General features: G+C 40.0%; 3 protein-coding genes across 7 annotated transcripts in view; all 3 read right to left on the reverse strand.

Moving 5' to 3' along the window:
• noc3l (NOC3-like DNA replication regulator) overlaps positions 1–8,580 on the reverse strand; it is a 13,393-nt gene extending 4,813 nt beyond the window's left edge. Inside the window, exons 1-14 of the mRNA XM_083556770.1 lie at positions 8,346–8,580; positions 7,025–7,235; positions 6,287–6,413; positions 4,313–4,470; positions 4,162–4,224; positions 3,928–4,064; positions 3,635–3,796; positions 3,323–3,416; positions 3,073–3,248; positions 2,736–2,864; positions 2,328–2,459; positions 2,156–2,236; positions 905–1,005; positions 705–777 (exon numbers count right to left, since the gene is read on the reverse strand). Of these exons, the coding sequence (XP_083412896.1) occupies positions 705–777; positions 905–1,005; positions 2,156–2,236; positions 2,328–2,459; positions 2,736–2,864; positions 3,073–3,248; positions 3,323–3,416; positions 3,635–3,796; positions 3,928–4,064; positions 4,162–4,224; positions 4,313–4,470; positions 6,287–6,413; positions 7,025–7,235; positions 8,346–8,354 (1,653 nt within the window). The 5' untranslated portion in view covers positions 8,355–8,580. The remainder of the gene's footprint in view (positions 1–704; positions 778–904; positions 1,006–2,155; positions 2,237–2,327; positions 2,460–2,735; positions 2,865–3,072; positions 3,249–3,322; positions 3,417–3,634; positions 3,797–3,927; positions 4,065–4,161; positions 4,225–4,312; positions 4,471–6,286; positions 6,414–7,024; positions 7,236–8,345) is intronic.
• Positions 8,581–11,844: 3,264 nt separating this feature from the next.
• tbc1d12b (TBC1 domain family, member 12b) lies at positions 11,845–29,860 on the reverse strand. Of its 4 annotated transcripts, none has more exons than XM_083556774.1 (15): positions 29,345–29,860; positions 28,470–29,263; positions 25,730–25,841; positions 23,249–23,305; positions 22,172–22,284; positions 20,099–20,181; positions 19,706–19,823; positions 19,279–19,385; positions 17,857–17,937; positions 16,876–16,970; positions 16,715–16,786; positions 15,480–15,608; positions 15,273–15,382; positions 14,301–14,559; positions 11,845–12,913 (listed from the first exon to the last, which is right to left on the reverse strand). In XM_083556774.1, the coding sequence occupies exons 2-15, from the start codon at positions 29,183–29,185 to the stop codon at positions 12,845–12,847; spliced, it is 2,121 nt and encodes a 706-aa protein (XP_083412900.1). In that variant the 5' UTR covers positions 29,186–29,263; positions 29,345–29,860; the 3' UTR covers positions 11,845–12,844. The 4 variants fall into 4 exon arrangements, with proteins under 4 accessions (XP_083412900.1, XP_083412898.1, XP_083412901.1 ...); XM_083556772.1 differs by having other exon boundaries at positions 25,730–25,871; positions 29,345–29,833; XM_083556775.1 differs by lacking the exon at positions 23,249–23,305 and having other exon boundaries at positions 25,730–25,871; positions 29,345–29,834.
• Positions 29,861–32,208: 2,348 nt separating this feature from the next.
• On the reverse strand, positions 32,209–60,694 carry LOC310734581 (poly [ADP-ribose] polymerase tankyrase-2-like). 2 transcript variants are annotated; one of them, XM_083556767.1, is made up of 26 exons: positions 60,158–60,694; positions 55,385–55,609; positions 54,537–54,632; positions 53,872–53,908; positions 53,673–53,748; positions 52,736–52,830; positions 52,556–52,622; positions 52,225–52,411; positions 51,847–51,968; positions 50,901–50,992; positions 50,666–50,744; positions 49,401–49,572; positions 48,651–48,727; positions 47,371–47,516; positions 47,110–47,275; positions 44,381–44,600; positions 43,902–44,011; positions 39,193–39,415; positions 37,775–37,857; positions 36,633–36,753; positions 36,369–36,466; positions 36,206–36,280; positions 36,004–36,109; positions 35,503–35,689; positions 35,221–35,377; positions 32,209–34,458 (listed from the first exon to the last, which is right to left on the reverse strand). In XM_083556767.1, the coding sequence occupies exons 1-26, from the start codon at positions 60,348–60,350 to the stop codon at positions 34,399–34,401; spliced, it is 3,270 nt and encodes a 1,089-aa protein (XP_083412893.1). In that variant the 5' UTR covers positions 60,351–60,694; the 3' UTR covers positions 32,209–34,398. The 2 variants fall into 2 exon arrangements, with proteins under 2 accessions (XP_083412893.1, XP_083412892.1); XM_083556766.1 differs by having other exon boundaries at positions 48,651–48,730.
• Between the last annotated feature and the right edge of the window lie 254 nt (positions 60,695–60,948).

Raw genomic sequence — 60,948 nt, forward strand, 5'->3', positions numbered from 1 at the left:
TTAACTGCTCCTTTAGAAGTCTCAACTCAATTTTTTATTTATTATTACTATTTATTTAACAATGTGTGAACTTCACTGCATTTCCATTTTCAAAAGGTTCCCATTTTAAAATTCACTTTGAGAGAATGGTCTCGTTTTGATCGGTCGTAACCGCACATACACTAGATAACCTATACATAAGTAGCAGATTGAAATAAATACTAAACTATTTCTTTAGACTAGAGTCCGTATTTAAAATGCATGAGCAATGTGTATATTTGTTTCCTCAGCAAAAAAAAACAACAAAAAAAATTCCACATTTAAATATATTACTCAAGTCTATCTATAGCATCTTTATGTTCTCTAGACTCATGCTCTCCACATCTTATTCTGAAATTACATTCACCTGTATATTATAGACTTATAGCTAAAACTGTACTGAATTTAAATTTGACTCTTAATATACTCAAGATATTTTAAATCTGGTTCCTCTCATGGGTTCTCCCCCCTTTGACCTCGTGCATTAATCAACTCTGGCTTAGTCATTAGGGTTAAATCAAACTCTATATAAAACACTGCTCTATAATAATGTACATTGTTAAAAAGGTAGATAAACCCAGCGAAACTGTCAGTGGACAGAGGAATGCTTTTCTTGATCCAGGTTACTGATCGGTTTATCCTGCAAAATAATCAGCAATGTACTACTCTAGGTATAAAATACTTACACCGGACATGATTAAATTATGAAGCACTGCCAGCAGATCATCAAAGAACTCCAAGTTAATAAGGTGAGCGAACCTTTGAGAAAAAAAAAGAATGAGCCATTTTGAGACAATTGCGAGCTCGAGACATTACTGTTGTCACGATGGAGAAGATCTCCAATACAAATAAAATAAATAAATAAAAAAAATCATCAGTCACTTACTTTGCTAAACCTTCTAAAACGGAGGGAAGCAAGATGGACTTCTGGGCTTTCTTTAATATTCTGAAGTAGATCAGGAACACAATGTTGAGGGTCTCTGTGTGCTGGAGAACGTGAAGAGAAAACAAAGGTCATAAATATCCAAAGACATGCATCACGTAGAACGATACAACAAGGGGAAAAATTAAATACGTTTATAACAACGTATTTGTACTACCTCTAAAACAAAACATCCGGGACACTGTTAATTCATTAGTGTCACAATGGTTCCGTATTACTTGTTTACTACAACAAGGCCCTGGGTATAGATCAATTGTCCAATTTAAAAGGAACAGATTGGCTGCTATCCAATCAGCCAGCGCATTACATCATGTACATTTGTGCAAAAAAACAACAAAAGAATAGATCTGTGACTGGTGGGTCTGTAGGCTGACATCACTATTTATATCTGTGGTGAGTACAGCAGAAGACCACACCAGGTTCTATCCCCAGCAGCCAAGAACCAGAATCTGCAGCACTGAACAGACAGTGAGACACTGGTTTGCGCATGCTGGGATGCTTGTCTTCTGACACGATTGTGAAAAATTATTTAAAGTTATTATAATCCTTCCTTTTTTTTTTTTTTTTTTTTTGCATACCTCTAGTTGTGTGTTAAAATGTGTGAATGCTACAGCCTTGTAACTCACTTCTGCATTGACAAAGCTCATTTTAGTTGGCGTAGCTATGAGATTTTTTTTGATGTTACCACCAGTTACAGTAATGCGTCTTTTCATAAGAATTTCTGTAAATAAAAGTGTACTGTACAAAATATCACAAATCAATTTCATATATCAAGTCAAGTTTATTCTATAGCACTTTTCACAACAGACACTGTCTCAAAGCAGCTTTACAAATTTTTAGTGTTATTATGGAATAATATGATAGTATATAATTCAGCTTACAAAGTGTCAGCAAAACAGCACTGAAAGTGTTCAAGTTATGAACTGTTTTCAAAACTACCCAGTTTGATCCCGTGTCTATAGCAATTTATATATATATTAAAAAAAATAATACATCAATATTATAAATGGTCAAATCGCCAGCCCCACCACCTACTAACTGCTCGAATAGCAACGCTACTAGACTGTTAGCAATTTTTCTCCAAATTTACCTGCATCATGTACTTTGCAGGTATAAAACAAAGAAGTGAGAGTCTTATTCAACAAAAAAAAAAACCAATCATCAATGTTCTGGTGTTTTTCATAAAGCACTCACCAGCTTGAGTTTCTTGTCCTTGCTCTCGGATGCTTCAGTCTCTAGCAGCTCTTTTTGAAGTTTCTCCTCAGCTTTCATCCACTGTGGAGGACAGAAGACGTTCAGCTTTGAAAAGAAAAAAAACCCAGAGAGCAAAAATTCACTGAATATTAAACAGTAGGTATGTGCTGACCTTCCTTTGCATCCTGGACAGGTTCTTCTTCTTCTCTTTGAATTTCATAAACTTTTGTTTAGGGGCCAGGTCTTCTGTGTCTTTCTTCACATCCACCTCTTTTATCCTTAGGAACAGCAATGTGTTCAGGACCTACACACACACACACAAACAAACCAATAATTTGGCATTTGACAATCTTTGTAATGTGAGCAAATTTTATGTTAAATACATACACAAATTATATAGAGCTGACCAATGCTGAAGAAAGATCACCAGGGCCAAATTCCTACAAAAATGTTTTCTATAAAGGATGGATGGATTGGATGGATGAATTGGATGGGAAAAAAAAACGTGCAATTCACCAATAGCCACCAAAATCCATCTCCAACAAAACAAAAAAGTACTGTGAATTTAACCCACTCATACCTCTGGTTTGACGTTGTAGTTCCTGCCTTTGACCATTCCTGAGATAACCCTCACTGTGGCTAGCGAAGCCTGGCCCAGCTTGTCCTGCTTTAGCAGATGGCTGACTGCTTCACAGCACATCACTGACACCTGAAAATATGCAAATCATTAGTGTCATATCTGTGTCTTGCTTTACTGTCCTTCACAGGTACCATGACAAATCCTCTTACTAGATTAAGGATATATAATAGACACACCAATAAGATACATTGTCAGCTACATCAAACTCTGGATTAGTGCACATCAGGATAAAAAAAAAACTCATCTCTTTGCTGAGACTACAAGCTGCCTGACTTGCCTTCTTAACCGGGTCATTCATCAGCGCCACCACAGCGACAATGATGTTGTTGTGGAAGTTGAAGTGTGGCAAAGCCACCAGGAGTTCACATAGACACTTAATGGCCACTTCAGCCAGGCCTTTGTAGGAAGCCAGAGCCACGGCCTGACTGCCCTTCATCTTCTTCTGCTTCCAGTCTGCAGTGCAAGACACAGCTGATCACGACACCGTTCACACACTGCGTACTCCATCTTATGAGAGCGTCTCTCACCTCTGACGGTCTGCTCCAGATTTTCCAAGTAGAATTTGTACTGACTTACAAGACCCTCTTCAAACTCTCTCAGCTGCTGCGTATCCTTTTTCACCTGAAATAAAAAGAACGTGTAAGATGAGATCACGCATTTGAATTAGGTGGCGAATATGAGGATTATATGATTATGACTCATATGTACTATACTATATAGAATAACATTTTTGAAAGGATCTACATTTACAGCAGAACTTTTTCAGATTCCCTTTCTATACTTAAAGCTAATGCGCCAAAATGAAATTCTTCTCCACTACAGTGCAAGCTGAACAGTACCTTGGCGGCCTTTTCTTCTTCGGTCAGAGGACGGATCCTGTAGGAGGGCACTATGTCCTTGAAGATCTCCATTAATGAGACCATGACCAGCTTCCTGACCGTAACGGCAACGCTTGGGTCAGTCTCCATCAGCATGGCCCGCAGCTCCTTCAGCTTCTTAATCTGGTGTGGAGGACAGAGAAATTTGCTGTATAATGTAACTACAAGCCCAAATGATCAGTGCCTGCATGCATTTTTTATATATATTGTTACATGCTCCTAATAAAATGGTTAACAGATAAGAACCCATGTACATTTGAGTCTGGATCTGTTAGAATGGCTGATCCCAAGTTCGCGATGCGTAGTTTCCTCTCCATCAGCTTCTGCGAGCGAAGCCTCAGCTGTTCTTCTGAAGTCAGTCTTAGGAAGCTCTGTGATTCTTCCATTATTGCTTTAATAAAATGAAAACACAAACCCAAGCTCATAAAAGGTTTGACAGCAAAAGAAAAATTAAGCTTCATGAATGGTATTCTGCTGTATAATCTCACTTTGCTCGGATTCCAGGCCATATACTTCCTCCTGCTCGTCCTCCTCGGGAACTTTCTGCACCACTAGCAGCAAAACAAAACCATTAGAATTCAAAGCCTGCCATCATAAAACCAAACGGACGAGTGTGGAGTGCTGACTTGAGGTTCACACCTGGCTTCTCCATCGTTCGAGGGATCAAGCCGCTCTTGTCTTTGATTGGCAGTAGATGAATGACCTCCTTCTCTTCTTCTTGTTTCAACTTCCTGGGTGTCTTCTCGTACTTTTCCAACATCTGGTCTGACTTGCGTTTTTTGGTGTGTGCAGGAGCACTGAAATGTCAACGACCGTTAGTACAAAAAACATTTGAAGGATTTTTTTCATCTGGAAAATGTACAAAATATATTTAACCCTTATAATAAATGCAATCAAACATTTTGCGGTCTTAAGTTATGGACTGAAGCTCAGAGGCTAGTAAGGTGTCACTTGATGCAAACTACTCAAATTAATCACCTATTAACCTCTATCCAGGTCAGATTTTTTCAAAGATATATGCTGAGCTCCAGACAGAAAAAACCTACCCAAACCAGCAGCTTCTGCACATGTCCAGGAAAAGGCCTGCCTCTTTTGCACGGTGATTAATGTGCCATTATAATAAAGAGTGACCAGTTAATAGCTCATCTGTCTCCATACCCCCCCTGTCCTCTACATCTGCCTCCTTAAAACCAACTACCTGCATGTCTTCCCTCACCACGTCCATAAACCGCCACTTTGGCCTTCCTCTGTTCCTCCTTCCTGGTGGCTCCATCCTCAGCATTCTATTACCGATATACTCCATGTTCCTCCTCTGCACATGTCCAAACCATCTCAATCTCGCCTCCCTCACCTTGACTTCAAAACAACCTACATGCGCTGTTCCTCTAATAAACTCAATTCTAATTCTGTCTATCGTCGTCACTCCCAACGAAAACCTTAGCATCTTCAGCTCTGCTACCTCCAGCTCCACCTCCTGTCTTTTACTCAATGCCACTGTCTCTAAACCATAAAATATCACAAATCACTTCTGCCACTCTTCTCACTACTCCACCCTGCCTGCACTCTTTTCTTCACCTCTCTAACACACTCTCCGTTACTTTGCACTGTTGACCCCAGGTACCTAAACTCCTCCACCTTCTCCACCTTTTCTTCCTGCAACCGCACCACTCCACTGCCCTCCCTCTCATTCACACACATGTACTCTGTCTTATTCCTATTGACTTTCATTCCCCTTCTCTCCAGCACGTACCTCCACCTCTCCAGGCTCTTCTCCACCTGCTCCCTACTCTCACCACAAATCACAATATCAGTCAACTGATTCAAGCTGATTCTACATAATATGTCCAAATTCTTAATACAGCACTGCATATGACAACCCCAAACAATGAACTCCTACAATTTTGTTTATCTTAGAGGCAGATGATCCTTTTTTTCTTTTTACCGTATGACCACATCAAAATGATTTTGTCGATTAATTTTGTCTATTATGCCTGTAACATATTTAAGATCTTGGCTGATTCTCTCCCGCCAGACATAAACACATCAGGACACAATTAATTTACAAAAGGCAATTGAATGCATGCTGTACATGTGTCATAATGCTGCACGAGCATGCGCTCTTTACAAACACGGTGAGAAGAAAAGCATCACAAAACACACAACATATCAATCCCTGGGCAAAGCGTGTCAGGCTGCATTCGCTCACAGAAAAACATTAGACGGGTGAAGATCCATTTGAAAACGATACTTTGGCCTGTCCAAGCCACTGTATTTTAAATACGTTTTTTATGGAAATCACTACAGAAAGTCTTGTATACAAAACTCCGAAGCCCATTTGTAGAATCCGTCACTTCAATTGGCCGGCGAGCAGTTATTCAGTGGTTTGGGTTTAAAAGCTATCATGTAGGAGATAAAGGAATTGTTCCAAATTTCATTCATTCATTCATTTTCACCCGCTTATCCGTAATTCGGGTCGCGGGGGCAGCAGGCCCCCGCCTTCGACTGCTGCCCAATCCTCACAGCACTGTCCCTTACGGTCCCTCGTGCAGGTGGTGAGCCCACGGGAAGTCCAAATTTCATAAGAAATAATAAATAATCAGCAGTTGGTCCTACCAGGAAGAAAGATCTCTAGTGAGGAACGAGGCTTTCTTAGCCATTGCTCTGATCTCCTCCAGGTCATCCTCCTCCATCATATCAGTAGGCAACGATTCCAGGAACTCCTCCTCGTCATTATCTTCCTCTATATCAGACAGCATTACATTAGAGCACAGATCATTACAGACTCGTTTACCTGGTCACAAGACGTCAGCAGAATAGGCTTTGAGGACATGCACATTCAGTAGAATATTTCTTTTATTTCACTAGAAAATTGTGCAAAGGATTTCTAGATATTTCTCGAATTTCGATATATCTAGCCTCAGGCGTTTTCTATACGTCTTATTGACTCAAACTGTATATACTGTGGTGAGCTACTCTTTTCCAAACTCCACCACTTGAAAATGGATCAAAGTCTTGGGGCATCTGACCTCAACTGTTACCACAAAGATGTGAATGTCTTAAGATGCAGTAGGATGAATACTTTCCTTCCCTTTAACTAGAAGACCCACAAACCTGTTCCAGCATGACAATACCCCTGTGGACAAAGCTAGCTCCATAAAGATATGATTTACGTACTACATCTCCCTAGAAGATTGGAGATTATTATAAGAACAAACAGGGACTACATTTAAATATGCTGCTGAAAAAGCAGCTATAAATCTCTTTTGTTCACTTGCACCATTTTGCTAATCCCGAATGAAAGCTGAGACACGGAGCACTGAGACGAAGGAGAAGGACGAAGGAGAAGCCCACCTGGCTTCTTCTCGTAGCATTCTAAAGGCTGTGGGGTCGGCTGTGACGCGTCACTCAGGGCCTGATGCAGTTTCCTCTGCTCTTTGCGCTGCTTCTTGGCTGTGCTCTGCTGCTTGAACTGGCGGTTCTTCAGCTTGTTGTCCAGCTTGATGTTGCTGGTTTTTAGCAGCTTGCGGAAGCTCGGCTTCTTCTTCTTGTGCTTTTTTGTTGCCTGATGTGAAGCAGAACATGTTTAGGGCATAGAAGTGGAAACACACACGAATCTTTAAATCTATTTGGTATGTCCTTGGTCGGAATCTACTTTTCTTATTTTTGGGTAATAACAGAGACACTGTTTAACTTCAGTAACCACCAGGACACTCTGTACACAATTTACACACACACAAACACACACCTAACCTGAACCGAATACGGTACATGTAAACACATTCAGTATGCACATGTGCAATATTTATTATTATTATTATTATATGAACAATTCATTTGCACAAATCTCCTCTACTGGTCGATGCTGCAGTGTCACTGTCTACAGTCTCACTCTCTTGTGCTGTTTTGCACTAAATGTTGCTCACGTGCACTAGTCAGTTTGGTATAGTTGTTTGTGTTATTTTCATGTCGATTTATATTGTCTTATGTAACGCTGATTTAGACAATTCACACACAGAGAACAGTCAGTAAATTAGACATATATACACACACACACACACACACACACACACACGCACAGGACCATTAGTAGACATTTTTTACACACACACACACACACACACACACAGGGGACAATCAGTAAATTAGCATACATAATCTATCTATCTATCTATCTATCTATCTATCTATCTATCTATCTATCTATCTATCTATCTATTTTCACACCCTACACACTGACATTTTATTTACACACACCAAATAAGGACCATCATTAGACATTTTATTCTCTCTCTCTCTCTCTCTCTCTCTCTCTCTCTCACACACACACACACACACACACACACACACACACACACACGAATCCATAAGTAGACATGTTATGTACATACGCACGCACACACAGTCTAACTACATGGACAAACATTTTTCACTGTGTGTGTGTGTGTGTGTGTGTGTGTGTGTGTGTGTGTGTGTGTGTGAGAGAAATGTATCACTCACTTACTCTCTCACACACACACACACACACACACACACACACACACACACACACACACACACACACACACCTTCTTCAATGTGTGTGTGTGTGTGTGTGTTAAAGCTAGCTTGTAGCAGACTGAGATAGCAGCTCAGACTGATGGCAAATGTGAAGGTGAATATTGTAGTCACTCACCGCCCCCATGTTTCTCACTGGCTCTCCTAAGCGCACACACAAATACACTCACAGGTTTTTTAAAATCTACAATATACAGAGCCTCTTTACTCTCTTACTCTTACTGATTCTCTGTTACATATACACACACGTGTGTATCTCTCAAACAGGAAACAACCCGTCACGAAGGAATCGACTCATTTAGCTCAATCAAAATGACTCGTTTAAAACGACATGGGCAAAACGACTCCCAAGAAAGAGCTCAATTAAACGCGGTAAAAGCAACTATAAAAAAGCTAAAATACAATTTGTTTATTTCATTATTATACATAATTATTTTTTATTTATTTGGACCGCAAAATGATGCTTCGACAGTAATTCAGCAAAAATTCAACAGATTATGAAAGAGTTATGACTCGTAAACACGCTCATTGGATAGCTTTTTGCAACCCGACAAAAATTATTTTAGTCAAATAATTAGTAATAAATGTTTGTGAATAAAATATTTTAATGTTTATAGTTTGCGAATACGTTTCTATATACTGTAGAAATTGTAGCTGCATATATTTCGGTTCCACTCAACTCGGTTCCCTTAAAAGGGTAGTTCAAACGAATCGGATCTACAAAGTGACTCATAAAGCTTGTCGTCAACCTGGAAGTACAACGTATAATCTTTCCGCACTGCCCCTGAGCGGTATGGAGGACCGCATGCAACACCTGAAATGAGGTTTTTATATAAAAATGTTTTTAATAAAATTAATGTTTTGGCTGTATTTTTCTTTTCTTTTCAGATTATTCTAGGCTTATAAATATTATATTTTTAAATTGTGGTTAGAACAGAAAAGAGAACGAATATAATTTATTAATTGTCTTAAAATGGTTAAAAAACTGCATAAAATACAAATTAAATTTGTACACAAACAAGTACAATTTACTGTGAACTGGAAAAGTTTTCAGACCCCCTTCACTTATTTCCATTTTGTTATGTTGAAGCATGATACTACAGTCATATATCATACATATATATTTTTCTCATTAATCTGCACTTAGTACCCCATAATGAAAGTGAAAACAGAATTCTAGAAATGTTAAAAAAATTAACAAGAAAAAAAAAGAACATTAAAAATATCAAATGTATATAAGCATTCAGACCATTTGCAACAACACTTAAAAATTAGCTCAGGTGATTCCCAATTCTCTTGATCGTTGCTGAGATGTTTTTACACCTTGATTGGAGTCTACCTGTGGAACAGTAATGAACATGATTTAGAAAGGCACACACCTCTCTATGAAACTCCTCACAGCCGACAATGCATATCAGAGCAAAAACTAAGCCATGAGGTCAAAGGAACTGCCTGCAGAGCTCAGAGACCGGATTGTTGCAAGGGACAGATCTGGGGTAGGCTCGAAAAGATCCTAAATTATTCTCAAATGGAAGAAGTGTGACAACTAGGGTTCTTCCAAGAGATAGTCACCTAGGCAAACTAAGCAATCAGGGAATAAGGGCCTCAGTAAGAGCAGTGACCAAAAACCTGATGGTCACTCTGACAGAGATCCAGTGTGGAGATAAAACAACCTTCCAGGATGACAACCATCACTGCAGCCCTCTATTAATCTTGGCATTATAGCAGAGTGGCTAGACTCTCAAAGTGTTAGAAACAAGTTTGTCTGGTATGACTAAATCAAGATTGAACTGTTTGGCCTCAATTATTTGTGTTATGTCTTAAGGAAAACAGACACTGCTCATCAAAACCATTAAAAAAGTGAAGCATGATGGTGGCAGCATGATGCTGTGGGTTGTTTTTCTGCAGCAGGGACCTGGCAGCTGGTCAGGGTTGAGGGAAAGCTGTATGGAGCAAAGTACAGAGATATACTCAGAGGTGGCAAAAGTACATACATCCTTCACGTATGTAGAAGTACAGATATTCGTTTGAAAATACTCGGGTAAAAGTTGAAGTACTGACTACACTTTTTAATTTGATTTTTATTTGTTATAAATGTACCTTAAATTTATTCTTTCCAATTTTTTATACTCTAATCAACATGGGCATAGACAAATAATGATGCTTTACACAAATGTTTATTATTCATGAAACCAAACTTAACATGTTTTAAATTACGTAAATTACCAGCACACCAAACGGAACCTTTGCTATGTTTCCACACGGACGGTTAATGAGGTTATACCAGAGAAACTATACCTCGTATAACTTTTATATGGATTACATAATAAGAGAATATTTGTTTGTTTCGGCGTTATGAGGAAAAAATGCAAGTAAACGCGCCGTCGCGTTTGTCGACCCACAGAGGGTAAATTGTTGGATGTGAGCGTCATGGCGCATTTTGGTGGTGATTTGGGACTTGGGGCATCAGTTTATTTATGTTTTATATCTGAGTAAAGAAAGGACAAACGTGTGATGCACTGACGGTTTTAATTTCGCCTCTTTTATATTCAGATTTTTTTTTAAATAATAATGATTATACAGAAATTAATCGTGTGTTAATACAATTAGTTCCATTAAAATGAATTTGCATTTTGGCAGTCTTAATTAATATATTAATACAAAGCAAATACAATTTTTTAATGATCAGGTGATTAGAAATGTCTCTGTTCTCAGTCATGTTTACATCGCTGGGTCATCCACATCAGCCCCATACTACTTCTTTGTTGCCTTCTTCCTGCTCATTGTTATCTTAATAAACTCACCTGCATCTGTGGTGTGTGAGAGCCAGGAAATAATACACCAGTGGACTGAAAAAGCTGTGCGGTGACAGGAAATAGGTTATAGGGCTGAAAATGGTGTGCAATGTGAAGGAAAAAATATATTGACATTCACCAAATAGATTAAAACTAAAGGAATGAGCATGTTTTGAAAATGTACGAATTAGAAAGTACAGATATTTGTGTAAAAATGTAATGAGTAAAAGTAAAAAGTTGGTCAAAAAATAAATAAAAAGTACTGATACCAGAAAAATCTACTTAAGTACAATAACAAAGTATTTGTACTTCGTTACTTCCCACCTCTGAATATACTCCATAAAAAAAAACCTGTTCCACAGCACTCAGGATCTCAGTCTGGCCCAAAGGTCCACCTTCTTACGAGACAATGACTCTAAACACAGCCAAGACAACACAGCTTAGGGTACAACTCTGTGAATGTCTAAGATTGGCTGAGCCAAAACCCTGACCCCAACTCTGTAGACCTAAAAATGGCTTGAGAGAATTTGCAATGAAGAATGGCAGAAAATCCCCCAATCCAGGTGTGCAAACCTCGTTGCGTCAAACCCCCCCAAACTCTTGCGTCAACGCAAAAAAACTGAAAAAAAGTAAAGGGGGTCTGGATAATTTATGTATTAATATAAAACAAGCAGTTCAGATCAGAGTTTTTGAATGCGTTCGTTATTATTTAGCGTACTTTCACTGCATCAATTTCGATGATCAGATTCCATACGGAGATTAGCTTCACGGTCACTGAGTACACGGTGTGTATTTGCATGAGATGCAGGACAAACACCAAGATCACGTTTCCATTCTCGGCTTTATTTACATGTGCTCTACTTTTAGTGGTGTCCACTTCATCACGTATTTACAATTCTGCTCATTACGCAGTATGAAAACTGTACAATAGCAGGGAGTGAGTAGAAAACAAAGTCAGAATTAAAACAAACACACCACAGATTTTTTTCTTAAAATCATAAATCCGAGACGCAGAGCAAAACATTCAAAGCCTCCAACCCCCCCCCTCCCCGAGAGACAAAGCACACTGCAGACAGAGCAGATACATTTGGTCGAATATTAAAACAGACAAAAATGGACAGAATATGTATAGAAGAGAAAAGACTATTTCATCTGAGCATACAGGCGTTTGATAATTTAGTGTCCTCGTTTTTTTTTTCTTTTTTTTGGAGTGAAAAACCTGTCCCATATCCCAGGCTTGTGGAATGAAAAGCTGATTGCGACCAGCATGCAAAGCTTTTTATTCACTGCTTTCGAACCTTCATTGCACATCATAGACATTTTAGTCACAATACTCCTTTTTTTTTTTTTTTAAACAAGTACAGCCTCCTCCTAGTCCTGATGCTCGGTTTAAGAGTAGTGTTAAGAATATCCTTCATCAACATCACAGCTTTAAGTGCAACACGTGAACTGGTGGAGGAAGAAAGCGGCGATATAGTGCGTGACACGGGCAAAGCGCCGTTCCTGTTGGTCCATGTGGAAAAACTAAAAAAATAATGTTTTCGGATGAAATCAATTTGCTGGTGGTGGAATATTTTTTCTTCAGAAATAACTGTGTGTCTTGTATGGGAAAACACACAAGCTTTTCTTTTCCCACAGACTTCTACATTTATTCCTACATCTAATCGCTAGCCATGTCTGTAATACTGCAGGTCGTTTCTATGAGAACCGGTTTTACTCAGCCTTCACGCCGACTCCTTGACCTTCTGCTTATTACAACCTTAGACGGAAAAGACAACACAAAGGACAAAAGACTGAAGGTGTAGCATGAGGATGAGAGGCGTCAGGAGCTTTTCAGGGTAGGGCTGCCACTTTTGTCCGATTCTTTGTCCTTCATTAGTGCACTGAAGACCTACAAAGAAAGGGGATACAAAAAAGACATGTGACACAAGTGACAGGCCGGATGTAGAACAAAGACGACCTGGCAGTATTACATTAGTTATCCAATGCAGATGTTATTCATTTAACACATTCCAACATGCATTCAATCAAGGTGTCAAATCATTTTCTAGAACATCAGCTCCGACAGTTTCAATGCAAAATCAGGTTTCTACATGACTGATGCGCTCGATCGTTTAACATTTTGTAGAAGGACTCGCCCCCTAGAGAAAGTCTGATAGACAGGTGCCTTTTACATTTTCTTGTTGAATTTCGGAGATATCTCAGAGAGAGACACAAACCTCTCGACAATAAAAAATATACTTGTATACTTAAATGTTCTGATTTCTTTGTATGAATTCAAATTTTGTGTCAATAGCCCACTTAGAAATCCCCTTACTGATATAAATGCTGATGTGTCAAATACTTATTTTCCCCGCTGTATATATATAAAAAAAAAAAAAAAAAGTTTAACAAGTCCTTAAATTCTAATTGTACACAAAGCTGCTGTGATAGGAGTGGATTTTAACACTTGTTAGCAGTTGCTGAAAAATAACGGACTTCAGGATGTAGTATTCTGACATCACGCTGCACCACACCACCATGCAGTTTTCTTCAATCAGAAAGCCACAAATTGTATTTACTTTCCCAGCATACTTTGCCAGGCATACAGAATTCCCTTTCCCAATTTTTTTTTTTTTTTAGGGGTGTAACGATACACTTATTTGTACCGACCGGATTCCCGAAGAACATGGTAAGTGGCTTTGTTTATTCTTCGCTTTGCACTTTAAACGCAGTGTAATTGTTTTTTATTATTACTGACCTTGAATAACACCCAAAACGACACCAGAGCTATAAAAAAAAACTAATGTTAGCGTAGTGTTGCTTTTTCTTCTCAAAAAATAATACATAGTCGGACTGCGACTTCCGAATCGACATGGCTGCACACAGGGTCAAAAACAAGGCTATGCTTCTCTTTAAATGCGTTATACTGTATAATCAGGTGTGTGCTTCAGACACATTAGTCACAACTATTAGCCAAAAATACCCATTATGACCTGTGAATTATCTTTTAGTGCACAAACTCTCCTGTTAATAAACTCTTTTTCCATGACAACTCACCGATGGTCAGTGGTGAAGGCTGTTGGTGTGATGCAATGTTATTTTATTGTAATGCAGCCCATGTATGGACTGAAAGTATAGTGTTCTGTGTGTCCTGTATTGTGGTGTAATTGTGTATCCCATTCATGGAAGAAAAATGTGGAAAAGAAAAGAGGTTTCACGTGCAGGCTACAGAACAATATGAAGGCTATAAAAGAAGTCTGGCTTGTGTTGTGGAATGGTGTGGATGTAAGACACACCTGGGACCATTTGCGGTTGCTGCTGGTCATGTGAGTGTTGAGGATGGCGCTGAAGAGGCGCTCCGTGGGGACTTGCTCGGGCAGGCGCGTAAGGAACTGAGCCATGTGGATGAAGTCCATGTGGAGGAGCACGTCCTCGTACAAGCGTAGGATCCCCAGAGCCGTGCGGAACAGGAACTCTTCTCCGTCTCGGCAGAACACGTCCCATACGCGGCAGGCGACGTCTAACGGTAGGGACTTGCTGTAGAGTGTAAAAATCCTGCACATGCGCGCGCACACACAAAAAGGTGCTGCCTTTAGTAGAGAATGTTTACAAGACAGCATTTCATTAAATATAAGGCAAAAACTAATTCGATTTTGACCACGACACCCCTCTGATCTCCAGTCCTGCAGTGAAGATGGGAGTTTGTTACATTAGTGCAGAGCAATATTATTATATTATAATATTATTAATACAACCAAGAAGATCCACAGAAGCTGCACAGCAGTTATGAAAAATGAAGAAATAAATGCTAGTTCTATACTAATCCGGATAAATTTGAAGATGGCCATTTTGTCTAAAAACTACAGTTCTAAGAGGCCATGCATTATAATATTTTATATGATCACGACTTCATTGTCTCCACACGCCCACTGCCAAAAATTGTTACAGCTAATATCCATGATGTATCCGCTTTTTTCACTGAAAACGGTGTCTCAGTGTGGACGGAGAAAAATATGCGCTTTCAAACAAAAACGCATTAGTGTGGACAAGTTAAAGTCAACAATTATTTTGCATTCATAGAGATGCAGACTTTTGAACTGATATTATTAATACCCAACTGTTAGAAACACAACTCCTAGGAATAAAACTCCTCGTTTATATCACTTGATTTCACCTCCAGAGATCATGTCCAGATTCTCCTATTTTATTATTTTATTTTTTTTCTCTTTGTTGCAATTCAAAACATTGCCGTTCCTGCTGCCACTCACCAGTCTATCAAGTAGAGGTCTGGAGTGAGGTTGGAGCTTTGAAAGTGACTGAACAACCTGGGAAGATTTTCCTCAAAGAACACCTCGAACGCCGCAAAGTACTTCAGCATCTGCAAATGAAATTGCACCTCAGCAACGTAAAAACAACAGAAAAACATCTGCTGGATATAAAAAAAATATATATCAAAGTTTTCTTCTCTTCTGTACCAGTTCATGGTCCACTCTGAAAAAAGCCATCTGACAGGGTTTATTCAGGAGGTTGGCGAAGGCGATGAAGGCGTCGGCCTCATCCAGGTTCAGGATCAACACGGCGGCGATAAACGACATTCCCTGCACCTGGAAGCGGTCATGTTAATGATTTAGCACTCGCCGAGCAGCAAGCGGTTTCTAAACACCTACATAACTGTGAATCATTAATGAGTCACATTGCGTTTGGCTGATCTGACATTTTCTGATCATCTGACTTTCTCAGTGCAAACACACAGTGGCATAAATCTGATATTAAAGTCGAGCTCTTGCACAAATCATAGCTGGGCGATTCATCTGTAAGCTGCAATTATGCTTGCAGGGAGAGTAGTAGACATTCAAATCTGCAGTGGTGAAACTTTAAACAGCTGCAGAGTCTGATAAACAATAGATTTGTTTTATTTATTTGTTCAGCACTGTGAAAATTCATGTTATTGACTTGTTTTAAAGTTAACAATGGTCTTTTTTTTTTATGAAAACTTCACATGACCACTGGAAAAATTGACTGTAACCACAATGCATAAGCAGTGTGGACCAGTGATGAAGTACACAAACTATGTACTTAAGTTAAAGTGGAGGTAGAGATACACTGGGTAAAATATGACTCCAGTAAAAGTGCTCCCTTTAAACTTTCTCTTGAGTAAAAGTACAAAAGTATCTGCCTTTATTTATCCAAAGTACTATTGATTTATTATGACTATAATGTTCCTATTATTGTTTTTGTCACAACTCTTTGCTTAATCAACTCAGATTATGTGAAAAGACTCGAATGTTAATCTCAGCACACGATCTATTAATAGAACGACATTAATGAGTCAAACACTGGACTGATATCTACTAAAATGATCATGAGCACAAAATCTTTAGAACCAAATGAATTTTTTTTATTTATTTGCGAGCAGAGAATTTCGGTGTTTAGGTTTATTTACTCTCCAAATGTTCTGCTTGCTGTTGAACTGACGCTCGTACGTTCGTGACAAGTAGATGCCACCAAGCGGCAATCGAAACAAGTTCGGTGACTTGCTGCGTGTTTGACCAGTTCGGTTTTTATCTGCTCATAAATAATAAAAAGAAACGACAGATTTTCAAACATGTAGTTCAGTAAAAAGACTTTCTAATGTAGTGAAATTAAAGTAAAAGTCTCTCATTTTATTTATCCCCCCCCCCCCCCCCCCCAAAAAAAAAAGCACACTCACATATCCCACATCGGGCCGGTAGCAGGTGTACGCTCCGAGTACGCTGTGCAGCAGATCATGGTACGGCCCTCCCTGACAACGAGAGGGAGAGAAGACACAGGTCACAGTTTGTTTATGGGCGCAGATCAAACCTCAGCAGTGTCGATGTTTACCAAACGCACCTTCTGAAAGATGAAGAGCGAGGGGAAGGTGCGAGAAATGTCAAGTTTGATCAGATCCAGGCTGGATTCCCGATCTGCTAGTGACGCCCCACTCTCTGTGGACAACGTGATGGCGTAAGTACATTCATACAATGACATTTTATATCCTGAAAATAATGAAAGCGATACTGAATCAGAAATCGTGAATAATACATCTATAAGTACAGGAAATGTACTTAAGAATGCACCGAAGGAACAGAGAGGAATAGAAAATAAATGATTTGCAAAAAGAAAAAGTGCTTTCTACTCCTTAATTCCGTGCCAGGAATTTTGCTGAAACAACACCAACAAAAAAAAAGAAACCACTACGCCTGCTCATCCAGTTACAATATGAATCATGGTCTTATGACAAATTACTTCAATTTTTTAAAGGGTACAAGACTTGTGTGCTTATTGCCTTTTATGAGGGGGGAATTACCTAGTGACATCCAAAAAGATTTACAAAAAAATGAAAATGGAAAGACAATACAGTATATAATGCATATGCAGCTGTTTTTTTGGGGGTTTTTTTTGGCCCATTTCAAATTGAATCATGGTGCAGTGGCAAAACTTAATTTAAACTCATGGTTAATTGTACCTCAAATTTTGAATATGTTATTAAAATTCTCATTATTTAACTATAACTAAAGTACCAAACACTAAAGGTTATCTCAGCACTCTTTGTCCGTCTGTCTGTCGTGTCTGGAACAAAATACTTTCCAGATTTGTCGGGGAAAAAAAAAAAAAAAAAAAAAATTAAAACACGACTACAGGAAGCGCTTGTGTCGATGGAGATCGGCTTGCAGTTTACCAGAAGCCTGAAGACAGCTGTGTTAAAAAGCTGCAGGGAAAAGCAGCAGTTAAAGCCGCATGCTGTGACTGGGTTTGGTGTCCAAGAGGAAGTTCGTGCTAAGGGGCCCTGCCCAACAAAAACATGTACATGCAGCGTTGGTGAAGACGTACCCTCTGCCTCGACCTCGCTGCCTGTCTCTCTGAAGCTCTTCCAGCGCTCCTTAGCCCGGGAGAGAAAGATCTCGTACAGCTCTGCAAAGAACAAGACGGAAAGACGAGTAAGGAAGGAAGCATGGGGAGAAAGTAAGCAAGCCGGACTTCTCTTGGACACAAACCCAGAGCTGAAACGTTTGGTTATGCAGGTTTCTTTCATTCAGTAACGACACTAATTTTCCTTGAACCTGGCCTAGGTCAATTCTCCTTTTAACCCCCCACAAAAAGATGCTGCTTACACTAGAATGCCTTTCAAACAGACATTATGATACAGACTCTTGGGCAGGGGCGGGGAAATCCTCTACAGATGCAGCATGTACATGTATTCACTTTTGTCCAAATCAACTCACTTAATATCCCAATGGTTTTCAGTACCGGGATTTGAACTCACAACCTTCCATATCTCTAAGCCACAACTGCTTTGGTAGCTGTGGTACAAAAATGTAGTTTTTATTTATTGATTTTTTTTTTCTTTCATTTATTTTAAACTGGACTGTTCTTACCCTTGTGAACTCTGGTCGTTTCACTGTACATAATAAAATCAAAAATTGACACGGGTATGTGTGACTTTTAGAAGTCGTAACCCATAGTAAGCGTCAGAAAGTTCTTCATCACACACGTGATTAACAGCAACAATATTCTAGCTTTTTTTGTTTTGTTTTTTAAATGAACAAGCTTGGCTTAGGTAGCAAATTTTCAGTTGGAGCCAATTGCATGCCTTTCATGTAAATAATTTAGCTGAAAGCTGCTCATCAGACATGAGAATACCTACAAGGATAAAGACAATTATTCCTTGAAACAATTAGAGACATTTCACACCTTTCAAGAGTTATATATATAGAATATTGTTTATAACATTATATTTTTTTTACAAACTAGAATATTGTAGTTAATAGGGCTGCTGCTAATTCTAACTATTATTCCATCGATTAATCGAGTAATTGGATAAGTACTTTCTCTTTATTTATATAGTTTTATATTTATATATATAAACTTGCTCTACGGCACCACTGCTGGCGAACTTTTTGACCGCACTGTATATAAATACAAATATAAAAGTCTATTTCAAATTTCTTTAGAAACAGTGGCCGCACTATTGGGAGTTTTCTTTATGTTTTAGTTTAAAATGATCCCAAACTTCATAAACTCTCCTGTCCAGAGCACTCTAGAGTTTAGCGGGCGGTGCATCAGTAATAATGGTCCGTGGGTCCGTGTTTAGTCAAATAGACTAAATGAATCATTTTTGTAATCGAGTTACTCACACACCTGTTCTTTAATGACTATACTTATTACGCAATTCAGACATAAACAAAGATATCTGAGACCCAGTGTTGTAATTCTTACTTCATTCACTATAAAATCTCTCAATCGTTTGAATACCTGGGGTGATGTTGAGCTCGTTGCCGATGGCTAGGCTCCACACTTTGCCGCGGACATTGGGCGGAAGCCCTTGCCACCAAAGTTCTTTAACCCTGCGTGTGCCACGCCTAAACATTGTGGGAGAAAAAGAAAAGAGTCGTCAAATCACTTAAATGAGCATAATATATATGTATGAATATTGCACATATGAGCTGTATAAAAAAAATTATACAAAATCCATTGCCCAGTCCAAAAGACTCGAGACGTCAAACGACAAAATTAACGAAGTTGAACTTTATGCAAATACAGAGCGACTTGTGATCTGTCTCCTGATTCACTGCAAATGGCAAATCAACCTAGCGTGAGTCACACATATTTATTTATTTTTCCTTTCTAGTGTTGCTCTTCTGCCCCATAATGAATTCAGAAAAGTTGAAAAGTTGCTCACATGCTGTCCCAGTTGGGCAGGACCTCAGTGTTCCAAACCACCATGGCATTAACAATGCTGTCCTCCTGCTTGAAGCGCTCCTTCATCTGCTGCTTCTTCTTCTGGGCCTCCTTCATTTCTGCATGAACACACACGCACGCACGCACGCACGCACGCACGCACGCACGCACACAAAACACACAGTTAAATAAGTGCACTCAAACTTATTAAAAGAAAACTGTGATGAGTGATTAGTCAGCTAGTAATGCATGCAAATTCAGCAGGCTCAAACGCAGTAGCTTTCCATCTGCATTAGTGTTTAGCTGAATTTAATTTAGGGTTGCTTTGAGCAAGTCAATATAAACAGAATAATAGATTCTTCTATGGTATCGTGTCTAAGCAGCTCTTCTTTACCTCTCTTCTTGGCCTCAGCCACCATTTCATCATATTCCTGCCGGTGGCGCTGAGCTTCCTCCTCGGGTTTGGCAGGAAGGTTACTGAGAAGGAAGTGAGCGGGTTTAATAATAAACATAACAGAAAACGAGAAAGTGAATACAACAAAATGTACCGCTGTAGGGACGGGTCATTTGTGTTTTGATGCTTTACTAAGAGCGCATGAGACACGCAGTCTGCTTGAACATCTAGCAGCATCTGATCTGTCAGGGGGTGTTGATTTCATTTCTAAAACTAATTTCTATATAATTTTCTATATAAGAAGATCCGATTGAAAGATTTCTATACATGAACATGCTCTAATAGATAGAGGTTACATGTGGAAATTAAAGCGAGAACATTATACAATGGCTCATACGGTGAGGTTTTTTGGGGGGGTTTCGGAGGGGGTCTGAATCGTCAGCGCTTTGTTACAGTAAAACAAATTACACTTTTCTAACATGTCAAGATGCAGTCCTTCAAGAGAGATAAAAAGAGATGTGAGAAATTGCTATTTTATAAAAGGGAACAAAACACTTCAGTTAGGCTGTTCATTACTCCCTACTTATTTGCAGTCACCGTATGTGATTATCCAAATCATTGTGTCCATATTACAAAAATCCCAAGCCCTAATCAAGAACTTCCAGTATTTACTATCTACCATTCCACTCCAACGTAGGCCTCCTGAATCACAAATCCCTCTCGCATTTCAGCCATCATACATTTCTAATGAGTGCCTGAGAAAAGGGCACGGTTCGTAAGCTCTGTGTGGTGAAACAGGAGCCGCAGAATAAGTTTAAACTCATTTCTGGGTCTTTGTTTGAGGGAAGTGAGTTCCTCGTTGGGCTTGAACGCTACACCACGCAGTGTACACCACACCCTGATCTGCATGCAGAAGAGACGAGGACTGCACACTGCAAGGCTGAGTAACAGGACATCCTGCCTAGAGCTCATTTGGAAGCGCAGCATTGTGTTGTGCTGTATCCGGATACGCCACTAAGGTCAAAGAGGCTCTAATGCTACCTGACACTGATCTCACTTCAGCAGATATGATGGAAAATTGCAATTTCCGAGTCTGGAACATTGAGACGAGGTAAACAGCCTCGTCTTGTGAGACGTCATTGTGTTTTGCTAAACAAATCCAGTCTGGAGGGTGAGAGCCGGTTTTATTGAGACCAGTTTGCATGTATGGACAGTAAAAAATATACAGAACGAAAGAATAAATTGATGCAGAAGGGATGATAACGCACAGCCCAAAGGGTCGCTAGGAACCGGACTGGCAGCCAAGCATGACTTTTTTATCTTAGTAAACAAGAAATCAATTGATACATGTAGTTTCTACAGTAACCACTAAGCACTTGAGGGAAAGGCTGCTAGAAAAATAACCTCTTTATGTGTGAACAAAATTAAACTAAATTAGACGATTGGCATAAATTTGCCTAAATACTTGTCTATTAGAACCATACATCAATAGCCTTTAACAGATAGGAATGAAAACTCTAAATTTTCCCTATTTAACAGGACAGGAAGGAAAGGCATCCAGGGTCCCTACATATTTTTTATTGCAAAATTCCATACTTGTCAGACTTAAATATGCAGAATTCCCTCTGACTCAAATACGCACAATTCCCTAAAGATTTTTAGGATCATATTTAACAAAACACTCTCCAAAGTGGAAAAGTTTGAAAATGCCGTTTTGGCAGAACAGTGTGGACTGTGAAAACTAAGGCTTTCAAAAACGATGACACATTTTAGTCATTGCTGCGACGTTTCAAAGAGCCGGAAAGTAAATAAACACCACACGGAAATGACGTGTGTCGAATAGTCTTGCGTTTTAATACAAAACGGTGGGAGCAGGTAGTTAATACCAGGTAGTTCATATTAGAAGAATTCTCCAATGTAAAAGAAGGTTGGCACGTCTCTGCGTGGTTATAACATTTCGAAAAAGAAAGGGCATACCGATACGTAAGGGGCGTTAAAACGTTTACAAAACACATCCGCTGTAATGTTTACCCGGTATTGTCCAACAATTTGCCCGTTAACCCCAGTACTCACGCTGGCCGGTCTTCTAATATGAGTGCTGTGGTGGACAGTGGCTCAAATTCCAGATTCTTACGTCGCCCTTGACTGGGCTGGGATGGGCTGTTAGCAGCTTTAGCCTCATATTCCTGTGAGGGGAGAAAAAAAAGTCATATAGAGTCAGTACCTGATAGTCAACCCTTCAAAACTGGAGAACTATCACTAAACAGTTGTAACAAAGTTTACAGAAAGAGAAGTGGCTTAATGAAGGGGTTGTGAAAGATGAATGAGGCAGCGAGAGACAGATGATAGGAATCAAGATCACAAGGACCACTGGGCCTTTAGGCCATGGCGTGTGATCTTCATAATTATGAGGAAATGAAAGGGTCACAATAACTCCACACGGAGGACATGTCTAAAAAGATGACCTCACTGGGTACCCAAATAAGTTGTGACTCTTTACTAATAATAAGTCCAACACAACGTCTGGAATATAGAATAGAAACAGTTCCTTATTCTTTCTGTTTTGTGCCATAGATGATGTCCACAGAAAATAGTACAAAGATACTGCTTTTAGAGTCAAAATGCTCGATAGTTATTTGCACATAAGGAGCTGTAGCACTGAAGACATGTGCGCAGTCACAAAGCAACTGCTAAAAAGTGGAAAAAAAAAAAAAAAGGAAAATGAGGGATGAGCATGATTCTTATGATGGATACAGAAAATGCAGGCAGACAAAACCTCATATGGGAATATTCTCTTCAGACATGTAGACAGCATTTATTCTAGTTACACATTTGATCTGGTACAGTAAAACCTGCATAAGAACAAAGCTGAATAAAGAAACCTACTTGAAAGTGAATGCACAGATGGCAGAAAAGCAGAAGAGGGACACGGCGACTTCCCTGAGGCTAATTAATCAGCGCACATCAGCATTTCTAAGCCTAACACATCCGCAAGCCAGCAAAACGACTTCTGGGCAAGCGCCCAGGAAAGCAGGCGCGAGCATGGGACAATATCGATGGTTGAAATAAACCAATGGAAGGCGACGCTCCATGCAGAGATGACGACATGTAAGAACAATAGATTAAAAAAAACAAAACAAAAAGCCATACCCCTGTGCTTAAGAGATTGGGAGTTGAAACAGACGTGAGACTGCCTGGGTTATTCTCCTAAAGAAAGAAAGAGAACAGACTACACTCAGGTTTTTTTTTTTTTGTTTTTTTTTTTTTTTTATAGCAACAAAAATAAAGCTCTGGAAAATTGCCAGTGCGTTTTTACCTTATTGCTTTAGATAATGGACATTTATATGCAACGTCCAGGTTTGTGCAGTGTTTACATACAACTTTAAATTACCTGTCTATTCGTACATGTAATTTAAAGTGGTATGTAAACACTGCACAAACCCTGGACGTTGCATATAAATGTCCATCATCTAAAGGAATAAGGTTGAAACGCACTGGCAAGTTTGTGAACATGTTCAACACTGAGAAAACATCGGTACAGAAGGTCGAGACTGGCCGAGGTCGTGGATAAGTGTAGAGGTTGAGAAGGCAGATTACTGGCCACGTACTTGCTTGAGTAAACACTAGAAGAGACTCGAACGCGAAGAACGAATTCACGTGATTCACGGTGATACAACCTGGCCAGAATCCGCACACGTTATTTAAAAAGAGAAATAAACACGCATACAGCCTGCTGGATATCTGGATTTTTTTTGTGTGGTCTTCACACACACCCCGAAGGGGTGTTTGTTTATTTATTTATTTAAGATCTGAACTCGATTGTATTCACTTCCACAAGAAGAGAAATCAGGCCAGCATGCTGTTGAAACCCTCCCAATGCCTTGTTGATAAAATCATCATGTTTAATTCCTGGCTCCTCTCCATGTGCAGTAAACGGGTGCTGTCCTTCGTTTCGCTCGTTCGCTTTAGGTTGTTCCTAAACTAAACCGCACTTCTTGATAGAAACCTCTTTAGTCTGAGAGAAAAAGAAAAAAAAAAAAAGAAAGAAAGAAATCAATAGAACACTGATGAATGAACTGGCAGTTTTCCAAACTGCATGGAAGGAGAACCTTCAGGTACATAAGAAGAATTTTATTCCAGCAAGATCAGCGTCTCTGATCTCAGCAAGGGAAAGAGACAACAACAAATATAATCCTGTATATAATATATAAAACAGTTGCAAAGACGGCGAAGGTCACAACCAAACACTAAACCAAACACTAGTAACTGTGATGAATAAATTTGTTTTAGTAAAAAAAAAAATTCAATAGTTCCCCACAATAACATTACCATTATAATTTATAAAGAAACCAATATAAAATTAATAGTGGGGCACTGAGAATCCTTACGCTATCCAATAGTCTAAATTTGATTCATACAATTGTCATAGATTTAAAGTTTTGGGTTTCCTGACTCGAAACCTTCATCAAACTATGTACTAAATCCGAAACCTATGTATTGATAACTAATTAAATCGAGACTTTGACCCTTGTCAGTTGTTAAATTAAAAACCAACTATAGCTCAAGTCTATAGTACAGTAGCTATACATACTTATAGGAATCACATACATTAATTACTTCAATCAGGGTTGAAGCCTAATCAGAGAAAGCACTGGTTACAGTAGGAAATGACCTACAAATGTCGCATGTCCACTATGTCACCTTGTAGGTACTGAAAGCCAAGAATGTTATTATATTCAACACACTGTGTTGTAGTTAATAAAAGGGCTCATTCCTCACCGTGGTCTTATCTTATTGCCTGCTTTTAGTTTATAAATGTTATGCTCTCAATGCATAAGAATTAGTCCAACATTGTTTCTACTAAACTTATTATCAATAACTACTTATAAACAACCTATTAGTTTCCACAGAAATGCTGATGAAATGTAGGTTCCAGCTGTAATCACGTGAGAGACAACGGCTTCATAACGCTGAGGAATGTATGAGAGAGTGACATTTGCTCCTGGGTGCCAAGTGACTTCCTCGTACTTATTCCGGAGAAAGCAAAAGCATTTCTACTAAGTACACGTGTATGTAGAAGTGAGCTCTGATTATAGAGTAACTCTGAATGGTCATTCGGTTGTATCGTGCGCAGTAGTGAAAGTGCTTGGTGTGAATTTTGTCTCGAGTCTCTTGCTTCCTGTAGGTTCGTCTATTGTGGTCTGGTTGTTCCAGTAGGTGTGGAAAAACTCTCGATGAGTTCAAAATGTAGCAAGAAGAGTTTGTGAATAGGATTTTGTGTCTTCATGCTAGGAGAAGTGTTCTTATCACTGAAACACACTTGTGTCAGCTATGTTTGTTGTACAATCGTCACTGAGACATTTCAGCCTACTTCTTTTATGGTGAAATATCTGCTATTTCAGGCCATTTTGTCTAACCATCTGGAAAGATTGAAAAATTGCACAATCTTGTCAGTTTTGCACCAACACTGTACATGCTGCGTAGTCTTGCTTAATCAAGGTGATACCGGTATTTCAAGAAACCCACACAACACTAGGTCAGCTTTGAAATATTAAAAATAGCAGGATGTGAACAAATTCTTGACATTGTATTTTTTTTTTTTTTTTACAGAAATATGTGAAAGCAGTAGACCTGTTGGATGGTTTTGCAGTCCTTGGGAGGGCTTTCTCTCAGTGGGACCTTCCCAAACAGCTTCCAGCCAGGAGCACTTGCAGACTCTTTCTGCTTTCTGGAGAACAGGCCCCTGGCAAACACACAAGCAAGAAGTGTTCGTCTATAAAAAAAAAAAAAATCTGTGAACAATCAGACAAAAACAAAATGCAGCCTGGTGTAACTCATGTCAAATTGTCGAACGGAAAAAACCAAAGTCTGATGGAGAAATGAAAGGCAGTACGTGGACATGTAAATGAATCTCTAAGCAAAACACATAGCCCATGACGTTTCCTGGTATTGTTCCACTTTTTGCAGACTGTTTGCAGAAGTGCAAGTGGTAAAACACAGCGCAGATCTGTAACCCAGTTTTGCATGCAGCCATTATAACGTCCTGCTGAACGATAAACAATGAAGACTAATATATATTGCTATAAGCTTTCTCCTCCCCAGCCTGTTTCTGTTTGTGATGGTTTTTTTCCCCCCATTCTTTTCTTAGATTTATTGATATTTTCACGACGACCTGATATACTTAATCGTCAGGTCATTGGCTCAGAACAGAAAATGTGCAAAATCTGATCCACTACAGAAGCGATGATTGATATCAAAGCAATAATTATTCTTCGTGTCAGACCGACGTATCCTTGGCTTTCAGCTTAAACACTGGTGAGGTTTCACGTCGCTGTGTTCTGAATTGTTTGCGCTCAGCATCAAGGTCGATCTCAAGAGCTTTGGTTTATCTTTCGAACACCTACACACTGTATTTGCACACTTGGATATAGTCAATCAATCAGAAATGCTAATGGGTTTAAATAGAATATAAATAAATATTGTGGGACCAAACGTTTGTCCTGATTTCGAGGGAGGACAAAGCAGAAGCACAACATACCACAAACCTAACCATCTTATGTAATATAATAGCGAGCAGGATTGTGTATAAGTACCGGAACAATGTTGATTAATTCTGGTGCCTGGTTTTAATAGTTTGCATGAAGAAGAAACCAAGCGAAAGACTTTTGCACTCCGGGGATTTTCATGCACAAGCACTATATAGAGTTTACAGTAAATACCCCAAAAAACGAGACAAATCAACTGAGCTGCAGAGTTGAGGGCGGAAACACCTTGATGATGAGTAAGAACAGTCTCGCTGGTTCAAGACTACTGTACACTAGGCTGATCACACTGTACAACCGTGCTGAGCAGAAAAGCACCTCGGAACGGACGTCAACACTAAACTCCTTTCAGAAATGGAAATATAAAACTACAGGTGGATATCTGAACAATGGAAAAACCATCACCTGTCAAAAGCATTTATTCAGTCTGAGCCAAGGGACAGAAGGTTTCAATCGAGGACATGGATTTTGCTGACAGTGACCGGATTCTACAAGTTGACGAATGTTGGTTAAGTGTAACACTATGGTTTAAAAACTACACTTCAAGTTGCAGTTAAGAAACAATGAATTCTCACTCGAGATCACTACAGGAACCGACTATCATTAAAGACATTGTGTACTTTTGTGCAGACCCATCCTGCTGCATGGATAATAAGGAAACAACAGCTCACTATAATGATTTTGCACACTAGTGAGATTATATTTTACCCTCTGCACAGAAGTATTACCTTCCCGTTATACAGAGCTCTAGCAGACTGCTCCTCAGTACTGAAGACTTTTAGGAAATATGCATCCCCAAATATATATATTTATATATTCTACCTAATATAGGTCCCCTGGTGGTCTAGTGGTTAAGATGCAGCGCTCCCACCGCTGCGACCCGGGTTCGATTCCCGGTCAGGGAACCATCCCCAGCCACTCTCAGTGCCGGTCCCAAGCCCGGATAAATTGGGGAGGGTTGCGTTAGGAAGGGCATCCAGCGTAAAACATGTGCCAAATCAAACGTGCAGAGGATCCGCTGTGGCGACCCCTAACGGGAGAAGCCGAAAAGAAAGTTTTTTTTTTATATATTCTACCTAATATGTGCTAGTGGTCCTGTGGGTAGTGCCACACACACCTTAACAGATGTGGTTTCCAGATAATTCACGCGACTCTGTTTATGTTTTTCTGACAGCATTTTTTATGAACAGTACATATTTAATCTACATATTTGTCTAAAAGCAATTCCCTGCTCATTAATAGTCTTCTCGGTTGGGTTACACATTAAATGTTCTCAGTCCGTTCCACCGTTCCGTTCCCTCTGTCCATCTACACTTCCTCTATACAGCTACTTCTGTTTCATTTCCTAACACGCTTTATTTGGGTCAACTTCAGAGCCCTTCTGTCAGACCATTCCAGGTCTTGAAGATCCTACATATTTTATCATCTGGCTGTCAGGTGTGCTTGGAGGTGAAGCAGGATCAAATGATCAATTATTAATTATCAACTAGTGAGAATTGGTTTCAGACCCTGGGTTACATGTGATAATGATTAACATCTGCCCGTATTTGAATGTGAGCAGGCCAAGCCCAGCATTTCAGGTCTGATTACAGGAGGACACGTTGGTCTCTTGGGAATCTGTGCATCAGTCTTTCAGCAGCGTGCGTGTGGAATGTGTATGAATAATGGCGTGCGTTCTGACCCCGAGTTACTGATTAGCTTTCCACCTACAGAGCAGAAGATCTCAACCGTTCACCTCTCAGCAGCCTCATAAAATGAAACTACTCCATTCCAACATCTGCAAAAACCCTTTCATTAAAGCTCGGGCGACAGAGACAACGGTTTCCCACCTGCCAAAGATCTCGGAGATGACGTGTTTCTTCTGTCTTAGGGCCGGCTCGGCAACGTCGACCACGTTGTCTGGGGCACTCTGGCGCCGACTGATTTCATACGTGTTCCTCGAGCTCAGGTTCACGTCCACGAAAGCGGGGTTTGGGCAAGACTCGCTGTCGTCAGGGCTCGAGAGAGTCTGGGAGGAGCACGGCTCAGCTTCTGATATGCAGTCATTAGAAGCAGTTTCCGAATCCCTGGTCCGATTGACGGCCTCCGAGCTGGACGATGATGACCTTCGACCTGACCTCAAAGCGCCAGGCTGATCTTCATCAACATCAACGTCATCACCAGGGCTCACGTGACCTGACTGAGGTCTTGAAGCGGAGCTGGTAGACGGTGCAGATGAGGACGCAGCATCAGCATTCAAGATCAGAGCACCGTTAGCCAGCACCTCCGCCGACGCGGGGCATGAGCAGTTCTGAGACGGGTCACGGGCCTCGCACCCGCAGCTCACGTGACCGTTCGGGAGCTTGATCGCGGCATGCGGATTGGCTGTACCGGTGTAAAGCGGTACCGTGCGGTCCTGGGCAGTCTCCTCGCGCGTCGGGCATCTGTCGTTTTCGTCGGCGTGCCGGAAGTTGTCCTCCTGTGGGTCCGGTCCGTCCATTTCCAATTTGTTATCCTTAACATGAGCGGCGGAGGGTGTTGGTCTGCCTTCGGCTGACGCGACCATCAGCTCCGTCTGTGACTCTGTGTCGTGTCCGTCAATGGCGGCATGACCGGGACCGGATCCCAACGGCGGCGGAGCGACCTGTAACGAAACCAATCATATTCTTATCCCCAATGTGCACACACTCATTTGACAAATCCTTCGCTTAGCTAGAACACGTACCCCAGTCCCTGTGCGGTGTCACGGATCTCCGAGACGCCTCGGCTTTTTATCCACTTTTATCCGCAGACCGACACGGCGGTGGAGCTGGGCCTTTCCGCGCTCACATCAGCTGAACAAACGCCTAGCTTTCTAACCGAAATCTGTCTAATCACACCATCTCTGATACACGTCTAGTTCTCGGCTCGGTTCCTGCTCACGGTCCAAGTCTTCACTCGGCTCCATAACCACAGTAGCGACCTAAAGCTGCAGTGCCTCCACAGTTAGCACTTCCTCCTCGCTTAACATGTCGGGAAAATCTTTCGCCTGGATGCTAAAACGTGAACCGTGTGGTGTCTCTGAGGGGTAAACGATTACTGATTTAAAAAAAAAACCCGATGCCACTCAGTTAAACCAACACTTTCCAGGTTTAAACCCGGTAGTTTTGCCCGCTAGCTCTCTCTCTGCTTCGGCCCTGAACTGCAGCCATCTTGAAAATGCCGATGACGTCATGAGGGGGGGGTTGAAACCAAAGGGAAACGGGTCACAAGGCGCCCCCTGCTGTTCAGTGTTTATATTACTTATCCTAGTCACGCACAGTGGACAGTTCAACTAGTTACCGAAACACAACACTTCAACTAGTTACCGCAACACACCAGTTTAACTAGTTACCGAAACACAACACTTCAACTAGTTACCGCAACACAACAGTTCAACTAGCTACCGAAACACAACACTTCAACTAGTTACCGAACACAACAGTTCAACTAGTTACCGCAACACAACAGTTCAACTAGTTCGTGAAACACACTAGTTCAACTAGTCACTATAACAAAACAGTTCAACTAGTCACTATAACAGTTCAACTAGTCACTATAACAGTTCAACTAGTTACCGAAACACACTAGTTCAACCAGTCACTATAACAGTTCAACTAGTCACTATAACAGTTCAACTAGTTACCGCAACACACCAGTTCAACTAGTTACCGAAACACACTAGTTCAACTAGTTACCGCAACACAACAGTTCAACTAGTTACCAAAACACACTAGTTCAACTAGTCACTATAACAAAACAGTTCAACTAGTCACTATAACAGTTCAACTAGTCACTATAACAGTTCAACTAGTTACCGAAACACACTAGTTCAACTAGTCACTATAACAGTTCAACTAGTCACTATAACAGTTCAACTAGTTACTGCAACACACCAGTTCAACTAGTTACCGCAACACAACAGTTCAACTAGTCACTATAACAGTTCAACTAGTCACTATAACAGTTCAACTAGTTACTGCAACACACCAGTTCAACTAGTTACCGCAACACAACAGTTCAACTAGTCACTATAACAGTTCAACTAGTCACTATAACAGTTCAACTAGTTACTGCAACACACCAGTTCAACTAGTTACCGCAACACAACAGTTCAACTAGTCACTATAACAGTTCAACTAGTCACAGTAACACAACGGTTCAACTAGTCACCATTACCCATTAGTTCCCATAGTCACGGTAACACAATTCCACTAGTCACCACAGCCCAACAGTTCACCAAGGCACAATTACCCTTCAGTTCAACCATTCTCTATAATACAACAGTTCAACTAGTTACTATTACACACTAATTCAACTAGTCACCATTACATACCAATTTAACTAATCACCACAACAGTTCAACTAGTCATCTTATTACAACGGTTTAAGCCAAGCCAATATACAGTAATAGCTTCCTAGTCCCTATAACAACACTACAACAGCTGTACAACATACAAAACACTATAACAGCTAGTTAATACAACACAACAGTTCAGCTAGTCATCATAATGTCCTCAAAACAAATATTCCACCTGTTGACAAAAGGTGCAGGAAGAAAAAGCATATTGGCTCCAACACAGCCAAAACATTAATGTACATATTTAAATAATGAGGCTGATATTTTAATAAAGTTATATACTATTAAAAAAAAAATATTTCATTGTAACATTATTCAATTCAGTTACATCTGTTACATCATGCTGTCAGAACTGAGCATCAGAACTGAGTTCCTAAAGGACGCAAGTCATGGGACGTTGTGCTTTTTGACATTTTCAAATCATTCCACATTTAGTCCCTCCTTGATCCTTTTGTCAATTTACGTTGTTTGCTGTAGCACCTCGGTCCTGGGAAATGTTGTTACTGCACTGTATATGGTTAAAATGGCAATAAAACCATACTTGACTTGACTTTGCTCTTATAGTAACCTTTACTCTCCTGAGAAGGCTTTCCACAAGATTTTTCAGTAGTGTGATCATATATATATATTTGTGATCATCCAGCTACAAGAACATTAGTAAAGTCAGGCTCTGAAGTCAGGTGAGAAGGTCTAGGGTGCAGATGGTGTTTCAGTTCATCCCAAAGTTGGGGTAGAGGTCAGGGTTCTGTGCAGGACACTTGTGTTCCTCCAGCCCAAATTTGTTAAACATGTCTTCATGGAGCTCACTTTCTGCACAGAGACATTGTGATGCTAAAACAGGTTGAAGTCTTTTAGGTTCGGTGAAAGTAAATTGTAATGCTACAGCATACACCGACATCTTATACAATTAAATGGCAACCTTGTGGCAAGAACCATATATAGGTGTGATGGTCATGTAACCACTTACTTTTGTATATATTATGTGTGAAGCTTGCGAAGACTGTATTAACACTGGAGCCTACTGGGAACCACTGCATGGAATGTTTGTGTTTGTTGCTGAAACTGGAACACTTATGTCTATGTTGAACTAAATGATGGCCTGTTTTACACACCCTGAATGGGACAGGAGTCCGTCTCGGGGCATCATGCACACACTCATTTACACTATAACTATTTTGCTCAGTCTCGTGTGCAAATAAACAAATACACGGTTCTTTAGTTCTCTATTTATTGCCCTGGCCATGGAACACTCAAGAAGCGCAAAGCAAAGCATCTCAAACATGACATTACAAAGAATACCATGCACAACAAGCATCATCAGAAAGACGTTACAGAACAATGGGGTAAGATGTCTAACTCGGTTACTGTGAAAACAAACTGGCCACCATGTTCAGCAAGAAAGGATCCTGTGAGAAAGATTTCTGCATTCCCAGTACTGTTTTAAACACAGCGCCGTTAACTTCTTCTCATGAGTTGCACAAGTTTGACCTACTTACTATCTGGTGTGTTAGTTAACTGGGGACACCTGCAAAATCAAAATGTATCAAAATAATTACTGAATTATTTCGCCACTTTAAAAAAACCCTCAGTTCCTACTCATTAAATGTACGATTTATGGAAGGATGTCTCTCATTTAACATCTGGTCTCTTCAAAGCAAGACTGATGATAAAACTTTTAAAAGGTTGTCTTCAACAAACAACATCTTTGTAGAGAGCAACAATTCTAAGTCTCAAATCCTCAGAGAGTTTTTTTCCCATGAGGTGCCATGTTGAACATCCAGTGATCAGTATGAGAGAGTTGTACTCAAAGCACCTAATTGTAGCTGGTTGAATACAAGATTCACAAATTTACATTTACCTTTGCATGGTTACGCGACATACAGCTGTTATCACTTAGGGTGTACTCACTTTTGTTGCCAGCTATTTAGACAATAATGGCTGTATGTTGAGTTATTTTCAGAGGACAGTAAACATTTTGCTGTCAACAAAAAAAAAGCGACATGAAATGTTAAAACAGCTACCGAGAGGCAATGCTGACGGTGCATTAAAACAATACTGAAATGCAGAATACATTCCGTTTCCTTCATCACAGGGTACATGAGTATCAAACACCCATCCATATCTATGTGTAGGACATTTGAGAACAGCACCATTAAAACGGAATGAAACCGACACCTTGAACTTGATGTCATCCCTGTGCAACAATATTTATTACGTTTCTTGCTCTAGCTGTGATATTTAAAGCTACAGAGCATAGGATTCTTTCTGAAGAAAATAAATATTAGTCCCTACTGGGACAATAGTATAAGATGTTTATAAGATGACGTTCCTGAGTTTTGAGTCACCCTGATAATCCTGTTTTCCCATCGGAATCACCTGGTAAGCTAAGATACATAAAGGTCATCATGCCTGACTTTGGGCACAAAAGAAGTCTGAGGAGGCAATGGCAGGCTAGAGCTGGCAGCCAATCACAGAAGAGAGAAAGAGAGAGTGAGTGATAGAGAGGAACTACTATTAGCCAGTTGTAAAGCTAATTGTTCTAATGTACTATAGACCTATAGGAGGTCCATATATTCGGATATTATACTTGGTTATATCAGACGAGAGTGATTTGAGGAATCTGTTCAACATCAAATCATCATCTGGTGTTGGCTTTAGCTAGTATGCTTACGTTATCTGGTTTACGCCAAACGTTCTTGTCAGGCCACTTGCTATAAAATTGTTCTTTAGACTATAATTTAGCCAGAGAGTTTGATCATCTTACATGCACTTGTGCACTTAAAAGTCGGTGTACGACGGTAACAGCTTATAACTATATCAAATACTTGAGCGCCATTGGTGTCGATATATCTGTATGAAATGACACTAATCCAACATGCTACTTTGTTATTTTTTTACCCCAGAGGAGGTTAAATTTCAAAATTGTACATCCTGTAGCTTTAACTGGATGACCCCAAACCAAAGGACCTATGAAGCCGGCATATATTTTATACATCACACATAGCATAGAATCTTTATAATACAAATATCAATAAATCAACATGCTTGTACAAAAAAAAAAAATATATACACACATATATATATATATATATATATATATATATATATATATATATATATATATATATATATATATATATATATTTATATACACAGTTGTCTTTGTAAAATAAATAAGCCACATTTGTGCATTAGGCCTTCCTGAAAAGTGTTGATTTACAGTGTTTCATGACTGACTTGAAGGATGAGATCTTCTGCTGAGGAACAGGACAGTGATCGGTGCACACACGTTGAGTAGAGAATTAACTGTAACATGATAAATATTGAGTGCAAAGAAAGAACGGTAGAAAAAAAACAAACTACGAAACGGAAGTGTGCAAAACAGTCCTTTCTGATGGGTCTTAATCCAGAGTTCCCTCCGGTTTGATAATCTGATAGGTGATCAAATATTCCGGGTAAGCCTGAGGAGGAACGATATCATTAGAAGTAAAACAACAACAACAACAACAACAGCAACAACAACATATAGAGAGGTGCCCTGAATAGAATTCCAACCCAACACTCCAGTGTTTAAAGTAGAGATGTACTGGGTAAAATAAGACTCCAGTAAAAGTAAAGGTGCTCCCCTTAAACTTTCACTTGAGTAAAAAGTATATGTATATGTACTTAACTATTCAAAGTACTATGATTTATTATTGCTATAATGTTCCATTTATCAGCTTTGTAGTACTCTTTGCTTAATCAACTCATTTTATGCTAAAACACTCTAATGTTACTCTCGGCACAAAATATCTAAAAAGAGAATGTTCATGAGTCAAACACTGATTGATATCTACTAAAATTATCACAAAATCTAAACTACTTCAAAAAAATCACGCAAATAAAGACACGGATCTTGTGATAAGTTAATTATAGTCTGGAGTTTCTGCTATCATTTATTACTTTCAATATGTTCTGCTTGCTGTTGAACTGATGCTGAACTGTATGTTGTGCTAAGGAGAGACCACCAAGCGGCAATCAAAACAAGTTCAAATCAGACCCGTTGAGGTTTTATCCAGTCATAAATAAAAAATGTAGTCAAGTAAAAAAGATATTTGACTTTGAAATGTAGTGAAGTTAAAGTCTGAGATACTACAGATACTTAAAAAAAGTTACCTAAGTACAAGTATTGGAAATGCCAATCATCCTACATGGCATATTTTGGAACTGGGGGAGTGCAGTACCTGCTCTCCTCTGTAGATGACGTATTCAGCGAGGGCGAGGCCGTTGATGCTGGGTCTGCCTGACACCGAGTGGTGGCCTGGTGGAGAGTGGGCCATCTTCATGGCACTGAACTGAAGGAAAGACTTTCCAAGTGTTACACGGCAGAACAGCAGCTGCCTGGAGCCAGAGAGACAAAGCACACTTAATCCAAGCTTTCATTTTCATGGTGTTATTTTCATTCAGCCAATGTGTCGAGGGGAAAAACATGGCTTCCATGAAGTAATACAAAGTGAAATACTCACCTCTGACACATGTAGCACGACCGGTCCTTGTGAAGAGGACACCCGGTCCCTCCTCCGATACCATACACATACTGGTTACTCTTGGACGAGTTCTCGGCGAAGTAGATCCCGGCCCCGAACATACCTCCTATGTAGGCGTGCCTCTCGTCGAAGCCTTTGTGGATGATGGCGTTTACGAACGGAGAACCTACAGGATCCAGAACCAAATAGCCATTTTAGAAAGAGCTCTTTTTATTTGATTTCCTGGGCAAAAGACACAATGGAGCAAATGATGCTCTTTTTTAAAAGATGTTTATACAACAGATGGAGCTTGAATTAATGTCCTAATTACCACATTGTGTACTGCACAAGAGTACAATGCGCTCATAATTTGACACTTTAATGTAATATACACCTGCGTTCGGTATATTAGATGATGAAACTTTAAAATGAATAGCAATTTCATGGGAACACTCATCAGATACACTGAATCAACAGGATATTCGTGGTTGAAACCCTCACCGTGGAACAGCATGCGTTCGTTGGAGTGATTGCGGTTCTCCTCGGACACCTCCCTCCTGCGATGTGTGTATCTCTCCCACAGTTTCTTATTGTAAACCTTCTGGATCTGTACAGAGGACGGCCAAAATATACAGTGTGCACATCTGTTTTAAAAGCCACGCACAATTTTTCCCTGATGGAACAGAAAAGGATCCGATTCTACCTTGACAATGTTGTATCTGTTGAAAACTCCGCCTGCGTGACCGCCGTCTCTGTGCTCGCGAATTGTGCTTTGCATCTGTTCGAAGACGACGTACGCAGATGACGTTACATGAAGCAGATATTTATTGTGACATAGCATTGGAGATAAGTTGTAAAAATGTTACCTCCTCTTCAACTGACTGGTACTCCTTATCGTCCGTGGCTAAATCGATCATTATAGTTCCACTGTTGGCCGTGTTCAGAGTCAAATAGGGATTCAAACCTTAATATTAACCAAAAGGGGAAAAGGGGTTCATTTAAACCTGTCTGTCTGTATGATCCAGATAAATGCAAAGATGTACAATCACTGTACCACCTAAATGTATAATAAACATCAGATAGCTCATGGGCGCAGTCTGAGATTAGTATCATGATGTGGAGTTCCTTACTCTGAGGTCCAGTAATGAACCTCTCCACTCCTTTGATGAGTTTGTGTCTGTGGCCATAAGCGATGATGCCGATCTCCTTCAGCTCTTTGTGCCCCATTTCCGCCAGCACGTCCAGAGTTATCTACAAACCGAGCACCACCGCACAAAAAAGATGAATCAAATGATGGGGAATTTACAATAAAACACAACTAGATCTGCACCCCTCGTTCCTTCCCTATTGCTTACACTAAACTACAAGGTGGTATCAAAAACAAGAAAGCAATTTATCTACATTTGCACACTATCACCTTTATAATAGTCCCCCTGCACGCTTTAAGCGTTCCTGCCACATCTGGAATGTGTCATGGAAGCCTTCTTTTTGAAGGCGACCTTTGAGCTGGCTCTTAATTTTCGGGAAGCGAAGCCAAATCTGGCGAGTTCTGATCATGATGAAATCGCAGACTTGGTAATGCACGTGGTCAAAATAGCACCAGTTGCACAGCTCCTGATCTACACAGGACGATGTCATTTGCCATGCTGCTTTGTGCTGCCATCTGCTGGTGTGTTACAAAACTAGTCTCGGACCATTTTGATACCACCTCGTATATTTAAAACGCTTTTACAATTTCTAGATTTAATCATGTACCAAACAAAGCACATCAAATTAAAAAGTAGATGTGCTACAAGACCAGGTGAGGGTTTTTTTTCTGTTTAATCTTTACTTGTACAGTTTGGGTGAATCTGTGCCTATGATAGCGTCAAGATTTGTGTTCATTTACAGGAGTGGAATCTGACATGGTTTTCTGCTGTTGTAGTTCATCCACCTAAAGTTTTGATGTTTATATGCTGACAAGCTTATCTGCTGACCACGGTGGTGAAGAGTGACTTTTCAAGTTACTACATCCTTCTCGGCAGTGCAACCCAAAAAGTACTGACTGTGTGAAATTCTTCAAACCAGCCTAACTGATACCGACAACCATGCCATGGCTAACGTCACCCAGCTTACTCTTCATTTTGATATTATGCCTTGTGCTGCTGCCACATGATTGTCTCTGATTCGATTGGCTGATCATTATTGGTCAGGCGTTCCTAATAAAATAGACGGTAAGTGTATTTATGTTTTTGCCATTAAATGTTGCAAAGATGAAAAAGGAATGGTGCACCTGTTCCCGGTCGAAGATCTCCAGAAGATGTTCCAACCCAAGTTTATGAAGAAACTGGCTGATACTCAATTCCAATGATGCACCTGTGCACAGAGAATTCTTTTAACCATCATAATGTTTCTGGGAACCATTGAAAAACTTTAGGTACTTGGCTTATTCTGCATAGAAACAATCATATTCATATCATAGAGGTCATTTTAATTTGTATTTAGAAAAAATGTTGCAACCTTATGCTTTTAAATGAAACTTGTAGGTAAAGGAGAGAAAGAAAGCTGATGCTAGGCTGCTGGGAAACATGCTAGCTACAATTACATTCAGCTATAGTTACACAATAAGGCTAGCTACACCAAATATTTGGACCCAAGTTTTATCTCCCTTTCATACTTAAGTTAGATGTATAAAATAACGGTAGAGCTATTAAAATAATATTAAATAATAATAAAATAAAATAACAAACTGAACACCCAGGGCTACATTAAGAAACATCAACTGTAAATATTTTTAGTTATTATTAGAAAATCCCATTCCAAATTTAGTTCCCATTTGCTGTTATAATAACCTCCACTGTTTTGGAAACATGTACCACTAGATTTTAAAGTGTGCTTGTGGAGATTTGTGTTTATTCAGCCATAAGGGTGTTAGTAAAGTCAGGGTGCGGAGGCCGTTAGTGATACAAGGTGTTCAACAGGGTTGAGGTCCCAACTCTATAGAAGGCCCGTCAAGACCTTCTACTCCAAATAGTGTAAACCATATCGTCATGGAGCCGGCTTTGTGCACAGGGGCAGTGCTATGCTAAAATTGGCGACAAGGATGGGATTCGGTTGAGGCCAGCGGAACTCATTCTCTCTTGTTGACTGCTTAGATGGAAATTCTGCTTAGATATCACTTGTCTGGGAATGCATTATCGCTGGGTGAGGGTACAGGGAAGCTGGTCACGTGGAAAAGCACTCCAGGTAGTAGATAATTTAAGAGTAACTTTAGAGAAATAAATACTCTGGAAGAGTGCCATTGTAGATCTGTGTGAAAGGAGGACTTGGCCCCTGGGTCTGTTATTTCAACTGAAGGGAAAATTTTATGCTACTGCTTCCAAAGACATCCTAAATTTCTGTGTGCCTCCAGCTTTGTGGTAACAGTTCCGAGAAGAACCACATATGAGTGGAAAAGTCAGGTGTCCCAATACTTTGGTCCATATAGTGTAGCTATTAGCAGTAAACTGTTTACTATCTGCCTGCTGCACTAGATACATTGACACACCTGCTATTGGGTCCAATTGCAAAAACAAACGTTTCAAAGATATACGGTGTTTTTCCAAAATAGCCTATAAAATTGTATAATCATTCTGAGCATTTGGGATGTTTGTTACGTTGCTAAGTAGTGCACTAAACCCATTAATGCTAATCCCAGCCTCACGCACTCACCCTCCTCGGCTTTCTCCACTCCTACAGCTCCCTCAGCCCTTAACAATCCTATCGGCTCAGGCAACTGGCCGTCCTGTGACTCCGAGCCCGGGGTGGAGCTGGAACCAGATGAGACGTCAGATGAGGTCACAACACCACTGGACGCTGACACGCTGATGACCCGCGGCTTATAGCAGGCCGACGGAGGCATGGCTGCAGTCAGCAAGACACAGACGTCATCGGCCTAGAGTGACAGAACACACACCAAAAAGAAAAAGAAAGCGTGAGATGTTACTATGCAAAAAAACGTCAGGCTGATCCATGCCAGCTCTTTACATTTGAATTATTTGAAAACACAAGATGTTTCTCACGCTCATCACATGCTTGTATATAGTCGAATGTCAACAAGAGGCGGTGGTCATGTGACTCCAGTCCACAAATGGCTCAGGTTTACAAAGAGCAGACATTATAAGCGTCGGTTTCTCTCAGAACAAACTGACCCGAACACACGTTTACAAGATGCACAACGCTTACTAAAACGTTGATAAATTGTTAGCATGTGGCTAGCAGCTTAGATTAGCATGAGAAGCTTATAGCTACTACTCTGCCGTTCTACAAATTACGCATGTCAGAGGTGGGATCCCAATGTGCCTGTCATGTACAATGTTTTTGACTGGCTAAGTAATGTATGGTAAATCGTTAATGCTAGCATTTGGTGCTTAGAGTGTGAAAAGAAATGAGGAAAATGTATTTGAATCTGATCGGGCGGCTTTATTTTCTCTCTGGTAAACCCGTGAGGTGACAGCAACACATCAGAATACCTTCATCTGTTTCTGCTATGCAAAATCTGCTCCGTGTCAATTTCATCACTATAATTATAATTCTGTTATTTGTAAAAAAAAATAAAATAAAATGTTTCAGTGTATATGTATGTAAGTCAACAGGAAGTAGGCCTTCTTTCTGAATTTAGGTTGCCAGGCAACGACAAATAAACACATAGCCCTGGCATGAAATCTGCTAATGAGTTCTAGTGTCTGAATTCCACATCCACCTTGAAAACCATCATTTTGCACAGACATTCATTCATGGAAGAAACCTTGACATGTACAATCTGTTTTATCGTTGTGTCTCTTCTAACATTTACTACAATGAAATACTAAAACTTCACCTGAGCTCCAGCGTGTGAACTGGAACATGTGCTATGGAGATTGCAGTGTTTCTCTTGTTGCTAGAAGCTTCCCGTGCTTGTTCTCTGTATTGGTCTCAAACATGAATGAAGTCATTTCTGGGCAGTGTTACTGCATGTCTACAGATCATTCTGACCTGAACAGAACTTTAGAACTCCAATGAAACACATAAAGCGCGCAGCTTGGACCTCGACGTTTCAACTGCAGATGAGTAAAAAACGTGGGTCTGGGATGCATATCGCAAGCGACGTGCAAGACAACGAGGCAAAATTAACATGTTTTACATTTTCCCATGCAGGATGATGCGGATGCACCTGGAAGATGTAATGTCTCTCAAAAAACTGAGTTACACACTGAGCTACACAATGAACTACACACTGAGCTACACCACTAAGATACACTCATTCCCAGGCTGTCTGTGTGTTTTATCCCTATTCCCATCATTCAGTCGTGTGGACTGTACATCTGATGCATTGTTTATTTAACCAGCAATGAAAAAAGGAGCTACAATGTCAAGGTTTCTGGGTGGTAAAGCAACACAGACGCGCCTGATGATGTCATTTCTTTTCATTGTATTACTATCACCTTCTTTATCATGCACAGTTCCTTTCGGAAAAATGTTTTTGTTGCAGCCCCAATTCACACATCAGTTAAACAATTGGACTAGCACGAAAGGATGTTTTTTGGTACAGGCCCCTTATCTTAACTTTAGCTTCATTGACTCTCTCTCTGGACAGGGGGCTGTTTGAATAACCTCCTTCGCTGCCTACTATGGACATTTCTCTCTGCACATGTCCCTCCTGAAAACTGCAGCTGAAAATTTCTACCAAATGACCAAGTTATACCTCATTTTTTATCAGTGTTTTATCAAGTTCCGTTTTGTGATTGGGTGGAAGGCACAAATAGTACTGTACATTTTTAATTGCCCTTCTATATTGATGAGATGCCTTAGCTGCAACTGAAATCATTGTAACAGTTACATACAGAGTAAAACAGCTATGCTAAACATTTCCTAATGACCATTAGCTAACAGAGAGATTTTATGGGTGTCCTTTCATGTAAATGGTGAATACTGGGATTGTGCTCAATGGATGGACTCACAGAATGAATTTGACAAACCCGAAAACGATGTGAATGAAAAAATAAAGACCTATAACGAGAAATGGCACAAGGAATCAACACCAACAGTTCATTGTTAGTACAGATAAAGACTGGTGCGCATTTATCACGATCACATCTCGCTCTTGTTTATTCATGAAATTGTTGTTGCACTACATTATCTCGCCGTATCTCTCTCCGCCACTAGCCAATGCTGGGAAATGACTACGGAATTAATCAGTATTATCCACGACGTTAAAATCTTACACACCTAACTGTGGATTATACCGTACCTGTGTTTTTAATTGTATTACAAACCTAATCCTTTCTTCAAAACCAGCTTATTCCTGGTCTTTAATTCAGCACCTGGCTTTACCATGAGACTTAAAAATGCTCACGTACCTTTAAGCCACGCCCTAAAGCACACGTTGAGGCGCAAAGAAGCAACATACACTATATGAACAAAAGTATTGGGACACCTGACTTTTTTAGCCATACGTGGTTCTTCCCCAGTCTTTTAGCACACAGTTGCAGGCACACAATTGTATAAGACGTCTTTGAAAGCATAAAATGATGCCATCATATGAACTAGAAGACTCAAACCTGTTCTAGCATGTGCACAAAGCCAGCTCCATGAAGAGATGTTTTACATGGGTTGGAGTGGAAGATCTTGAGTGGCCTGCTATAGAGCTCTGACCTCAATGAATTAAAACGCTGACTGCACCCCAGGCCTCCTCACCCTACATCAGCACCTGATATTATTAGCACCATTGTGGTTAAATGAGCACAAATCTCCAAAAGCACTCTAGTGGAACATCTTCCCAGAAAAGTGGAGGTTATTATAGGAGCAAACAGGGACTAAATGTATGGTCACGTGAAAATTTTACGATCAGGTGTCCACCAACTTTGGTCCATAAAGTGTGATTGATGGAAAATGCATGAAGAGGTTAGGGCAACAAACATCATCATCAGTGTGATGATGCAAAGCGCATGGTGAGCAATGGGACTAATGGATACCGTCACGAGGTCCAGCGGCGACTGGCCTTCCTGGTTGCGTAGCGCAGGGTCAGCACCGTGTGCAAGCAGCAGTGCGCACAACTGTGTCCTCCCTTTCTGAGCAGCCTCATGCAGCGGTGTGAACGCCCATTTATCAGTGGCATTGACACATGCGTTGTACTTGATAAGCAATGCAGCCACGTCCACGTGCTCCGGTTTCCTGCCCTGTGCTGAGGTTTGTTGATTTGAGGATACTGTCCTCTGTCACATTTTACCTTCTATAGAGACTCACACTCTTTTGGTTCAATAGCAGCCTTTGTGACCCTTTTATAAATCACTCCCAGTAACTGCCAACCGAAAATCTGGCTCCACACCTATTATTCTATCAGAGACATCCACATGATTAACTCTTTGAATATGTCCTACTTTACAAGGCTAAATGTATATATAGAATAATATAGTTAAATATAGGGTGAGTCTCAATAAGACGCTTAGCTCCTGAATCAGCTTATTGGTTATATGAGTTAATGATACTCCGATACTCATGTCTCCATTTCTAATGATTCAGTGTCTGAACTATATTAAAGTTTGATATGTCTTTATAAATGTGTTAGCTTAATCAGACACTATCATAGTAAACAGGAACGTCTGTCCACGCAATGCATTATAGTCCATAACACTTCACTTGTCTAAGATAGAAACAGTGCTTAACATGTGCATACATACACCTACCAGGCATAACATTATGACCACCTGCCTAATATTGTGTTGGTCCCCTTTTGCTGCCAAAACAGTCCTGACCCTTCCAGCATTGACAGCACTAACTTCTTCAGCAAATTGAGCTACAGGAGCTCGTCTATTGGATCGGACCACACGGGCAAGCCTTCTCCCCCCCACGTGCATTTATAAGCTTTGGCCGCCCATGACCCTGTCGCCTGTTACTTCCTTGAACCACTTTTGATAGAAACTGACCACTGCAGACCGGGAAAACCCCACAAGAGCTGCAGTTTTGGAGATGCTCTGACCCAGTCGCCTAGCCATCACAATTTGGCCCTTGTTAAAACTCGCTCAAATCCTTACGCTTGCTCATTTTCCTGCTTCTAACAAATCAACTTTGAGGACAAAATGTTTACCTGCTGCCTCATAAATCCCACCCACTAACATGTGCCATGATGAAGAGATGATCAGTGTTATTTACTTTGACCAGTCATAATGATACAATTTCATTATATTTGCCTGGTTGGTCTACATGCCTTCTTTTAAATTCACATTAATGAACCAAAAAGTTCTCGGTTTACCTTAACAGTAAGTCACTGAACTACATTCAATCCAGGCTATTTCTAAAAGATGTGGAAAGGCTGTGGGGCTTCCAGGAGGTACGTTAATACCAGAAAGTCCAAAACAGAAAATGTGTGAAAGTTGGCAGGTTTGTCCGAACACGAGACTCACCCCATACGAAGCAGCGTTATGTAATGGAATGAGACCTCCTTTGTCCTGCGAGTTCACCTCTGCGCCATGCTGCAGTAAATACTCCGACACCTCCAGGTTATTATAACCAGCTGTCAATCAACAAAGCAAATGTCATACAAATCTTTCAAAGGTCTAATTATTAAAAGCTAATTTAGCTGAATTGTGAACGCATAACATGGGAGGTGGTGGGGGGTTGTTACTAGTGGTAAAATTGCTGACATAATCATATGTGCTGAAATAAGTGCACTCACTGTCCACATTTAATATGAACACCTGTACAGCTGCTCATTTACACTGCTCATTGTTACAAGCACTTGTCTCTAACCCCCATAAAGTAACCTGGGATAGTCCTATTACAATCAAATTCAATGTCATTGCATTTGATGTTATTTAAGTGGCAACTTATTTAAATTAAGCTAGATCTGCAAGTATGTGTATTCATGTGTGTGCATTCTAACCTGATAGATGAAGCGGTGTAGAAAGGCGTCCCTGTGTGTCCCTGCAGTTGACGTTTCCGGGACTGCAGAGTTTCTTCACCCGGGTCAGACAGCCTTTCTTGGCAGCATCCAGCAGTGCCCCGTCTCCCCTCAGCAGGTCCTGGATATCTGTGTCGCCTTCCTTGACCAGGTCCAGAGGCGTGTTTCCGTCACGATTCTTCTTGGTGGGATCTGCGCCGTGCTGGAAACAGAGACAAAGAGATGGGGATGTAAAAAAAGCCATTAAAGTTTCTCGGCGTTGATATAAAAAAACACCAGAAAGAACGGTTTGAATGATTTTAGAAGACATTTTAGTTGAAATTACATTATGATTTAATATGCAACATTTTTGGGTTGTTCGTTTTTGCTTTGGCCACCAGATGCCGCCACTGGGCCCTTATCCCCAACTCTCTTATCCCCTACAGGTAGTCGTCGACTTACGACCACGATTGGGACCGACAGAACGGTCGTAACACGATTTGGTCGTAAAGTAGAGTAGGCTATATGTACAGTACTGGGAAATGATGCCGGAAGTTGGTAAGAAAATTACGTACGCCTTGGCTAGCGATTGTGGTTGTAAAGTCGAATGGACGTAAGTTGCATAGGTCGTAAGTCGACAACTCCCTGTACTCTCTAGTCCCTTACTGTCTCCCACCTGCTCCTTGTTGGTGTTGTGTATTTGAGTTGCCCCTTTTGCCTTGGTCCTTGTTGGTTCATTATATTCGTCTTTATACTTGTCTTAGTATATTTGTCTTTACATTGGTCTTGGTATTTGTCTGTTTTTATATTTGTATTTGAATCTGGATCTGTGTGGGTTTGTTTGTTGTTCTAGTTGGTGAGTGTCTTGTTATTTATGGTTTTGATTTCTTTGAGTCTCCTGTTTTCTCAAGTTTTCCCCATTCTCCTGTTTTCCCTAGTCTCCTGGCTTCTTCTGTCTTCCTGAGTCTCCTGGCTTCTTCGGTTTTCCCTTTTGTCTCCTGTCTTCTCGAGTCTCCTGGTATCTCCCTGTTCTTCAGAGATTTCCCAATCTCCTAGCTTCTTCAGTTTTTCCTTAGTCTCCGGTCTTCCCGAGTTTCCCTGTACATGTGCATTGCTTTGTTTTGCTATGACATTACTTTAATTTGTATTAGTCTTGTTTTATTGTTTTGTATTCTTGATAAATGCACTCTGCCTGTGTTCATTTTGGTTCTTTTTTTTTAGTTTGTTGGACATTTTATTTTTATTAAAAGAAATTATGGCAATGCACACTGCTAGAGTGTCTGCCACTCACTCTAATGATGGTAAACAACAACATATTTTTAGTCACTGTTGTGGTTTTCAGCGAATGCTTATGCATTTGTACACCAATGTATACCGTATTATAAGCCGCTACTTTTTCCCCACGCTTTGAACCCCGCGGCTTAAACAATGAAGCAGCTAATTTATGGATTTTTCCTGGGTTTTTCCCGGTTTCACAACCTTCATGCCAAAAAACTGAGCCCCCAACATTAGACCAATGAAATTGGCGAACGGATTCAGGTGAACCAATGAAACTCTTTATATTAAATCAGATGCGCTCCCACTGAGTCGGGCCGCACCACATCATAAATATGGATGATGCTCCTCTGACGTTTGACCTGCCGCTCACTCGGACTGTCAACAGGAAATGCGGATCATTCGTCACGCTGAAAACAACCGGGCATGAAAAAACGCACTTCACCTGTGTTCTGAGCTGCATGGCATCGGGAGAAAAGCTTCACCGATGGTGATTTTTAAACGCACGATGATGCCAAAGGTTAACTCTCAAGAGAAATAGTTGTGAAAGGAAGGAGGAAGACAGTGAACAATGACTTTCTTGGTAGGCTACTGTTTAGATAAAAGCCATGTTACAGACACTGTCTTTCGTTAAAGCCTGTGTAAAGTTCATTAGTTTTAGTGTAGACACCTGCAGCTTATAGACAGGTGTGGCGTATTTTTGTTCAAAATAAACATCTTGTTTTTGTACCATGTTACTTGGTATTTTGGTATTTGTATAAATGGTATTGTCTTTCTTTTTTTTAAGGCTGTTAGCTTGCTGTGTTCTTTGCTCCATTCTCTTTTCATAGCATTTGTCTTCTATACAATGTGTACTGTAAATTATCTTTTTTTAAACGTAATGTACTGCAGCTTTATTACGTTCAAATGCTTGTTTTCAATGTTTGTATCAAATTTATGCATATATACTGTGTGTGTGCTTATATCTTCACAAACAAAATTTCTAATTCTTAAACAAAAACTGTCAAAACAATGTTGTATTATATTTTATATTGATTTAAGAATGGTTGTCAACTTGCCACCTGCATTGATCATTAGAAACAATACAAATGTTTTACACAAAATTCTTCACCTTGCATACTCGCATGCTGTGATCATTTCTTTTTTTTACAGAAACAACTCAGCATGAGTGAATTCGTTCAAAGGAGAATGCACTCAACAAGCAGCCACTATAAGCTTTGTAAAATGTCAAAATTAAAGAGCGTTAACCTCAATATGTGGCTTTAGAATTTGTGTACACTGTTATACATAAATAAGGTTTTATATAGTTATAATAAGCAAAACATCTAATAAAAAAAAGCTAATTAAAATAATAATCGAATTAATCGAAGGAGTTGGATGGTGTGTGTGTGTGTGGGGGTCCATTAATAAATTAATTGTTGTTGTAAGTTTTTTTTTTTTTTTTTTTTTTTTTATACCTGAAGCAGCAGTTTGCAGATCTCATATTTGCCCTTTGCAGCAGCCTCATGCAAGGGTGTGAACTTCCACAGGTCTGCTACATTGATCACAGCACCGTGTATCACCAGCAGCTCCGCCACCTCATAGTGTCCGTATGAACATGCGTTATGTAACGGAACCAGGCCCCTGAAGCAAGATCAAACCAAAAACGTACCACTTGTAAATCCTTCTGAATGACAAACAAACACACTCAATAAAATGTACTGAAAAACCGTTTGCACCCTTTATCTTTAGCGTGTACGTCTGCGCCGTGCTGCAGAAGGAACTCCACCACGGCTACACGATTGTATCCAGCTGCGAAATGCAGAGGTGTGGACTGCCGTCCCTCTGCGTCCCTGCAGTTAACATTCTGTAGTTTGCACAACTTCTGCAAGAGATCACAACATTTATTTCAGCATTCATTTTTGGCCGAGATTTTGTATTGAGGACGAGAAAACCGCACCATCCCTTAAAGTTTTTACACTCTGAAGATTTTCTGATTCTTCAAGCTCTCTGTACTACTCTTTCACAATCTGGGGTCATGAATCTTTACAGTGTCATCCTGGAATTTGTATCTGTGGTGTCAAGGGGGAAAAAGAAAATCCATTATTGGGGTAACCTGGTTTTTCAATACATTCAGGTACTTCATTTTATTACCGAATAATGTTGCCTGGACCTGACCAATTAAAGCAACCCCGGGTCATTCAATTCAATTCCTTTTGAATAATAAAGCGCTTTTAACAATGGACAATGTCTCAAAGCAGCTTTGCAAAGATAAAGCAGTTATAAAAGAATGTATAAGTTTGTTCCTTATAACGGTAAGTTTACCTAATACGCAAAACAGTGGCAACAGTTGCAAGGAAAAACTCCCTGAGATGTAAAGAGAAAGAAACCTTGGGAGGAACCAGACTAAAAAGGGAACCCAAACTTATCTGGGTGGCACTGAATGTCCATCATTGTTAAGGGTGTGCAGAAATAGGCGATTAAATGCATGGATCCCCAGGCTGCGGATGATCTTCCCAGAGCGGTGTCCAAACAAAGAGAACTCTATCCAGAGTTAGGTTTCTAGGGTGAATCCGCAGATCCGAAAAGAGGATGCATAGGTCATAACACTCCCTTCACTGTATACAGCAAACAACTCAAAATCTTTTACTCTGACTCATGTCAAGCATATCCTCATGGAGCTGGCCTTGTGCACAGGGGCATTTTCAGGCTGGAACAGCTTTGGGTCTCCTATTTCAAGTGATGGGAAAATGTAATGCTCCAGCATCCAAATGTATCCTGTCCCAATTCTGTGTCTTCAATTTTGTGGTAACAGTTTGGAGAAAAAAAACGCATTTGGCTGGAAAATTTCTATCCAAACGCTAATCTTTTTGACCAGGCACTTTATTTTTTTTATAATAGAAAGAGTTTTCTATATATTCCTTTTACATAACTGTTTTCCTATCAAAGCAGGGAACACATGATGGCGGGTTAAGGAAGGTCATGGGTGTCCAGTGGAGTAAACAATCACTCTGTTTACCTTTATAGTCTCCAGGTCTCCTGACTTGGATGCATCCAAGAGCTGCCTCTCTGTGTCCAAACTCTCTGTCAGCACTCCTTCTAGTAGGAAAAAAAAGACAAACTGTCATATAAACAGCATTTTTAGCACCTCACTGTTCCAAAATACGAATACAAAAACAAGAATTATTATTAGAGACAGTCTATTGCTGAAATTATCGGCAACAAAATCTATTAACGAAGTTTTTCCATCTTCAGGTCCGTGGTCATTACGAGAGCGGCCACTAGAGGCGACTTAATGCCGCTACGTGCTGTTTGTTTTTACGTGAGATGGCATGCTGCACGTGGAACGCTATATGTATGCATTATTATATAATTAATATATATTATTATTTATAAAAATGTATTATTCATATTTATTAATTAGTATATTCATACTTATTTCCTTGAGCACATTTTTATTAATCGGTAGTTCCTTTTTAAAAATTTTTTGTAAAGTTCAGTACTATTTTACATATTTTTTTAATTTACATATTTTTATCATTCAGTATTAATTTTCAAAACTATCAGTTGATTAATCCGTTATGATCCAACCTAGCTATCGGAATTGGTAAAATCCACTGTATTGCTATATGTATAGCATGCGTCCTTTAGCTGTTTTTCTTCATATATTGTATTTTGTGTGTGTTTGCACATAATTTGCATTGTTACACATGTGTCTGAAATGACAAAAGATTTAAGGGATTATAAAGCTGCATGTCGGGATGCTCACCCTGCAATATGTCCTGGATGGTGTTTTTTGAGAGCTGGGAGGGTGTGTAGCTCTGCAGTGAGGTGATGAGTGGGTCTGAGCCAGCGCTCATTAGCAGCCTGTAGCTCTGCAGATGTCCACACTGAGCAGTCCTGTGAAGCGGCGTCTGCCCCTGACTGTCCGTCACGTTGACCTGAACACAAACAGCAATACACCCGTGTTTTCAATCAGCATTTTTTAGTGTAGGGCAATCACCCTGACTCAGTGAGCCACACATTCACAGAGGCACTACAACTTACTGCCTAATCAGTTAGAGGAAAGCAGATTCAAGAGTGATTAAAAATCAAAATCACTGGGCAGGAAGAGTAAAAATGAAAGCATTTTAACAATGCTACTGCAACTTTGGATCAGTAAATGATCTAGCAAGAATTCTGTTGAATCAAGTCTTTGTCCTGAAGATGCCTACCATGTTTTGTGTCGGTGTACAAAGCTATAGCTGCAAGACAGCCTTACTTCCTGTTTGCTATATAGTATTAAAATTCTTTGAATAGATTGTGTGAGGTTACTATGACAACGAGGTGTGCCAGATTTGGTGATGACTCGAAAAAATATCTAATAAACTATTAAAATTTCCAAAACGGTGGACAAACGAATTTTATCGAAATTAACATCAGAAGGTGCGTTAAACTTGTCTTAACCCAGAATAGGCATAAATGGATTTTAAAATAGTTTTAAAGTTTGAACACATGGTTCCAAAGTTATAATACTACATCTATTCAGGGCCGAAATTTGTTCATGTTTTGTTCATATTCAAACTACAATGTTTTACTACAAAATGTTTCTCTTCACTCGAACTAGTAGACACACACCTGTTGCAGCTTGACAATGCCCCTGTACACAATGCCAGCTTAATGAGGATATGGTTTACATGGTTGGTTGAGTGGTCTACTATAGCGCTCTGATCTCAACCCTACTGAACACCACTGCTTGAAACACTGACTGCACACCAGGCCTCCTCACCTCATCTACATCATTACCTAACTTCACTAGCACTGTAGCTGAACGAGCACAAATCTCCACAAGCACATTCCAAAATCCAAAGAAACACTTTAACAGAAGGTTATTATAGCTGCAAATTGGCACTAAATGAGGAGTGTTCAAAAAATACATAGACGTCTGAGATGTCCATATAGTATATCGAGAAAAAGTTAAAATAACAATAGAAAAAAACTCAAAAAAATAACAACAAAAAAAAGTGTGTGAGAGAAGTTGAAAACTGTGCTTACTTTGGCTTCGTGCTTCACTAACAGTTCGATAATGTCATTATGGGACTTCTTGGCGGCGAGGTGCAGCGGCGCCAGAAGGCTGCAAAAAGAAAAAAGCACCAAAAAACGTGTTAATGAGGCAGATGGGTATTTTAGGAAGTGAAATTTTTCACCCCACTAAATAACAGACTGCAATTTCAAAACAGCCATCAGGAAAGTCTCTTATCTCTGCAAGCAGACGAGGTGCGTGACTCACTCTTTTGTCTTGTCGTTTATATTGGCGCCCTTCCTCAGCAGAATCTCACACACTTGCTTCCTCTTAGAGTAACGTGATGCAGAGGCGTAGTGCTGCCAAAAAAAAAAATAAAATCATAGAGAAGGTCATCGTTACAGTAGCCTTCAGGATAAGATTTAGAAAAGGTACAGAGGGGCAGACACAAATACGGACAGTGTTGTACCTGTATAAAATAGTCACTAGGACAGGCGAGTATTTCCATTCCAATTAAATTAGCTTGCGTTTTTAATACTTTCAAGTCTTGCAACTTGAAAGGACTTCATTTGGATTTCGCTACATGTCACTGAATCAGTGGTGAAGCAAGGTGGTGGAAGCACCATGTTAATCCTTACCTTTGATCTCTTTGCAGATTTTCTAACTAATTCCCTCTGTACCTGGTCACTAAATGTTAGTAGATGGTCTTTTCTAGGTAGTTATGGTTATATCATGTTTCCATTATAAATTTAATGACACTTGACAGGATAAAAAAAAGTTTCAGATGTTTAATTTATAGTAAAAGATTACATTAGGAGCCATTTGTTTAAAATACACTACATGGACGAATGTTTGTGGTACCTGATCATCATACCCATATGTGGTTCTTTCCTGAACTGCTTTCACAACACTATAAGCATGCGACTTTATGGAATGTCTTTGTATGGTGTAATTTCCTTACACTGACACAAAAATGTCCTTAAAACCTGTTCCAGAATTATGAACTCGGTTGCCAAGGCTAGACAGTAAGAACTTGATTGCCCTGACCTCAACCCCACTGAACATCTTTGGGATGAACTGGAATGCGGACTGCACCCCGGGGACTCCTTATTAGTGTATAATCCTAAGCCCACATAATGTGAAAAAAACTTTAAAAGAATGAACAATTTACCAGGTACTGTTATGGCACCCATGAAAAACAAAATAAATGTACCAGAGCCGTCTCATGGGTTTGGGGATGCTTGAAGTTTCCAGTCTCCAGCGACAGGTGCTTTTTAACGCGGAATAGATCGGATTTATGGGCTGCCTGAAGTAAAGCATAACCTCTGAACTCATCTGTAGGAAATAAGAATACCGTCAGAGCCTATTTCCATTTAAATCCCAAATGATTTGCTTCCAAAATGTGAGCTTTCTGTGAGAATTTTAACAATTAATCAATAACAAAAACATGCCATAAGGGACAAAGAAAAAACTTTTAAGGAACTTTTAATCAAAACAATTACATCGAATAGTTTAATAAATCAAAGCAAACACCTTTGAAATAAATTTTTCTGTATATTTGCAAATGTGTTGCACAATTTTTAGCACTTACAGGCGAGGCGATCTTTGAGGAGGGCCGTGGGTGCCAAGTCGATGGCGCTCTTGTTGTGGCAGTTGAGAAAGGTGGGGTCTGCTCCGTGGCTCAGCAGGAGGGAACAAACCTCCACTCGGTTCTTAGATGCTGCCTCGTGAAGCGGCGTGAACTGCCACAGATCCGTCGCATTAACATAGGCACCATGCTGAAAAAAAATAAACCAGCGGTCATGTCCCTATATGCACTATAGCGTCATGTTTTCTATTTATTTTTAAATATTCTAAATCATAAATGAGAATTTATAAAATTTTAATATAATGTTTGAGTTTGGGCTCAGTGAAAGCCATACCTTTATGAGCAGCTCGGTCACCTCGTAGTGTCCGTATGAGCAGGCATTGTGAAGAGGCACCAGATCACTGGAAAAAGCACAATAGAAAATAAAACACTGCTTTTGTCATGGTCTCTATAGGGTCAGTTTGAAGAGAAGCCTGGGACTATAGCAGTGGCTGGAAGAGGCACGTTACTGTACCCTTTGTCTTTAGCGTGGACGTCAGCACCGTGCTGCAACAACAGCTGCACCGTCTTCACCCGATTGTAGCCTGCGGCCAGATGCAGGGGGGTTGACTGCAAACAACCCACAATTAATCAGATTATATAAATATAAATGAATAAAAACACAATTGGAAAGCCTTATTAGTAGCCTGAATGTTGTTATATTTGTAGTTCTGGTCTGATAATGTATTTGGCCGAGTAGATGTTCCAAAACTGCCTTTATTTATTAAACTATAACTACACAGACATATCAATGTGTGTATTACTACACACGTCTGTCTTCAACGTGAAAAAAATCCAAGTTCCTAGTTTGAAGCCGTTGCTAAAATGCTAAATCTTAAATAAACCAATTGAAGATGAAACAGAAGCACCTTACTAAATCACCTGACTGATGTGTTTTGCCTACTTCAGGATTTATTTCCAAGTAGAGTAGAGCAAAAATAAAGACAATGTTTGGCTGTATTGAGTACAGAGTGTAATTGACATTTACTTTCTTATAATGGTCTGATGTTGACCACAAGAAATAATCACGATCACAGAGTTTTTGGGCATCCATAGTATAGAAAGGTTGATTGGGTTAAGATTATATTTTTAATTGTATTTTATTTGTAATTGGGAGGGCTTTATTTTAATATATATATAGTATCAAATTCAGACAGCTGAATATATATATATATATATATATATATATATATTCAGCTGTCTGAATTTGATACTTTACCACATCATCTCTAATTTGCATGGGATTTGCAGGATTAAGAAAACCTCAATACAAACTCCTGTCTCTCTGATGCTGAAAATTGTGACTCTGCATAGAAAATGAACAGCCTGCACAGGGTTATGAATATAAATGCCCAATCAAAAATGTACAGCGAATCATCATGAGTTATAGACATGGCTTTCAAATACTGTACCTTTCTTCCATCACTGGCATGACAGTTCACGTTTAATGGAGTGAGGAGGCTCATCAGCTTCTCCTCGTTTCCACTCCTGCAGAGAAAGCACCATAAAACTCTGCTCATGTACATTACACTCAGTAATTAGTGTCCCTGCAATTCAACATTATTGATCACTAAAAGCTTGCAGAAAGATTTCGAGCTGAAGCCACGCTACCTTGCGCTCTCGAGGAGTTCATCTTTTCTGTAGTCGCCTGTAAGAGAAAAGTCAACGGATTAGCTTGTGTAAAGGATATTTTATATATATATATATATATATATATATATATATATATATATATATATATATATATATATATATGATCAGGTGTAGGTTCAGCAACATTATGTGAATGAGGTCAACTGAATATCTGAATATACTGAATGACCAGTTTATTCCATCAATGGTTTTTTTTTCCTGATGGCACGGCATACTCCAAGATGACAATGACATGATTCATCATTCAGAGTGGTTCGGGGAGCATGAGACATCATTTTCACACATTGATTGGCCACCACAGAGTCCAGACTTTAACCGAATTGAGAATCTTCTAGATGTGCTGGAGAAGACTTTGCGCAGCTGTCTGACTCTCCCATTATCAACACAAGCTCTTGGTGAAAAATTACTGCAACTCTGGATTACTCGATTCATCGATTGAATAAAATAAAATAATCGATAGCTGCCCCTATATATATATATATATATATATATATATATATATATATATATATATATATATATATATATATATATATATATATATATATAAAACTAGCTTTGCCTCATACTGCATGCAGCACAAGCAAAGTAATGTTAGGAAAATCACACAAGGATCCACTCACCGGTCAGGACCACCTTAGCGGAAGCTTCTGCGAGGTCCAGGGCCGTCCTGCCGTCAGTGTTTCGGATTTTTGGCTCAGCTCCCTGCTGCAAGAGAACTGTCAAAACACAACAAAGTTAGAAACACTGCTTCAGACCACAGTGTAAGCAAGAAAATACAGGTTAAAATGATATAGTCTTGCACAGTCAAGATGCAGAGAAAGAACACAAAGAAATAGATAGTCCTTGAAAAAAAGCTACAATTGCGAAAGCTGTATTTTATATGAACATTTCTGATCCTCAGTTTTCGATTCTTTATATCCACCTTAAATAAGTTTTGAGGTGAACATAACAACAGAAATTATGTACAATTATGATCAACCCAGTGATCATCCCAGTTAGTAAGTCAAATGAGACAAACTGGGAAAATAAGATCTTATTACATACCAGACCTCAAAAACCAGCCCTTTAAAACTCTGTCTAATAGTATTATTATAAATCATTTGAATCATTATAATAATGTATCAAATATTATTATGATGTAATAAATCAGTAATCATTCACAGTCATGGCTGTTTTGGGCCTAAATTGGCAGGAAATCTGTACACATACTTCATACGCTAGTTTCTTACACATCCTTAATCAGCACTAAAGAAGTTTGACTTTAGAGGTGGCTGACTGGAGACAGCAGCCAGTGAGGGGAAAGACAATGGAAGAGAGAGTAAAAACAAACAGGAGTGATAGTGCAAAGCAAACCGGAATGATAGGATATGATTGTGATGCAGATGCAAAGTTCATTTATTTTTCACATCACTATTTCCACAAACATTATGAATCAGTGATTAAACTGTAATAAGGGGCCACATTTTACCGATGCAGACGTCGATCTTGCCCTTGATAGCTGCTTCATGGAGGGGGGTGTAGTTCCAGTTGTCTCTGGAGTTGGGGTCAGCTCCGTGCTGCAGCAGCATGTTCACCACCTCAGCATGGCCAAAGGAGCAGGCATTGTGGAGCGAGATGAGGCCACCGTCATCCCGGGCATGAACATTAGCTCCATGTTGCAGCAGGTAGCTCACTACATCTCTACGGCCAAATCCTAACAGAAGGCATAGCATAGACAAGTTTATCTGTTTACTGTAAACCAGCCAACACTTCTAAATTTGTGATAACAAAATCCCTTTCATATATGCAAGATCATAAAATATCCATTCTAAACAAAAAAATAAATGCCACAAAAAGCACTGAAAGTGTGGTGGAAAACCATAATGACTTGAATACAGTACTGACAATGGAGACTCCTTCCATAAATATACACTATACATCACCTAATGGAAAAACGTTTAAAACATCAGTTTCTTTGTTGATTAGCAGCATGTTAACATATTTTTATTACTAGCTATTAGGGATGCACCGAAATGAAAATTCTTGGCCGAAACCGAAAACCGAAAAAGAGGAAAGCAAGGCCGAAAACCGACAGACAAGCACGTGCAGGCAGCGGTTTCTGTTTGCTTCATCACAACAAACTGTTTTGGCCGTGTTTTTTCTGTGATCAAAGTCTTTCGGTCGAAAACCGAAAAAGCACTTTTGGGCCATTTTTGGCTGAAAATTTTCGGTGGCCGAATATTCGGTGCATCCCTACTAGCTATAGATTTTGTACATTGATGTCTTGGTGGATGAGGTTTTTTTTTGCCCTTCTCTTTGCCTTTCCCTACCAGTTCTTGCATTTCATTCAACAAATACTCTCATTCAACTGCTCTCACAAAGCACTGTTTATAGGGAACTGACATACACTACATTTCTGTTGTGGATATGTTCATAGATGGTGTCATTGTTAAATAATATCATCTGTTATGGATGCTATCTGCCCCCTTCTGCATGCGTAAACAGCAGTGGGATTTTTTAAATACAATCCCAGGACTTTACATATTTTGATTCTGTTTACCAAAAACACTCATCCAGATTCATTTGCCAATTTGTTCATTACATTATTGCCGTCTTTTTAAATATTATAAATAAGTCATTGTTTCATTCTCTTGATATATTCATCTAAACACACTGTATTTCGAAGAGACCAGTTTTAAGATTACGATTTATTAACACTATGTTATTGCAGCGTAATATGCTATACCTGAATGTGTAGCATATTACGCTGCAATAACATAATGCTTGTCTTAATGCTTGAGCTACATACTTTTCAAATGCACCATTAGCATACATATATCAGCCAAGCTGAAATCAGTGAGTAAGAAGATCCTCGTTTCGATCCTCACTTGGTTTGTTTATTTCGGTCACAAACTAAAAATAGATGTTTGCTCAGAATCAGTAGAGCTACCACTGTTATTCAGACTCAGAGAAAAGGGTGTATTGGTTCAATATGTTCAGCCAACAGCACACTCCTTCTACAGCTGCTCCAGCAGTACTGTGTTTTATAAATAAACAAATAATGAGTCAGTACCTGGACATGGACTAGACCGATTCTTTCACTGATTTATTCAAGGTGCTGTAGTAGTCATTTAATCGTTCATAGGTACAGTAGGTACAGTAGACAGACAGACAGAACACCATCCCTACAGTGAAGCATGGGGGTGGTAGCATTATGCTTTGGGGGTGTTTTTCTGCACATGGGACAGGGCGACTGCACTGTATTAAGAAGAGGATGACCGGGGCCATGTATTGCGAGATTTTGGGGAACAACCTCCTTTCCTCAGTTAGAGCATTGAAGATGGGTCGAGGCTGGGTCTTCCAACATGACAATAACCCGAAGCACACGCCAGGATAACCAAGGAGTGGCTCTGTAAGAAGCATATCAAGGTTCTGGCATGGCCTAGCCAGTCTCCAGACCTAAACCCAATAGAGAATCTTTGGAGGGAGCTCAAAGTCCGTGTTTCTCAGCGACAGGCCAGAAACCTGACTGATCTAGAGAAGATCTGTGTGGAGGAGTGGGCCAAAATCCCTCCTGCAGTGTGTGCAAACCTGGTGAAAAACTACAGGAAACGTTTGACCTCTGTAATTGCAAACAAAGGCTCCTGTACCAAATATTAACATTGACTTTCTCAGGTGTTCAAATACTTATTTGCAGCTGTATCATACAAATAAATAGTTAAAAAAATCATACATTGTGATTTCTGGATTTTTCTTTTTAGATTATGTCTCTCACAGTGGACATGCACCTACGATGACAATTTCAGACCCCTCCATGATTTCTAAGTGGGAGAACTTGCAAAATAGTAGGGTGTTCAGATAGATAGATAGATAGATAGATAGATAGATAGATAGATAGATAGATAGATAGATAGATAGATAGATAGATAGATAGATAGATAGATAGATAGATAGATAGATAGATAGATAGATAGATAGATAGATAGATAGACAGACAGACAGACAGACAGACAGACAGACAGACAGACAGACAGACAGACAGACAGACAGACAGACAGACAGACAGACAGACAGACAGATAGATAGACAAACAGATAGATAGATAGATAGATAGATAGATAGATAGATAGATAGATAGATAGATAGATAGATAGATAGATAGATAGATAGATAGATAGACAAACAGTTAGACAGATAGATAGATAGATAGATAGATAGATAGATAGATAGATAGATAGATAGATAGATAGATAGATAGATAGATAGATAGATAGATAGATAGATAGATAGATAGACAAACAGTTAGATAGATAGATAGATAGATAGATAGATAGATAGATAGATAGATAGATAGATAGATAGATAGATAGATAGATAGATAGATAGATAGATAGACAGACAGACAGACAGACAGACAGACAGACAGACAGACAGACAGACAGACAGACAGACAGATACAGTGAGGAAAATAAGTATTTGAACACCCTGCTATTTTGCAAGTTCTCCCACTTAGAAATCATGGAGGGGTCTGAAATTGTCATCGTAGGTGCATGTCCACTGTGAGAGACATAATCTAAAAAAAAAATCCAGAAATCACAATGTATGATTTTTTAACTATTTATTTGTATGATACAGCTGCAAATAAGTATTTGAACACCTGTCTATCAGCTAGAATTCTGACCCTCAAAGACCTGTTAGTCTGCCTTTAAAATGTCCACCTCCACTACATTTATTATCCTAAATCAGATGCACCTGTTTGAGGTCGTTAGCTGCATAAAGACACCTGTCCACCCCATACAATCAGTAAGAATCCAACTACTAACATGGCCAAGACCATAGAGCTGTCCAAAGACACTAGAGACAAAATTGTACACCTCCACAAGGCTGGAAAGGGCTACTGGGAAATTGCCAAGCAGCTTGGTGAAAAAAGGTCCACTGTTGGAGCAATCATTAGAAAATGGAAGAAGCTAAACATGACTGTCAATCTCCCTCGGACTGGGACTCCATGCAAGATCTCACCTCGTGGGGTCTCAATGATCCTAAGGAAGGTAAGAAATCAGCCCAGAACTACACGGGAGGAGCTGGTCAATGACCTGAAAAGAGCTGGGACCACCGTTTCCAAGGTTACTGTTGGTAATACACTAAGACGTCATGGTTTGAAATCATGCATGGCACGGAAGGTTCCCCTGCTTAAACCAGCAAATGTCCAGGCATGTCTTAAGTTTGCCAATGACCATTTGGATGATCCAGAGGAGTCATGGGAGAAAGTCATGTGGTCAGATGAGACCAAAATAGAACTTTTGGGTCATAATTCCACTAAACGTGTTTGGAGGAAGAAGAATGATGAGTACCATCCCAAGAACACCATCCCAACTGTGAAGCATGGGGGTGGTAGCATCATGCTTTGGGGGTGTTTTTCTGCACATGGGACAGGGCGACTGCACTGTATTAAGGAGAGGATGACCAGGGCCATGTATTGCGAGATTTTGGGGAACAACCTCCTTCCCTCAGTTAGAGCATTGAAGATGGGTCGAGGCTGGGTCTTCCAACATGACAATGACCCGAAGCACACAGCCAGGATAACCAAGGAGTGGCTCTATAAGAAGCATATCAAGGTTCTGGCGTGGCCTAGCCAGTCTCCAGACCTAAACCCAATAGAGAATCTTTGGAGGGAGCTCAAACTCCGTGTTTCTCAGCGACAGGTCAGAAACCTGACTGATCTAGAGAAGATCTGTGTGGAGGAGTGGGCCAAAATCCCTCCTGCAGTGTGTGCAAACCTGGTGAAAAACTACAGGAAACGTTTGACCTCTGTAATTGCAAACAAAGGCTACTGTACCAAATATTAACATTGACTTTCTCAGGTGTTCAAATACTTATTTGCAGCTGTATCATACAAATAAATAGTTTAAAAATCATATATTGTGATTTCTGGATTTTTTTTTTTAGATTATGTCTCTCACAGTGGACATGCACCTACGATGACAATTTCAGACCCCTCCATGATTTCTAAGTAGGAGAACTTGCAAAATAGCAGGGTGTTCAAATACTTATTTTCCTCACTGTAGATAGATAGATAGATAGATAGATAGATAGATAGATAGATAGATAGATAGATAGATAGATAGATAGATAGATAGATAGATAATATTAAACATATTGGATAAGATGTCAAAGTTGGATGTGATGTTTCGCTGTGTAAATGTAACTATGGTCATGACTCCAACACTAATATCATACAATAAGCACACAGTGTTGTACTGACCGGCGGCGAAGTGCAGCGGGGTGGACTTGCGGCCCGCGATGTCTCTGCTGTTTACGTTTTCGGCGGTGAGCAGCTTCTTGACCCGCTCCAGCTCTCCGATTCGGCAGGCCTCGAACAGCTCCCTGCCCGCTGCCGTCTCCATCACCGCCGCCGCCGTAGAGCCGGACCGAACCGAGCAGCGCCGCAGCGACATCCTGACAAGCACCGCGGCTCAACGCAGTTAGAATCCGCAGCGCCGAGCGCAAACAAGCTCCGCTTAACCCTCCGCTTCACGTTACACTACCTCCACTTTAGCTCTTTCATTATTCAGCTAAACGCTAAAGCTAAACTCGTTGTTATGCAACGCACGATACGGTATGAAGCTTAAACCGCGGTGGAGAGGCGACCCTGTCGGACTCGGGCTGCACAAGCACGCCTCCGAGGTGTCATTAGTGACAATTTAGCGCACGAAGTGATCTGAATCCAGTTTGCACTGCTGCCTCCCCCTCTCATCCACGCTTCATGATCTTCCTCCCACACAAGACACAACAAATACGCCCCGAATGAAACTGCTGCTGCTGCCACCTACCTCCAAACAATGTACCTCATCTACCATCAGCATAAACACACCAACAAAGACATCATGCAATACCACAGATCAGGGATTCTTTCACAACTTTGTCCCAAAAAGACGACAGCATCCAAACATCCCAGTTCACCAAAATATTCTATATTCATAATCCCTCCAGATCTACTCCTTTACCTAAGAAAAACCCACTGACAGAAGAGGTGAATTAAACAAATGTGTTTTT

Source organism: Silurus aristotelis (genome assembly GCF_946808225.1).
Source record: "Silurus aristotelis genome assembly, chromosome: 12".
NCBI lineage: Eukaryota > Metazoa > Chordata > Actinopteri > Siluriformes > Siluridae > Silurus > Silurus aristotelis.

Bases quoted from the DNA above. Each gene is read 5' to 3' on its own strand.
- tbc1d12b (XM_083556772.1), bottom strand. From the start codon at position 29,185: ATGGTCGCGTCAGCCGAAGGCAGACCAACACCCTCCGCCGCTCATGTT. The intron at 22,285-23,248 runs GTATGGCTTTTT...CTCCCCTCACAG, and splicing joins CCAATCTCTTAAGCACAGGG to GAATATGAGGCTAAAGCTGC. The intron at 17,938-19,278 runs GTATTCAAACGA...TGTTCTTTGCAG, and splicing joins CGAGCTCAACATCACCCCAG to AGCTGTACGAGATCTTTCTC.
- LOC310734581 (XM_083556766.1), bottom strand. From the start codon at position 60,350: ATGTCGCTGCGGCGCTGCTCGGTTCGGTCCGGCTCTACGGCGGCGGCG. The intron at 37,858-39,192 runs GTGAGTGCGTGA...CTCTGTGCACAG, and splicing joins AGTGGAGAAAGCCGAGGAGG to GTGCATCATTGGAATTGAGT. The intron at 36,754-37,774 runs GTGCACCATTCC...CTCGGTTTGTAG, and splicing joins AGATCTTCGACCGGGAACAG to ATAACTCTGGACGTGCTGGC.